The following is a 72,089-nucleotide window of genomic DNA, read 5'->3' on the forward strand; positions in this document are numbered from 1 at the left end:
ATCTTTAGCTCCTTTCTCTTACAACTAAGGATGAGAAGATTAGGTCCATTAAGAAATCTTTAGCTATGTCTAATTTACAACAATCACAATTTGTCCCATGCATATACCATATTTATATTTATGTTCTCTACTCCACATAGGCCATAGCCTCCCTCTTTCCTAATCTGACTCCACCAATTCAACCTTCTTGGATCATTTGTGATCCAAGAAGGTGAGCGATCTGACTTTCTCTCTTTAGACATGAGCGATTTGAATCTCTCTCTCTCTCTCTCTCTCTCTCTCTCTCTCTCTCTCTCTCTCTCTCTCTCTCTCTCTCTCTCTCTCTCTCTCTCTCTCTCTCTCTCGATGTGAGTCATGAGGCATGAGGCATAAAGCGATCTAGTTTCTTTACTCATAGATCTAACTTCTAGGATTGCAATTCAACTCCACCATTTCCACCTTTTTGGATCATTGGTGATCCAACTTTATGAATCGCACACCTTGGATTGGCAATTATACTTTACCAATTGCACATCTTGGATCAGTGATTCTACTTTACCGATTGCACATCTTAGATCAACGATTCTACTTTATTGATCATGCATCTTGGATCAATGATTCTTCTTCTCAAATCGCAATTCGACTTTATTGTCTCACCATACCTCTTAAATCATCACGATTCCTAGTTTAGAGCACTAATCGAGTGATCAAACTTTTGAGATGGCCAATTCGACTCAAGTTTTTGGGTTTTTAAGTTATTTTATCATTCTTTGAAGGTAGTGATTGTACACTTGATCAGGGAGAGTTACGTTACATATATACATGTGAGTTGGGGTTCAATGCTTACCATGTGTATGCTCACGGGTGGGTGAGAGTGAAGAGTCACTTGCCCATCCAACGGCAAAAGCTTAGACACACATCACTGTGGTCAACTTGACTAGTGTGCTTGTCTGAATTTTGGCCTTCTAGCTTGCGCGAGACGAGATGATGTTGTGGCATGGCACACATAGGTGTTGTGGGTCATGATGATCTTCTTGAGCCCTAGGGTTGCTCACAGGGGTGCCACAGAAGTGTGTACATGGTTCTCTTTAGGTCTCAGCACCATGGGTGATAGGAACGACAAGGACGGTTAGGGCCACGACACATGGGCAAGGTGTTGTCTCTTCTCATGGTCCACTGGCTCTTTTGACTTCTCTGAGCATGGTGTTGGCACACGAGTCAAAGTGGAAGCCACTACCATGCTAACACGAGTCCAATTTAAAGCCATGGTTTTTATAGCAATCTAACTGAGAGTACCCTCTATGTAAAGAGGAGTAAAGATTGTTCTTTTGGTCATCGTTTCATACATTTATGACATGTTGCTCTCATAGGCCCTAATAAGGATAAGATTTCAACCTTCAAGGCTGAATTACATGTGTCATTTTGAGATGATAGATTTGGGCTCGTTCTATTATTATCTGGGCATACATTTTTATATGGTGTGAGGATGGTATTGTTATGTTCGAGTCAAAGTATATACAAAGGCTACTTACATGGTTTGGTCTTGAAGATTGTAAGTCTATTACTACACTAGTAGAGACACGTGCTAGGCTTAGTCTCCAAGATGTAGGTGAACCATTTGATGCATCACTTTATCAGCAAGTTGTTGGGTGCCTCATCTATCTATGTAATATGAGGGCCAGACATTCACTTTAGTTTCTCCCAAAATTGAGCAATTTTATGCACAGTCCCGGAGTAAGCATTGGCAAGTTGCCACAAGCAAGTATTCAAATACTTACAGGGCACTCAGTCCCTTGGCTTATTCTATGCTAAGGGGGGTAATGTTCAGTTGCATGCTTTCGGTGATTCCAATTGGGTTAGATGTGAGTGCCCACCCACCACTAGTGGCTTTTGCTTTCACCTTGGTGAATCATGTATATCATGGCTCAACGCGGAAATAGCTACTCCGAGTTACGAAGCTAAGTACATGGTAGCTTTTACAGCGACTCTAGAGTGTGTATGGCTCAAACGCCTTTTGGTAGAACTTAGTGTTGGACAGCAATCCTCCACCTCCATCTTCTCAATGACCAGCCAAAGTGCATTAGTTGTTGCGAGAGGAAGGCAGTGTTTCATGCTCACACAAGCACATTGATGTACATTATTATCATGTCAGGTAGAGGCTCATTACAAGAGAGATCAGCCTAGCTTATGTCAAGGAGAGGCTCATTATAGGAGAGATCAACCTGGCTTATGTCTCTACATACAACAATGTGGCAAATATGTTCACAAAGGCTCACGAGAGAAGTTTGAAGCTTTTCGCAAAGCTTCAGGCTTATTACATTTGGGGATTGATCTGCCACATGATCCCTATACATGTTCACATCATCACTATAGGGGGGATTTGTAGCATTTATATAATAGTGATGTGTGAACATAGGGTAATGATGGGCTTTTCACAAAGCTTTGGGCTATTTGGGATTGATCAGCCAACATGATCACTTTACATGTTCACATCATCACTACAGAGGGGGATTTATGACACTTATATAGCAGTGATGTGTGACCATAGGCTAATGATGGGCCGGGCCACTTTTTACTCTTTAGGAGGGTTTTTTCCTCGAGTGTATGTGCACACTCTTATGAGTGTGTAAGTGACCTTATCATGTCACTTCACTTGTACTTCACTCATTCTCATCAATCTACTTTGAGTATTGTACTTTACTTGTTCTCATCAATATACTTTGAGTATTGTGCTTCCATCCATCTCTCCTTGCTTGCTACACCTATGTCTATGTTGCTACATTGATCTCCACTCTAACAAGCAATACATAGAATACACGTGTGATCTCCCTATTCTCCCTACTCTCTTGTGTTTTATCATTGCATAGCTAAATAGATCCATGCTTGGGTAGGAATGTTTGCGAGATATCATCCCTCTCATGAGCTCCCCCTCTCTATCCTCCTCTTGGGAGATTGATCCATATTATAAGAATCTTGTTCTCGCCTCCATCTAGGTGGAGAAAGCTCATGCTTGGGTAGGAATGTGGAAGATCTCCCTCTCACATCTTAGGAGATTAATCCATATTGTAGGAATCTTCTTCTTACATCAATTTAGGTGAATAAAGCTCTTTGCAACTCTAAGGCAAAGCTCCCAAATGACACATGTTTTAGTAAGGTAAGGTAAGATTTTAACATAATTGACACCAACCCTAGGGAGTAGCCTAAGGGCTAAGCTCAAATTTCATCCCATTCCAAGCTATTAGGAACACTCAATATCGGTTGGTGTTGATTAGGAGGTCACACTCTGAAAGATAAACGATTTTGGAGCCTTGGCGAGGATGTGTTTGTTATCTTGTTTGCATTAGGATTAGGGTAAGAGTACCTTATAGTAGGCTGGGTGGGTGAAACCATGGTAACCTGTTAAGTGGTTAACATAAGGACATTTGATGTGCAGGTTTTGGAAGGTGAAGATTTGCAAGAGGTTTTGTTACATTCCCGTAACGCCGCTACGGGTGTTACCACAAGAGGGGACGGCCTCTGGCTCACCACCCAGCCATAGAGGAAGAATGAGGATTGCCCCTCATCCCCCAGGCTATATAGTGTGTGGCCTGTCGTCCACACTAGCCTCGCCGCCCATGACTCTGCATGGGCATCCTCTCCCACTAAACCCCGGACATGGCCATCCGGTCTGCCGCCGTCGGTCACAGGCATTACAGCCTACGTCACATTACTCCCCCTTAAGAAGAGTTTTCGTCCTCGAAAACAAACTGGGGAAACCTTTTGGAAATTGCACTACGACATTCCCAGGTTGCCACCTTCTCATCCCTATCTGTCCATTTAACAAGTACCTCCTGGTACACTTTATGTCGGGTTTGTCTGTCATGATACTATAGAATCTTTTCAGATTCATGTGGTATCTTTGGTGGCTCTATCAAGTCCACCAAAATGCATGGGGGAGAAACTGTGTTCTCTAACCCGTGAACTGATTTCTTCAGTTTACTGACATGGAAGACAGGATGGACTTGAGAACTCTCCGGTCTACCGTCGGTTCACAGGCATTACAGCCTACGTGACATTACCCCCCCCTTAAGAAGAGTTTTCGTCCTCGAAAACAAACTGGGAAAACCTTTTGGAAATTGCACTACGACGTTCCCAGGTTGCCACCTCCTCATCCCTATCTGTCCATTTAACAAGTACCTCCTGGTACACTTTATGTCGGGTTTGTCTATTACGATACTGTAGAATCTTTTCAGGTTCATGTGGTATCTTTGGTGGCTCTATCAAGTCCACCAAAATCTTTGGAGAAACTGCGTTCTCTAACCCGTGAACTGATTTCTTCAGTTTACTGACATGGAAGACAGGATGGACTTGAGAACTCTCCGGTAACTCAAGTTTATATGCTACGTCCCCAATCTTCTTAAGGATTTTAAAAGGACCACAATAGTCGGAGAAAGTTTATCAAACTTTCCTGTTTTCATGGTTTCTGACTACGCAGGAACCTTGAGGAATACAAAGTCACCTTCTACAAAGGTCACCTTTCTTCGTCCTTTATCCACATAAGTTTTAGCGCGATCCTAAGCGCTATGAATGCTCTTTCGTGCAGCTCTGAGCATATCATTCATATCTTCAAGGAAATCCTTGACAGATTGAATCTTCTCCTTTTCTAGGCCTACAGCCATCGGAGATCTCGGCTGGAATATATACATTAACATGAATGGTGTAAATCCAGTCATCGCTGAGTGTTTGGAGCTGTTATAGGTAAACTCCAATAAGGGCAAGTACTCTTTCCAATTAGATTGTTTCTTACTAACATAAGAACACAACATATCCTCTAGAATTTGGTTAAGTCTTTCAGTTTGACCATCAGACTCCGGATGATCTGCCGTACTCATACTCAGAGTAGTATCCAACTTTTTGAAGACTTTCCTTCAAAAATGACTGTTGAACTTTCTATTTCTATCCGACACTATATCTGCGGGTAGGCCATATAGCTTGTAGAGATGTTCAATAAAGAGTTTTGCCAACTCTGGCGTTTTAACAGTTTTCTTCGTGGCAATAAACTTTGCCATTTTAGTTAACCTGTCCACTACCACCCACACCGAGTCATTCGCTCAACTCGTCTTGGGTAAACCGGTAATGAAATCCATGGAAATGCTTTCCCATTTCCCTTGAGGAATCTCCAGCGGATGGAGTAGTCCTCCAACCTTAAGACGTTCATGTTTATTGACCTGGCACTTACTGCATTTCAGCACATAAGTCTGGACTTTCTTAAACAAACTAGGCCAATAAAACTGTCTTTTTACTAGTGCATAGGTCTTCTGAATCCCTGGATGACCCGCACTTGGACTATCATGACTTTCTTTAAGAATTTGGGCCCGAAAGTCACCACCAATAGTTGGTACACATACTCTACCCTTGTAAAGTCAATGGAGTAATTATCATATTTCTCCCACGTGTCCAGTCGAGCTCGACCGTCGCTACGGGCAATCCGACGTGCCATTAACTGGGGAAGTCATTGGTAAGCAAATGTCTAGTAGTACTCACGCAAGCCGTGATTTGGTATTTCAACCAAAACCCTAAGGCAAATTTCATGCCTTGATTTTGCATCATGTCATTAGCACAGAAGCTAATGTACTGGAGAGCACTCTAGTAGCGCAAGTTCTTAGACTATGCTACTAGATATTTGTAGACTACGCTACCATGTTGCATCACCAACTTCTCCTTGGAAAGCTCTACGGCCATAGGAGAAATAAACTAGAGCCAATCTAATCATGCATCACAAGGATTAGTTCCAAAGTTGAGAGATACTTTTCTCTTAGAGTAACATCTTTGCACAAGCATATGCTCTAGAATCTTGTTGAGTTTCTAACTACCATCAATCTACGGATGGTTAAACTCCACTCTAACTCAGAGTAAATGTAACTTTTTGAAGATTTCCCTTCAAATATAACAATCAAACTTCCTATCTCTTATGCCATACTATATCTGCGGGTAGATCATATAGTATGTGGAGATGTTTGATAAAGATTCTTGCACCACTACGGGTGTCTGGAGTTACATCCAATCACTTACAACTCTTTGTTGCTATTACCAGACACATCCCTTCAAGTATTGTCTGGACTCACACAACTATTTCAGTTTATGTGATATTTGAGGATATCCCTCCTTTCCCTCAAGAAAGGTTTTTGTCCTCAAAAACTCTACTCTCAAAGCGGACTACGCGCTAGTGTCATAGGTCCAAGAACAAATCTAGATCGTGTTTAATATCATATGTTATATTCTTGAGTCCTTCCAAGAAACTTTTAAACATCTTGCAACGAAGATGTGGTATAGTGTCTACGCACATATGGTGGTACTATTGATAAACTACTTTGCAACAGATCAGTGGTTTCACACTTGTAACAAAGTGCTTCATTGTTGCATATTATTACCCTTCATAAGTGGTTACACACTTATGAATTATATGGGTGGGTTGTACCATCTATCAAGAAAAATTCCAAACTACTAATAACCACATTATCAATCCACAGATAATGACTGAGCTTGCTGCTGCGAAGCCATAGGTTGCTAGATAATTGATGGTAATTACACAAGCCCAATGTCTCATTACATCATACATTCAATATAAATGCAAACATCACAGTACTTCGTGATGATGAACTTAGGAATTTCATCCTATCCATGTTTGGTGTTGGTATAAAGTATAACTATGAGAACATTATTTGCTGCCTCCTCATTATAGCGGCAAAGCTACCTACCCATCTCACAGGTGGCAATCTCTACCAAGCTATAACCAATGACAAGCAAATAAACGAATACTCTTGTAAGAACTTCATAACCATATGTCACACCAAACTCATAATCACTACGGATTAAATGCCAGGGCTTGCAAAATTGAATGTTGTCTGATAGGTAGAGGGGATTATCAAACTACAGATGACCTTGACAACTCACTACGACTAGTGATGTGTAACTTTTAAGTTACTCCACTCTCCTTGCTTATTCCATACCATCGAACAAATCGGTCCCTCGTCGATTTGAGCAACGTCAACATATTTATGAGTACCTCGATACTCATGGATTGTGGTTCGGTAATTTAAAATGTTGATCTAGAGTATCTTTCACTCGAGGATCTTAATTTTATTAGCAGCTATGTATTAGTAGTGAGTAACTACGTACCCACTATCATCACACTAGTAGCTCCATACTAGTCTGTGAGTAACTCCGTACCCAATGACGTACCTCCCCCGAGTGGGAGTACCATATACAACCATCTATAACAAGATGCTTAAGTCACTTGCTGCTAAGAAGTGACTACACAAATTGACCCCTCCATTGCACATTGCAGTACAATTTTTGGTATTACAAGACGAATTTTTGGACGTCCTTATCATAGAGGTCAACTTAAAAACTAGTGCATAGGTCTTGTGGAGTCTCGGCTGACCTAACCACACCACTGGTGACTTCCTACAAAAAATGTGGCGCCGAAGTCACCACCTATGTACTTTAACTCCATAAAGTACATGGTCTTCATCTATCATCTATGGAAAGTTGTAAAACATTCCTGCGATGGATTTTTATCACCCTAAAATTATTGTGCACTATTTTAGTGTGAAGAGCTTTTTTCCTGGGTACCATGGTTCACCCCAAGCTCATCTGTTGCTAAATTCTCCGATTTAACAAAAGATATGTCTGCCTCCGAACACTCCAGTTCAGCCCCAGACTTTGAGTTTATTCTTAACACTCCGGTTAAGTCAAAACTCACCAGATACAGTAGGATTTACCGCTAAGCTCTCCGGCTTAGCCTCCTATCCTAACTCAGCCCGATTTATGTACACTACATATGTCGGATCTGATACTAACAACAACCAGGCTCATCTAGAGTGAGATACTACTCACTATTGCCATGTAAAACCTTATTAAATCCTAGAAATGCTCCACTCATTCCCCAAGGGTCATACGACTTATAGGGTTTACATGCACATGAACTTTGTAAGCAAAATAGCCTATCATGCAATATTACAATTGCTTATGTAGGAAAGTAATATATTTCCCAAATTCATATGGCCGCCTGGCTGGCTAGCCTGGCTGGCTACGCAGCACAGGCGCCCCCCCCTCTCTCTACACAGGTCGCACATGCTTGTGCTGCTAAGCTCTTCGCTCCACCTCAACAATGCTTGCGCTGCTAAGCAAGTCGGCTGAGCGCTGCTTTTTGCTTCTCCACGCAAGTCAGCCATGCCTGGGCGTCGCCATGGGGCTGGTATTCGCCCTGGGCTTGCTTCGCCCCACACACACGGTAGTGGGCTCTCGCCCCCCCACTCCCACACACAGCATTAACGAAGTCTTTGAGCTACGGGCCTGGGCTTGCCTTCGCCCCCCTTGCCTTACAAGCTTCAACGAATCTTTGCAGACAATTTCAACGCAGAGAAAGAAAAAAAACAAAACGAAATTGCTTTTGCTTACCTGCGTTTTTGCTTGCTGTGTGTGACAGGGAGAGAGAGAGAGAGAGAGTTCTTCCCTTCCATTCTTCCTTGGCCGCCTCCCTCCACCCCTTCCATTGGAGATAAGGATAAGGAGATGAATGGTTGAAAACCATCGAGTGGGCTCCGGTCCCCCGGTCACGCGGCGCGGACTCTGACGATCCCATCGAACCACGCTCTGATACCAGTGTTACATTCCCGTAACGCTGCACGGGCGTTACCACAAGAGGGGACGGCCTCTGGCTCACCACCCAGCCATAGAGGAAGAATGAGGATTGTCCCTCATCCCCCAGGCTATATAGTGTGTGGCCTGCCGTCCACACTAGCCTGGCCGCCCATGACTCCGCATGGGCGTCCTCTCCCACTGAACCCCGGACATGGCCATCCGGTCTGCCGCCGTCGGCCACAGGCATTACAGCCTACGTGACAGGTTTTCCCAAAAGGCTTGGATTTTGTTGTCTTAACCTTAGTGATTAGGGGCAACAACCACCACGAAAGCATTAGCTAGAAGCTCTTATCTTGTGGATTAGGGTGTGGAAAGTTGTTTTTTCTTCTTGTTCATGCATTACATACATTTGTAGTAATAGAGCACATAACATCAACAAAAAATGATCATTGATATTATATTATTTGCTTAAATCTCCTTAATTAAGATTAGGAACATTAAAAACCCCCAGATAAGTCTAAGAGACCAAAAAGACTAGGCCCAAAACTGCTACTCTATGGTTGGCCATGTGAGCCCACAGTCTCATGAAAATCAGTAGATGTGATGTGAGCCTCCTACAAGGATGTGATGTGATCCTCTAGGGATGTGATGTGATGTGAGATACTAGATGCAATGCACGCTTACTGGGATGTAACATGAGCCTAGCTTGAGACATACGCGAGCTTAGTGGTAGCTGGACCTATTATTGTACCAAGTAGTTAAATGCACCTTGAAGATTTGTAAGGACTCACCTACCCATGTTCGAGAAAGGTTTATACTAAGCAGTTAAACCCACCTTAAAGATTTGTAAGGACTTACCTACCCATGTATTAAAAAGGTTTTGCTATTAGAAAATATATACTTGCACACCGATTCCCAAGGAAAATTCTTGTGATTTCCAATTATAAGCACTAAAGGCCCAATTATTGCTTTGCCCACTAATGAGAAAAAACCTAAAATAATAATATATATTTTTTGTAGCTTGTGTAGTGCAACGTGTCTGTGATTCAAACTTGCTTAAGCAACGAAACTCAATAAAAAGTGATTTCTTGACATGTTTCCTAATAATGTCTTGTTAATAAACCTATGATCTAGCCAATTGCCACAACACTCAATGAGCACCAGAAAACGATTCACCTGAAAAGAAACTCTTTGATGTGAACTTGGTCTAGGCTACTTGTTGGAAATGGTAATCCGGTAAACTATAGTACATCAAATTGTACTTCTTTAAACCTACCCAACCTCTAGTCCCACCATCAAATGACCATAAAGACCAACACTCAACAAAGTGCTTCCCCTGTTAAGAAGGGGGTGTAATTTTTTTGCTAGCTTCCTTTGCGAGTTTTTAACAAGAAATGGCGAGCTTTTAGATTTCTAGTTTTTTTAATAAATAATTTGGAGAGTTTCTTGTTCTCTCTCCTTACTTATTTGTCTTCTCTCTCCTCTCTCAAACCTAATCTATCCTCTCAAACTTAGTCTCTCTCTCTCTCTCTCTCTCTCTCTCTCTCTCTCTCTCTCTCTCTCTCTCTCTCTCTCTCTCTCTCTCTCTCTCTCTCTCACACACACACACACACACACACACACACACATAACACATAACACATATATACACATCACCATTATATTATAAAAATTTATCTATTGCAAAATTTCATGACTCAAACTTTATAAATGGGCTTAGAAGGCCTAAATATAGTAAAATTGATTGTAAACATGAGTATCAAGAGCACTTAGAAGCTAGCAGTATAGGCGCTTCTTTCAAGGGCTTTCCATACCTTATTTTAACACACATACACAAATAAGTCATCATTATATTAAAAACTTTGTTTCAAGTGTAGAATTTCAGACTTTTAACCTAAAAAATGGACTCAGTGGACTCAAATATGGTAAAAACAATTGTAAAGTTGGGTATCTTTTGATAAGTTTTATGGATTTCAAAGATTGAAAAAAAAAGTATGGGAGAAGCATTGGCTTTTGAGGGCTTCCCGGACTTTATTCGAAATTCATAAAAGTCATCAAAAGATACCCAAGTTTATAGTCCTTTTTACCATATTTGGGCCTTTTGAGTCCATTTTTTATGTCAGAAGTCAGAAGTTATATAGTTGAAAAAATGTTTATAATATAATGCCGACTTATGTGTGTTATGTGAGTTTTTTTTTTCTCTAAGGGCTTTCTAAACCTTATTTCTATAATATTTGAGATCATGAAACTTATTGAAACGTACTTATTTTTTCAATCTTTTTAACCATATTTATGTGTGATGGCACAAGCTAGTCTCAGTGTAGACTCATGCCTACTTGGTGGTGGGGGTAGGATGTTGTGGGCCTCCTACATCTTTTCAAGGGCCCTAGGCATCTTTCTAAACACGTTAGGTTTAGCGAAGGCTTCGTGTGGTGGGAGATTTGAATAATAAAAGATAGATGAAAGCCCCACCATTTATCGCAACTTCTTACAAGCCAACATGCACTATGGTGTGTGATTTGGAGAGAGAGAGAGAGAGAGAGAGAGAGAGAGAGAGAGAGAATAATCGATTATAAACTCCACCATGACCTAGTGGCAATGTCTTAAAAAAAAACTATACATTCAAAAGCTTGCAAGATATTCATGGAAGCTTGAACAAAAAAAGCTTTCATTGAGTCACCACCCCAAGTAAGGAGGAAATAAGACATAAATGTAGACTTGGGTGGGGAGGAACCAGTGAACCCCTAGAAATAGGAGGTGTGCCAAGTCCCAAATTTGCCAACATGCTCAATAAATAGCGCCATGGACTGTGAAAATGGCGTTCAAATATCCTATCTTTAGGTGCAACTCCAATGATGGAGTAGAACTAGAGCCATCAAGGTTCACCCCATTTGGAACAAAAGTACTTAATCTATGTCAATGCCACACTTTTCACACCCTTGGCATGCAGCTCCAATGAGGGAGTAGCACCAAGATCGGGACCATCAAGGTTTGTCCCATTTGGAATGAAAGTACTCATCATCAATCCATGTCAACACCATACTTTTTTACACCCTTGATGTTAACCCCGAGTTGGGAATGGTGGGCCTCGACCATGTAGCCCCATTACCTCTATTGTAGTAGTAATAAATACCACTTCTCAAGAGAGCCCACTTTGGACATTTTGTTATCGTGTGGGAAACCAAGTTTTGGTTCCTCTCAGAGAAAAGGATGGGGAAAGGTAAAGAACCCATTCAAGGTAGCACTTTCAACTCAAGCGCTCCACAAGGGCAAATCACTTATTTAATCACTCCACAAGGGCAAATCACTTAATTATGTCTGTTGTAGGCCGCAATCTCAAAGTCAACATGCATGCATAGAATCGATGCCATTGGAAACCATATAATCCACTCCCATGGTGATTGAAACTCCAAACCTAGAGGTGGAAAGTTATGCACAACCATTCCTTTACATTCTAACATCCCCCACCAGAATATGCCGATGATATGTTGTGAGGATGACACATAGGAAGTAGGAAGGTGGATTCCATGCATATGGCACCTATAACTATGGTTTTCACCAAGACTAAGCAAGTCTACATCTCAAAGCTAATGATGACCATATTTGATGTAAGTGGATACCAATTCAATATCTAGAAAAGTTCAAAAAATTCTGTGAAGCTATGTGAATGATTCATGATATCCCGCCAAGATATGCTCATTATTTGGACTTTTCCTTGAAGGTAAAGCAGGACTATTGGTTTAGGTCACTAAATCCACTTGAAAAGGCCACATCATATGAGGTCTTGAGAGACATACTTGAAAAGGCCACATATGAGGTCTTGAGAGGCATACATGAAAAGGCCACATCATATGAGGTCTTAAGAGGCATACTTGAAAAGGCCTCATATGAGGTCTTGAGAGGCATACTTGAAAAGGCCACATATGAGGTCTGAGGCATAATTTTGTAGTCAAATTCTCACCATATCTGGAAAATTTTGAATGAGCTCGTGAAGCTATGTGATGATCCCACCACTAAGATTTTCTCATGTGGACTTTGCCTTGAAGATAAAGCATACAAGTGGCTTAGGTCACTAAATCCACTTGAAAAGGCCACATATGATATCTTAAGGCATACTTTCATAGACTAGATGGCTCCCCATATCTAGAAAATTTTGAATGAGTTTGTGAAGCTATGTGATGATCCCACACCAAGATCTACTCATGTGGACTTTGCCTTGAAGGTAAAGCATACGAGTGGCTTAGGTCACTAAATCCACTTGAAAAGGCCACATATGGGATCTTAAGGCATACTTTCATAGACTTTCATAGTTGGATTCTCACCAAGCGGAGCAAGATGGCTCCCCATCCCTCAAATATATAACCTCAAGTAGGCAGAAGGAGAATCCATTCAAGACTACATCTGCCAAAAATCTCTATATGAGATGCATCTCATAAACTGCATCTCATATGAGATCTTAAGGCATACTTTCATAGTTGGATTCTCACCAAGCGGAGAAAAATGGCTCCCCATCCCTCAAATCTATAGCCTCAAGTAGGCAAAAGGAGAAAAATGGCTCCCCATCCCTCAAATCTATAACCTCAAGTAGGCAGAAGGAGAATCCATTCAAGACTACATCTGCCAAAAATCTCCAAATGAGATGTAGTCTCCTCGAGAAAGACTATATGACTTGTTGCTCATTGATTGATTTGTGTTAAGGCTAAAGAGAAAGATGCTTTTGAGATATTCATAGTCAGTCTAAAGAGCAAGAGGATTTGAGACTATCTCTATAGGCATCTTGTTGCCCGCTAGGCAATGAACCTAATAGACAATCTGCAAGATAGGGATGTAGAAATAGGAGATGCATCATCCAAAGCCTAAATAATTAAAGGAGCCCAATCACCACAAGAAAGGGCTCTAGTCAAGGACATAAGCATAGACAAGCTGACATAATATCTTCTCAACTGCCAACTAGGCCAACATTGGTCGGCATAGTCCAAGGGTGACCCCAACCAGTTCTAGAAGCTAGACACCCACATATACTCCCATAAAGAGATATGGTTTGGTGCACACCATCAAAATCACACAAGCATTAAGTGTTTGTATGCGAATTCAAGGTTGTAACATTTTTGTGCTCATTTTTAGCGGTGCTAGAACCATGATACAACTCATTATTGATATAGGAAATCGAGGAGGGTGGACTCTGGCACCATGATAGATGCTCTCTATGCCAAGGTAGCCATTAGCCTTATGGGCCCAACATCCCTCCACTCCTCAAATGGCACACAACTACTAGCCCCATTTATTGAGTGGTATGACTTCCACCGTTTCCATACCCACCTTTGGTATTACTACCTCTACCAGCTCATCTGAGAACCGCACCAGTACACAATAGTAATACTCTATGACCTTGCCTATAGATTGAGAAAATCTTGATCTTGTAGATTTAGAGAGTTATAAATCTTATCAACAAACAACAAGATCCCTATATGCATAGTTTGATGATGGGTATCCATAACAAGATCCCACCATAGACTATGCCTCCTAAGGGACCTCAATAACTATGGCACGTAGGCCAGTAATACAATGCTTGTAATGTAAGGGACCATACCATATTATGGAGTGTCCTCACAAGGCCCCTGCACACCAAGTCCCCTGAGTGCTCTAAGCACACTATGAATCCCATGCAAGATCCCAATGCCTTTCCTTATGGTGGCACATGCTACAAGTGTATATTCAAACATGATTATAAGGATTGTCCCAAAAAAGTGATAATTGCCCCAGAAGCATCAGCCACTTTGATGAGCCTTAAGCTTTTGAGTGTGCAAGAGAGGACATATTCATATAGTCTCCCTTAATGCATCACACGGCTCCAAGCCAATGCAAGGGCACCAACCAAAGAAACATCCAAGGCTACAAATAAGCAGAAAGCTCAAGCTTCAACCTCAAAACAAGCAGTAAAATAAGCAAGAAGCCTAAAGCACAAGCAAGCCCCAAAGGCTATGGTAGCCCCTGAAAAGGCTAAAGGAATGGAATCAAGGTCCAAAAGAGAAGACATAGAAGAGCACATGGAAGCACAATGCTTAATTATCTCAACAACAATAATCATGATCATTGAAAGTGGTTGAATGAGAGATCCAAAGTGTTTGAATGAGAGATCCAAAGCTACCTGTCTTAGGAAAATAGCACACTATCTCTCGCTCAAGCTTCACAAGGAGAAAAAACCAACCGATTATGCTAACCTCCCAAAGAAACTAAAAGAGCCAGTGTTTGGATACTCTTTAGGAGAGATCCAGAGCTACCTAAAAGTGGTCAAATGAGAGATCCAAAGCTACCTAAAAGTGGTCGAATGAGAGATCCATAGCTACCTAAAAGTAGAGATCCGTAGCTACCTAAAAGTGGTCGAATAAGCGATCCATAGCTACCTAAAAGTGGTCGAATGAGCGATCCATAGCTACCTAAAAGTGGTCACGCGAATGAGAGATCCATAGCTACCTAAAAGTGGTCAAATGAGAGATCCATAGCTACCTAAAAGTGGTGGAATGAGAGATCCGTAGCTACCTAAAAGTGGTCGAATGAGAGATCCGTAGCTACCTAAAAGTGGTCGAATGAGAGATCCATAGCTACTTAAAGTGGTCGAATGAGAGATCCATAGCTACCTAAAAGTGGTCGAATGAGAGATCCATAGCATAGCTTAAAGTGGTCGAATGAGAGATCCATAGCATAGCTAAAAGTGGTCGAATGAGAGATCCATAGCATAGCTAAAAGTGGTCGAATGAGAGATCCATAGCTAAAAGTGGTCGAATGAGAGATCCATAGCATAGCTAAAAGTGGTCGAATGAGAGATCCATAGCTAAAAGTGGTCGAATGAGAGATCCATAGCATAGCTAAAAGTGGTCGAATGAGAGATCCATAGCATAGCATACCTAAAAGTGTTCAAATGAGAGATCCATAGCTACCTAAAAGTGGTCGAATGAGAGATCCATAGCTACCTAAAAGTGGTCGAATGAGAGATCCATAGCTACCTAAAAGTGGTCGAATGAGAGATCCATAGCTACCTAAAAGTGGTCGAATGAGAGATCCATAGCATAGCTAAAAGTGGTCGAATGAGAGATCCATAGCATAGCTAAAAGTGGTCGAATGAGAGATCCATAGCTACCTAAAAGTGGTCGAATGAGAGATCCAAAGCTACCTAAAAGTGGTCGAATGAGAGATCCAAAGCTACCTAAAAGTGGTCGAATGAGAGATCCATAGCTACCTAAAAATGAGAGATCCAAAGCTACCTAAAAGTGGTCGAATAAGAGATCCAAAGCTACCTCTCTTATGAAAATAGCACACTATCTCCCGCTCGAGCCAGCTCTTCACGACCGACGAGGAGAAGAAACTGACTATGCTAACATCCCAAAGAAACTAAAAGAGTATCCAAACCCGATGTTTTGTGAGGGAGCAAGTGAAACTAGCTCAAGATCTTGTCAAGTCTAAACTATAGCTAATCCTTGAATAAGTGGAAGTCACTAACCCTATCTAAACATATCATCACTAAACTTGCCTAAACTTGAGCTAATCCTTGAGTAATTGGTCGAGTACAAGTCACTAACCCTACCCTAAACATATCATCACTAAACCTACCTGAATGTATCATCCCAAACCCTACCTAAGTAAGTGGTCAAGTACAAATCACTAACTCTACTTGAATGTATCATCTTGAAACCCATTCTAAAGCATTCCCCGAGCTCTCTGTTAAGCCATTGGCGAGGTGCTCTCTCTAATCCGGGCGTTCGCGAGTCAATGGAATACCTATGGGAGGCACAAGATCTTGTCTCTCACCCAAGCCCTCAAGCAAAGAATAAGGAATAATGAATATGCTAATCTAAGGGAAATGAGAGGAGAGAGGAAGAGGGTAATAGGAGGGAAAGAAACCTAATCTACACAACACCATCACACCAACCACACTTACCTCTCACTCATAAGCCTAAGATCAAGAAAATAACAAGGACATTGCCATGAGATGAAGGCAAACTCAACAAGCTCTCAACCACAAGCCTCTTCACATATATGGAGTGTACAACATGTGCACCAAAGTGATATACATATACATGTGCATATACACCATCATGTGGAGAGGATAGATAGTGCTAAGCTATGGTGCACATAAAGGGGTTTACATCCACCCACCTCTAATACACATTCGGTCCCATGGATGTGGTCATATGAGATGGCAATGAGTTCAAAAATGAAGGGGGGAAGGAGCAAAAAAAAAGGGAGATAATATCGATGAAGCCCAAAAAGAAGGAAGATCATGCCAAAGACATGTCAATGTAGAGCATGACCCAAGCCCCGTGGATCCGTAAGATGTGTTGATAAAGAGGATCCTCCATGTACAAAAAGTGAAGCAAGGGAAAACCCCCCACCTTAGGAGTGTAGACCATGGAAGTGACGGAAACTCCCCCATCTCAAGAGTTCAGATCATGGAAGCAAGGGAAACTCCCCCACCTGAAGAGTGTAGACCATAAAAGTCAAGGGTGCTCTCCCACCTCAAAAGTTAACCCCATCCACTAAGATCCCAGAGAAAATAGGGAACTCAAGGGGGGCCTTATGGTTTATGTCGGGATCCCAAGTGGCCTAGAATAGGCGTTCTAGTAAACTCCAATGGTATGTTGATGGAGAAGGTGGCTTTCCATGAAGTATGTAGACTAATCCAACATCCCAAACAAAGTGGCCGAGTTCTCGAGCAAAGGCCAATGATGAATAAGAACCATACAAAGTGGGGCCTATGGAATAAGGTGGAGCTATAGCCTCCAAATGTGTGACTCCGATGTGATGTGGAATGGAAGGGATGAAGAGGCTCCCCCTCGAAAGAGGTGGAGATGGAAACCCTCGCAAAGGTCGATGGTGATGAAAAAGTATCTGCACGAGGATCCTGGATCGCAATTGTAAGTACTAAGAATAGATGCCCTCTCAAATGCAAGGGATGAGTGAGAACCATGCAACATGAGGACAATATATGATGATAGAAGTGGTGCATGTGCCTCAAATGGTGGTAGGCAATCACATGGGTGAAGGAGTGTCCCCAAAAAAGAAGTGTCAAATGGTAGGGGAATGATCCTCCTCAATAAGAGAAAGAGGGTGCTTGGATACAATGCTCGATTGACAAGGAAATAGGGGGCAAGGGCCTCCCAACAAGGCTCAAGCTATGGTGATACAAAGCTTGATGACGAGGCCATAGTAGGGGGCATGTGGAGCTCCTCGTAATGCACCATGATGTGGTCCAAGTAATGTGGGTAATGGATGTGTGACACTGATAAAACCTGCATGACCTCAGGTGATGGGGCAATGTAAGGGTCAAAACAAAGTAAGTTGATGTGAAGATGTGCATGGAAAAAATCCACGTGAACCTGGAGCAATAGAAAAATATGTGAAAAACCATGTAATGTCATAAAATGTAAGGAATGTTGGTACATCATCTCATAATGAGATAACCATGGCTCGCCTATCATGATATCGGATAAATCCTCCCATGCATCCTAGAGAAACAAAAAAACACCCCACCAATTCTCGTACCACCTAAAAAAATGCATGAACCTCAAAGTATGGGGGATGGTGTTTAGAACATGTGTTAACGAATGTGCTATGATGCGAAAAAAGATGCACGTGGAGTAAATTAAGGCACGAAATCATGTAAAGCTGGGACGTATGTGTAAAATAAACTGCCCTTGCTTCTTTTTTTGAAGTTTCAACTTTTAAATTTTTTTGCTTATTTTCTTTTTCTTTTTTATTGTTTAATAAAATAAAATAAAAAAGATGCAAGGGGGCTTAGTAAAAAAAGGAGAATATACACAAGAAGTGTTCGTAAGATGGAGAATAAACACGATAAGTAAAAAAGGAGAAAAGACAATTTAGAAAAAGGAGAAAATACAGTTTTAAAAAAGGTTAAAGTGAAAAGGGGGAAGGAAGGTTAGACTAAAAATAAAAATGATGGATTAGTTTAATATATAATTATATTTTATTATATAATTTTTTGAAAAATAAAAGGGAGGGGGGTTCACTTTATTTAAGAGATATTTTTTGACATTTTTAGAAAAAATAAAAATAAAAGGGAGTAGGTGGGTTAGTTTGAAAATAAAAAAGGGAAATTTTTGAAGGGGGGGTGGTGGTTAATGAGGGTTTAAGGGGAGCTGGGGGGGTTTTAATGAAGGTGTAAGAGGGAGGAGGGGGTTTTAATAGATGTGTAAGAAAGGATGGGGGTGGATTTAAACATATGTGTAAGAGGGGATGAGGGGTGGAGTTAAATAGATGTGTAAGAGGGGATGAGGGGTGGAGTTAAATAGATGTGTAAGAGGGGAGGGTGGTAGTGGGAAATTAAGAGGGGGAAGGGTGTTAGTGGAAAATAAAAGAGGGGCATATCAAGTGTGTGTGTGTGTGTGGGAGGGGTAAGTTTATTTAATGTTAGGTGGGGGGCTTGAAGCTAAACATTAAAAAAGGGCATTGAAGTAAATAAAAACCATTTTTATTTTTCCCCTTTTTTTGATTTTATATTTTTGTAAGTCTTCGTCAGACAACTACCAGGGTCCTTCGTTCTGCACTGGCACTATTGAGCTCAATGCTCCTTCTTCCCTTAACTCTCTGATGAGGACTAGAGGAAGGCCAAAGTTTGGCTCCAATGGGTCAACACAATGTTTTATCCACGGTGATTGGCACTATCTCCTAGGGAAGATTGAGTGCACATATTCCATATACGATTACAGGTCCTAACCATATCGCTTGCAAAACATATCGGGCCTTATAATTGTCTTGTCCTTAGAAAGTCTGAGGTTTGATAAGGTCTCTTTTTCTTGGATATTCTCAACTGTGGAGAGACTTATCCAACTAGATGAATGGGAATTTAAGAGCCCATATAGCGAAGCTAGAAGAGGATGAAGCATGCCACATTGAGCACTCTCCTTCCGTACCCAAGCCCAAAGAAGTGCCAAAAGTGCCCATGAATAAGTTAGGACACTATTTCAAAAAGTGATAAGATGAATGACATGTTGCAGGTCTCTACAATGTTAGATAGTGGTGATGGTGTCACCATTATCACCAAGGGCTGTTGGGAGGCCTCACTCCTTATAGGCACTAGTCTCATGGTCAAGCTTTGGCTAATGGGAACACAACTAAACCTTTGAGCATCCTTCAAGATGTAAAAATCAAGACCTTCAGGCTAAGTTACCCCACCACTCATTCGTGGTGATGGATTTTCAAAGAAAAGGATCTTATACCATGATCCCCAGAAGGCCTTAATTGAAAAAAATAAGGTTAGTTCATGATTGGGAAACCAATCATGTTTACATACGCAAAGGTGACTAGTCCTTGAAAATAGACTTAAAAACATGGAAGACTCACCAATGGGTCAAGGCATTCTCGCAAATGAGTTTAATACAACTGTCTATGTCTTATGAACTTAAATTCAAGTATCATTATTTTATTTATTGTGATGGGTGAGCTACAACACAATGCACTTTCATATTGAGCTTTAGAGGGAGTTTTTCCTCCAAGACTATTGGCTCCCATGTAATCAATGGCACCTTTTGATTGGTAATTGCAATAAAGGAAGAATGATCCATTTTGCAGTGGTGACTTTTGGATGTGGATTGGTGACCATGAAACATAATTGGAAGCCACTTTATGGTACAATTTGGTATATGTTACAATAAAATGCGAGAAAATGCAAATGGAAAAAGAGAATATATTATTATTGCATGCCTTTTTTTCTATAGTAAATAATGAGGCGGAATCTTAAGATTATCTCTATAGCTAACAAGATTTCAACAGAGGTGAATAATATGTTGTTTAAGGTAGAGTGTGGTGGTGACATATTTGAAAAAAAACATGTTTTATTGCTATGCCTTCAAATTGCCAAAAGAAATAACTACATATTAGAAAACACATCTATGAATTTTTTTTCCAATCAAGGGTACAAAACACCTCATATGATTTCCCTCCTCCACCTCCACCCCCAATCAAAGGTAGTGTCATGATCAAGTTAAAGGGGAAGTTAAATAAGCAAAAAATACACTTACATACCAAGGAAATAAAATATCCAATATTAACTCCCAATATTAATAGTAATAATCATACAAGAAATAAACTTACATACCAAGGAAATAAAATATCCAATATTGACTCCCAATATTAATATTAATAATCATACAAAAAAGATTATTTGCTACATAGAGAAAGGTTTGTTTTAGGTTAAATCTTCATTAATTATTGTGCAATGGAAGGTGGCCATTTTCACTCTCACTTTAAAAGTCTTCAAAATTTTATTTTGCATGCATTATGAGTTGGTCGTAATGTTCATCTTCTAGGTTTGTTGGCTCTAGTTCATCATGTTGAATTGGCTCTAATTTATTATGTTAAGTTGATTCTTCAAAGACAATCTCATATTGTAGAGGTGGAGAGAAAAACATTAGTTGCTTGAATAGGGTGGAATAGTAAAAAGATATACATGGTAAGTGTGTATTTACATACACACGTGGAGTAATAGAGAGAGAGAGAGAGAGAGAGAGAGAGAGAGAGAGAGAGAGAGAGAGAGAGAGAGAGAGAGAGAGAGAAGAAGAAGAAGAAGAAGAAGAAGAAGAAGAAGAAGAAGAAGAATAAGAAGAGTAGCAGTAGCAATAGTAGATGTAGATGATGGATGTATATCTACAATTGTAATTCGGCCTAATCAAATGCATTAAAAAATAATAATCTCTAAAGTCATATGTAGGGCCATGTTGTTCCCTCTATGGCTTTTGTGGGGTCCATAGCCACCATAATTGTAATAAGAGTTTATACGATGTTAGGTCCCACCCAGCTTTAAAAGCATCTCCTTATTCTAGATGACATGGCATTTTAATGCTTTCACAGAGGTTGGAGGCATCTTGGACATGTGATGAGTACCATTATTGTTGGTTTTAGGGTAGGGTCACACATGTAGCCCATGGGAGTAAAATATATCCAAGTTAAGAATTACTAGCCACAACTATTATTGAGCTAGATTGGTTTTAATCTTAATTTGAGCTTTAGCAGATGTTAGGTGCCTTTAAGGGAAACATTGAGGACTAAATTTCAAGGAAATGCAGTACATTTACTGTATGGCTATTTCTAAGTGAGCATTTTGATCGACTCGATTAGAGAGAGAGAGAGAGAGAGAGAGAGAGAGAGAGAGAGAGAGAGAGAGAGAGAGAGAGAGAGAGAGAGAGAGAGAGAGAGAGAGAGAGAGAGAGAGAGAGAGATTTACCTTTTTTATAGATAAAGGGAGGGGTGGTTAAGGTGGTGACCTTTCTCGACACTAGATTGGTCTTGATTCCCCCTTTCCCTCACTCCATAAAAGGGATGAACAATGCGCGTGTTCCTTCCTTGCAAAAAAGAAGGTAAAAACATTGTATATGTATTGTGATTAACAATGCATTTTGTCTACTTACGCATGTTCCTTCCTTGCAAAAAAGGGGAAAAAAACATTGCAGATGTATTGTGATTAACAATGTAGCAACAATATTTTTATTTTTATTTCTTGTGAGGAGGAACACACACACACACACACACACACACACACACACACACTCTTTGGTTGCTTCTTCCAGCCCTCTTTTGTTGTAGACAAGGATTAAAGGCCTTCACACACTGACCATTGACCACCCACCATAAGCCCCTTCATCTACGCACACACGTGTTGGTGTGGTTTTCAACCCTAAACATAAGCCCAATGCAACCAAAACTTTGGACTTTTTATGTGGCTTATGGGTTTGGGGGTGGGTTCACACAAATCCCTTTTCGAGCCTTTTTAGGCATGCCTTGTAGAACTAAGCGAACAATTTGGTTTCCCTTTCATCAAAGGAGTGTGAGAAGACTTTATTTTAAATGCTTTTGATGATTCCTTTATTTAATGTTGATGACTTTCTAGCAACAACTTTCAACACCCAACTCCACACTCCCCTCTCTCTCTCTCTCTCCATGTAAAAGTTACATTTTCATTCATCACAAAACTGCCAAGGCAAGATTATTGATGCTCCACTTGTTCTACATAGATTCAATGGGGCAGTCATAGCCCACCCATTGGCCAAGCATTAGATCTAGTCTAATTTATAAGAGCTAGGTCTCATGTACCATTTGTGTCATCAAATCACACGAATTCCGAAATAACATCTAGCTTGAGAGAATTTTTTATTAGGTCGAAGCAACTAGGTGGGGACCTTTTAAACTTGTTAAGAAAATTGAGAAGTAAATGCTAATTAGCTAGTTGAGGTACATGACTAAGCTCTATAAGTGTTTGTGCTCAACCAAATAAGCAGAAGGCATGGATTGGCAAGTGTTTTGAGCGAGAGTGAGGTGCTATTTGAGGACACACGCTGCCATGTGAACCAATCGTAAGCGAGGACTGCTCTTGTTACCATGTGAACGGAACCTAAGGTCCAACATATAGGGGTGGTGTCGACAAAGGGCATTGACACATCTAGGGTGGAACTAGGTTTTTAGGAAAAATGGAATCTCTAAACTTGGGGCGATTTCCGACACGCCTATACTTGTAGACGGGGAATGTCCGCGTCCACGCCCATGCTAGTGTAAAGGGAATCTCCCCGTCCACACGAGGAGTTAGCATAAGTATGTAAACCCCTAAGAGGAGAATCAAATAAGCAGAGTTTGATGTAATGGCATAATGTATTGGTGTGTCCTCTTATGTCACTGTGGTCTTCTCTGTGGGGCTTGGGAGTCCTATACTCTAGTGAACAAAAGGGAAGGTTCTTCTGACCTCCACCTCCACCTCCACCTCCACCAACACCACCACCATCACCATCACCACCATCGCCCACATAATCCTTCTTCCCTCTTTGCCCTTTTACCGCCCGTCTTTTCCCTACGTCAGTAGTCCCTGATCTTCCCTCTCCAGCGCCCTAAAGGCCTCTCTGTGCAAGTGCAAGGCTTTGCTGCAGGACTTTCCAAGGACTCTGCAACCGGAGTGCGTTTAAGGGATTCCGAACTTGGTAGGATTTCTGCAACTGGATTGTGTTGCAGCGATCTGCAGCAGAGTTAGGGTTTCAGTCTGATTATTTCTTCTAGTTGTACCTGTAAGAGCTCTTGCAGAAGGTGTGAATCCTTCGTGTAATGCTTTGGAACTAATACGCACTATCGCCATGGATGAGACCGTACCCATGGAAGAAGATGAGGCTGTGCACATGGTGAAGAATTCTTTCGGATGCGATCTGGGTCCACACTGTCCGTCCTCCGAATGCACCACAAGCTTTGAAGTGGGATCAGGCCCTGACCGCCAACGAGAGGAGACCTTTGCAGAAGTTGCCCAAGAAGAGGTGGATGCTGGCTATGGGGAATCTGCAGACTGCCCCCCAAGAGCAGAAGAAGCAGAGTCCAAGTGTATGTCCGAGGTATGGTGTGCCCATGATCAGGTGAACCTAGGTAAATCTAGGGGTAAAAGCTGGTGCAGGGAAAAGCTTGGTGTGAAAAGATATGACCACAAGAGGGACAAGGTTGAAATTGGGCGCTCCTTTCAGCTTGCCGTTGGTGCCCATGACTGGACACTTGCGGAGAGCTTGATCCCTTTGGCAGATGGGCAGAGGCTCAACGATGGGCTCTGCATTGCCCTTGACTCTGTCTGGTTTTTGTGTACCCATCAGGAGCTCTATGGTGCAACTAGGCTCATCGAAAGGCTAGTGGAAGCAGGTGCACAGGACTTTACACGTGCTGCCCTTCGAACTTCCTTCCTGGCGTCCTGTGTCTCGGCTTGCCGCAGCCGTACGATGAGCCTTGCAGATACAGTAACCGTAATGGCTCAGAGGTATGTGCAGATCTTTCTTCTAGCTCTTTGTGAAGTGTTAGGTTTTTGAGAAAAGGTGATTGGGGCTATTGATGGTTCATTATTCTTCTGATGAGGTGGTATGTTTCCATCATGGAAGATGAGAGACCGTGGGGGGGTGGGGTTCTAATGGGTTTTCAAAAATATGTGGTCATGATATGTTTGTCTTTTCCATTACAGATTGCGGGAGCGGCTGCAAGAGTGCAGTGGGGATGAGATGTTGAAAGCAGAGGCAGCTGCCAAAGTACAGAGGTTCACAGAATGGGCCTTGAAGTGCATTGGTTCACACTCTCGTGCACGGAGAAGAGGGAATGGAGGTGAAGAGATAGCGGCCTACAACTCCTCTATAGAGTCACAACTTCAACTCAAGGCATTTAAGAGGTTTTTGGAGCTGGCAGGGAATCGTCTTAGTGGAAAGGATTATACAGAGGCCTTTGACGCGGCATGCTTTCCACTGACCCTCTTTTCAACAGCCATTGATTCTGGTTGGGCATCTGGTATTGCTGCCAGTGCCATGCAAGGTTTGTTAGGGATGCTTGTGGAGGGAGGGGCGGACAATGTGAACCAGTGTTTCCTTGAGGCAGCAAGATTTGGCAGCACTGAATTGGTTCGGATTTTACTGCAGGTAATTGCAAGCATTACTTTTTTTGTCCACTCTGGATGTGGTCTACTGCCTTTAAGCTCTTAGCATGTGCATGGTGATGCAAAGGGACTGACATGTATCGAGTAATATAAATTATTGCCACTCTATCTTGACGTGGTGCCCATTTTGAGCTCACCTGCAGGGCGATGGCTATGCATGCTCTAGGGAGTGTTGAAATTTTCCTTTTTTCTTGGCTAGTATGGTAACAGCAGGGAGGTACTAGTGGTGTGGTAACAGGCTGTTACTATTACCTTCCTGTTACCACATTAATTGGCTGTTACCAGTTTCTCCTTTTTACCATATTAACTGTCTGGACAGACAGAGGAGACCTTTTTTTATCATTTTGATTTTGTTGGCCAGATAGTGTCAGTGCTGGTCAGAAAATTGTACTCTTATTGCTCCAACCAGCCTTTGCTTGTCAGCGAGCTATTAGGGGTGCCCAGCTGGTTAGGGCCTGATCAAACTGCCCAGCCATGGCCTTTCTGGGCTGTGTGTGTCTGCATAGCCGAGGTCTGAAGGAGGTGTGAACACACCTTACAGGGCATAGTGCACATAAATTTTGCATATATAAAGAATGATTGCATGTCCGCGTTGCACCCAAGCGCAGCATCTCCTCTTGCTTAGCTTGTTAGCATTCGCAGTGCTTCCAATTGACCCATCAACAATGGCAAGAGAACTATTGGAAAAATAACTTCTTGCGTATTCTCTCTCTCATCCCTCTTTTCTCAATTAATGCACCACAATGATTATGCAACTCAGTTACGTACGTAAAATTTCACAACTCAATTATGTACGTAAAATTTCACAACTCAATTATGTATGTAAAAGGCTCCTTCATGTGACATCGGTATCAGATCAAAGGTTCTTTCAGAGGCAGTCAGACCCACGTATTGAGTGTGTGACAATTGTCTCTCTCAAGCAAAGGTCCACAGATAGTCGAGAGCAAAAGGATATCATGGAGCTAGAAGAAAGTTTTCCAGCACGAACTGACAGTATGTCAACACTTCCAGATTGGCCGAGATGTTGCACTTTGAAGAAGGATGGTACCCAAAAAAAAGAGCACATGACGCATTTGATGCACTTTTGCCCTCAGTTTTCTATGTACAACACTCGATTGAAACCCAATAATCACTGAAGTTGAAACGAGTACATTACAGATTTGAGTCCTAGACTTTAGGATATCTCCTTTCTTGCTTAGATGAAGTCTAGCATTGGTACCTAGACTAAACAATAGCCAATCTTGCTACTTTGACATAGCTGACTGCCACCTGACTTGGGGATCCTGCATCTCGGCTGATCTATGCTGATATTTGGTGACCGACATGTGGCCTCACAAGCTGCCAGACATTCCACAGTCATCAACTTCAAGTGGGTTACAAAAGTGTGCAAAGTTTACGCATGTAAAAACTCCCTTAACTTGCCCAAGCCTATCCCGACAGCCACTGGCTGACATGGGCTCACGACGGGGGCATAGTGCTCATTTCTCACCAAAAACTTGCACATAAAGAATGGATGTCCACGCAGCACCCAAGTGTGGGGTGCTTGCGACATGTGAACCTCCTTATGCAAGGGGGAGGGTGTCCATGGAAGAACCCACAACCTCTTCATTGAGTTGCCACCAGCACATGCGATTGTACTCACTTAGTTTCAGGCACATGGATTACAGATGGACTGGCTCCCTCCATTTCAGTATGATCAAGATTTCCCATACATTACACATGAGGACAGGAACTAGGTGATCCAATACGATCTTCTGGGGCTATACACACGTAATGTTGGGACAGCCACAGCAACAGAGAGAGTGTGTGTTAGGGTTTCAGCTCACAACCAAATCAGAGATGGAGATAGAGAGAGTACACAAAAGGTGAGAGTGAGAATCAGTGGAGGTGGAGTCAACCATCCACATGTATCCATCCATCACAATAATATGAAAGTACAAAGCAATAGATAGTGTCCTTTCACATTGGATATCCAAGGGGAAAAACCACATGGCAAAAAGGTGCCCTTGGCTAGGTACTCCTCACATGTAGCACCACCATAAGTGTGCATTGGCCTCCAAAAATCCCCCTTGTAGTGACTACCATGAGGTTATAAATTGCACTTTCTTATAAGGTGAATTTGGGCATGTTACTAGATTCATCTAGGTATATATCTGCCATATTAGAGGCTAGTGCACTCACCCCAAACTAGGCATCCAACAATCTTGAGTTCTGGATAACTATCCCATCAGAAGCTAAAACATTTGCCTTCATGGAACCCTGTAAACCCGCACATGTGATACATCCTAGCGTCCCATACCGCCAAAGCATATCCACCCCCTTGAGAAACTGTTTCAGCTTCTCGTCTTTAGCCTTACCCAACTGTTGTGCCATGGTTATGACCTTGTTTGAAAAAGTTAACACAGGAAACGCACTCTGGGAGAGTTTGTAAAACTAAATTGGTCTAATATTGGTGTGGAAGGAATCTAGCTTTGAGGTTGGACACAAAAGTATCCCATACGTAATGAGTCATGCCTATAGCTAGATCTGTATGGAGACGTGACGAATGTTGCCACTAGGCAACGGCTTTCCCAATGAGGTGTGGAGGCCAAATGGACTTTGTCTTGAGGATTTGAAACTTTAGCCAATGGAAAATATTCAACATATTGATGTATAAATTGCGTGAGTGGAGAATGATCACACTTACCATCATACTTAGTGAAGTTTGGTTGAGCTTGTATGACAGTGGTTGAATCCGGCTATTCTTTTTTTTTTTTTTTTCCGTGCTACTTTTGCTTGTTGTAATTGTAGCTTGAGTAACTTGTTTTGCTCCATTAGCTCGTGAAGGAGTATATTTGCGCTTTGCAGAAGCATTTCTTCTGTTCTTATGTCTTCATGGACACTTTCTTTTGCAGTGATGCTTTCTTTAAAGCTTCTTTCTTCTTTTCAGACATGGTGAATGGCTGGGTGGATTTTCCCAACCTCGGTTTCACCATTCATGGACTTGCTCTCACTTTAGGTAGTCGAGCTGGGTCACAACTAGAAGCTCTGATACCAATGTAACATGCAACTGGTTTGATTGTGTAACACAGAGCAAGACCTTCTTTTTACCTTTATGTTAGTGAGCATGAAGCAATCAAATTTCATCTTTATTCACAGGAGATAGAGTTGAAGAGAGAGAGATAGAGAGTATGCAGAGATGACACTAAATTGGGTCCCAATCTACCCACTTAAGGGCCCCCTCCCGCAAGCAGGAGTATTTGCTTTAATACTTTGGAGAACTTTCTGTGACAATGCAGAAAACTGCATAAGACTGATAGATAGAGATTTGCCAAATCCAACGACGTTGCAAACAGGAGGTTTGCTGAATCATCAAGTGGGTTGATGACTACTTGGAAGCCACTTCGTAGAGCCTTATGTGTTGGAGAATGTATAGGCAGAAGCATAGAGAGAGAGTAGAGAGAGCTTATGGACAAGATCACCTTTTATATTAGCTTGAAGCTTTACAATGGCAATAGGCCAGCAAGAGAATGTTGAACTAGTGAGAGTTTGCACTACTGGTGAGACCTCCTCTGTGACGGTCCGCACAAGCACAGAATGCGACTTCGAGTCCCGATTCTCATGTTCTTGTAATTCCGTAGCAAATTCATCCTCCTGATTGTGTGTCCACCTCCTAGAGTTTTGAGGACGCTCAGGGTTCAGTGCCCTGAACAATATCCCACGAATCCTTGTGGATGAACCAGATTCGCATCTAAAGCTTCCAATGGGCATAATTGGGTCCTTTCAACTTGTCATCCTTGTTCGTACAGGGAGGAGCCATATCCAGAGCAGTAAGAAACATAGATCTCAGCTCTCTCAAGTGCTTTCCAACGAAGTGAGGCTCCAGAACCAAGCAGCCCCCTCTCAAACTTGAGAGAGGAGAAGGCTGGACAGCAGCAAATGTCATGACCCGGTGAATTTGTGCTGCATAAGTGTGAGCATGGTGGTCGGTGAGCAAGATATATGTTTTAAGGTTCGTACTTGGGGCAAAGGTTTTATTTAAACAACCCCATGTGTGGAGGGGACAAGGGGACAAAGGGTTAAAAACCTTTTAAAATAAAAGAATACTCTTTTTAAAGAGAATCGTGGTGTTTTTTTTGTTAAGAGCCCACGCTTTTCTAGGGGGAGCTGGCTTTTTCATGGAAAAGAGGAGCTGTTCGGCTACAGCATACGGTGTTTTTCTCTCACGCTTTTGTGAAGGGCGGGGCAGCAGATAGGCGACTAGTTGTTCTCTCTCCTTGGGCACACAGTTGATTGCACGTGGGAGCTCTCTCTCTCTCTTTGGCTGAAGTCGGCTGGACTGTAGAGAAGCATGGACTGGATAGAACTCCCTTTGCTTTTTGGCTATTGGCTGGCTGCAAGCGCAAGGACTGAACTGCTCTCTCTCTCTCTCTCTCTCTCTCTCTCTCTCTCTCTACTGGATGCATGAAGGCGGGCAGTTTGCCGGTGGCCACAGAAGTGCACAGCTGACAGGTTTCTCTCTCTTTGAGAGCAGGTGGGCAGTTTGGAGGGTGGAAACAGGACAAGTTTTTGGACTGATTTGGAAGAGTTTACGGACTGTTTCATGGGTGAGTTTTTGGCTATGTGCATGGGCCAATTAGATGCGTATTCAAGGCCTCATGGATGCACTATCTTGGCTGATTAGAGGTGAATAATAGTGTGGTGTATTTGGGGCACAAGGCTATATGTAACCTCTAATCTAAGAGGTCTCGAGGATTGGCAGATTGGACATGCAAACGCACAAGCCATGAATGGCCATGATGTACTCATTTAAACTCTTCCATTGAATTTGAACAAGGAAATACCGAAAGGGGCGCCAAGCTTTGGGGCCAATAGGTGTCGTTGTTCTTTTTGTGTAGGAGCACTCTAGCTCCCATACATTTGTCTTATTTGCAAGGCTTCAACTGTGTGGGTGACTGCTAGTCTACTGCACTTTGGTTTCTACCAGAGGCCGGTTTCAGCAAAACAATCCAAGAAACCACTGGGAACCTCCCACCAGAAGGGTAGGGACTCATGGAGGAAGAAGGAAATGTATAGCCACTTGTCTGGTAACTCCACATGCAAGAGAACTCATCAATAACTAATGCCGGAGCAGAATTTGCAGCCAAAAACTCCAACGCTTGCCTCTGTAGAAGAAAACACAGCCAAGTACCTAGCCGGCTTGCCTCTATAGGAGAAAACGCAGCCACCAAACTGGCCGGCAGCAAGGGAAGGGCTGGCTGGACGAGAAAACGCAGCAGTGTATGAAAACGCAGCCACTGTTCGGGACTGATCTGCAGCCAAGAGGAGCTAGGGCAGAAAACACAAGGTACAGATGAGAAGGCGGGCAGATTTGCAGAAGATGGAGCAGCCTGAACCTAAGCGAGTGATACCATGTTGGAGAATCCACAGGCGGAAGCATAAACAAAACTAGAGAGAGAGAGTAGAGAGAGCTTGTGGACAAGATCACCTTTTATATTAGCTTGAAGCTTTACAATGGCAATAGGCCAGCAAGAGAATATTGAACTTGTGCAAGGGAAGTGGATGAATAAAGTGAATAATGGGGGAACACCTTATATAGTGCATGAGTGAGCTGGCAAGACAAATAAATAGGAGAAAATGCATAAAATACCCAATAATAGGTACAGCCTTAAAACACTGAGATGCATAAATTCTAACATTATGCTTACCTAGATTTGCTGAGGGAGATGCACTACTGAACGCTGAACGCTGAAGCAAGGATTTGGGGCTTCCTTGGGACTGAAGCACTAGGCACTTGGATGAGAATTATGCATGCAAAAGACAGGAGGCTTAGGCACACATGTTCTGCACTAAACTATGATTGAATAGAATGAATAATGAGATGATTTTTGAAAAGGACTGTGGGGCTGCTTGTATATGAAGCCTAGGCTGCTGATAGCCTGCTGTCAGCCAGTAGGAAAGTCCATGACTGGTAAAATCAACATTAAATGCTGTACATCATGTCATCACTCTGTTTTTGCTCACATGTGTGCATCACCTGTTCCTTAATGCTGGCCAACTGCTGTCCAGCCCAGCCGACTGGCTGTCAGCTTCATTGTATGCCTCTTAGGTGTGGCCTTTGATGCCCACAAGTCCAAGGCTCATAGGTTGGCCACCAAGGGCTGGCCAACTGGCCGTTTAGCTTCATTGTATGCCTCTTAGGTGTGGCCTTTGATGCCCACAAGTCCAAGGCTCATAGGTTGGCCACCAAGGGCTGGCCTAGAGCCTTAATACCTGTGCTAAATGCCTTTAAATGTTGGCTAATGCTAGGATGACCTAAATGAATGATTGTTCTCCAAGTGGGTTAAGTGCACACTCTCTGATGACACCTACGACTTGGAATGACCTACGTACTGGTGCTTGACATGTCCTTGGACTACGGCTCACAATGGGGTCTCAACGTACGACAAATGCTCCTAAAAAGGTCTTACTTCTGTATAAGTATAGCATTGATGATGAACAAGTGTGTCATAGTGCAACTCAACACATGGGTGCACGTGACAATGAGGCTATTGTAAGTGTACAACACTTGTTGCATGCGCGAAAGCCTTGCTGTATTGATCCACAACCCTAAGCATGATTAAGAACAAGATGCTGACTAAACATGATTAAGATAGAGGAGAGAGAAGAAGAGAGTTGGTGTTGGGTTTTCTTGTATTTAATATGGTACAAAAAGGTGACTGAATGCTTGTACATGGTTAGGCCCTTGGTTAGTCCCAAAGGGGTGACCTTTGGCCCCTACATGACTTCTACTGACTTCTATGTTCTTGAAATGATGAATGATCTGAATGAATGACTTGATGAATTGACTTTATGCTTTTATATATATGCCTGGAAGTGCTGGTCAGCCAGCATGACTTCTGTCGGCTAGTTCCCAGTTCTTGGACAAAATAATAATGATGTACTATGCGCTTATTCACTGCTTTGCTCCCCTTTTGCTGGCCTTCACATGGTGGTTGTCGACTGGTTGCATAGGACTCCATGCTGGCGGCTGTTGGTTTGCTGACAGAGTCCCATGCCTTTCCAGTGATACTCATGCTATTGGTGATATTGATGCGGGTGCCGGTGCCGGTGCCGGTGCCGGTGCCGGTGCCGGTGCCGGTGCCGACTTAATTGCTATCTTAACCGATGTCCTAATCAAGGATTATGATGTTCGTGTGCTAAAGATCAGCCATGGCACGGGCGTGCATGTGACAACACTCATCCATGAAAATCTTGCCTCAAGTAATACTGTGTCTGTAGCACTTCACTGGCGCATAAGGCAATCACATCCGATCGGATCTTTATGGCTGCCTACAGGTCTCTAATGCCCCTTCCATACTGTCAATGCTGATGGTGATGATGCGAGCTTGTCACCGTGCAATCGGAAGGGTGTGCACGTGACAGTACCTTTATCCAAAAGAGCACCGTTTCTCAAAAGAAACCATAAATCCCATACAAAGTTGCTTAACTGTCACAAGGAATCAACCATAATACCCACGTCCACCTTTGTATCTCTCGAGCCCTATTCAAAAGATAAAATCGCCAGATAATCAAGTTTTATCCAAGAACCCCATCTTACATGCAATAAGTGATAGCCTCTCTCATCTCGAAAAGTAAGGTGAAATAAAGATGCATCCAAAATGCACCCCAACGAAACGTGCTAATATTGCAGCATGCAAGAATTCCACAACAAATGCCATCCAACATTTGCTTTGATCCCGGGTTAGAGTACATACACGAGCCAAAGACATGGAAAATGAAGTATAGGTCATACCATTAATTCTGTGTATACCACACAGCTGCATATCATGTCTCCGTCAGGTAACATCTCTAGTAATATAACCTAGTATCGATCCAACTTCGTAAGATAAACGTGAATCTAGGTCTATAAAGGGACCTCCACTCTACTGCACCCAAATCTGCACAATGTAAAATTACCACTATAATCATCAGTAAATCTGGTGCACTGGAACCGGCCTCTGATAGAAAACCAGAGTGCGGTAGAAGCAATCACCCGTCCACTTGTAGTCTAGATGAGAAACAAAACACAGATTGGAGCTAGAGTGCCCAAATCTGAAAACACAGCGACACCTGTTGGCCCCAAAGCTTGGCGCCCCTTGCGGTATTTCTTTATTCAATTATAATAAAATGAATGGCTGAGTACAACACAAAGACCAGCCAAGAGTTTACACCTGTAAGTCCAATCTGACGGCCCACAAATCCTTCTCAGCACAGAGGATCTATGCACACAGATCTGTGTCTTCAAACAACACACTGTGCCTCCCTCTGATCAGCCAAGATCACAAAGCAGGCCAGCCATGGGCATACATCTGGCATAACTCAAGTGCATGATACATCTTCTCAGCTCAAACATACATGTGCTGTCCAATCTCTGTCTTAATCCCTTGTCAATCTGCCATACCCCTCCTCTCACAAGGGGCCAGATAACACATATCTGCAACAGACATCAAGCAGTAGAAAGAGAGATAGATGAACAGAAACAGAGCTTACCAAGTTCAGCTCGTGAAACAACACTGGAGGAAGCAACAGCACCAATCTGTACTTGCAGGCACTTGTATCCACAATCCTGCTTCACACGTGTGCTTGTACTTGCCTGTATCCTCCTCCTGATGTCCACTCTTATGCTGTCCTTGAAAAATACAGATCTGAAAATCAGCACAGTACCCGTCTGTACCGCCTCGAGATACGTGCCAGGAGTTGTACTTGCATAAACAGCCTGCTGTCCACTCCTGTACCAACCTGAACCTGTGTATTCAGGTCTGTCCAGCCACCTGACAAGCACCGCCTGCAGCTACAGCACTCAGAAAAGCGTGCGTCAGCCCTGTCCGTACACTGTACGGCTGTCGTACAGGGCTGTACGGGCTGTGTACTTGCTGGTACAGCCTGTACTGGCCTGTGCGCAGAGAATTCCAGCAGAGAAGAAGAACACTTGCAGCAGATTTCAGCAGCAGCCTGTACTTGCAGTCGTACAGTGCTGTACGGACTGCACACGTGGGAAGTACAGCTGGTTATACAGAAGAAATCAGCAGCAAACACTCAGAAAAACAGCAGCCGCCTTGCTTCTATGCTTTTCCACGCTTCTCCCCATGCGCATGAAGGCTTCTCCACTTTTGCTACACGACTCCCCAAAAAGGGAAGAGAGAGAGAGAGAAGAGAGAGAAAACTCCTCCCCAAATTAATCCCTAGGGCCCCAAACTTTAATAAGTTCCTAGGGCCACTAAGGCCTAGGGGCAAACTCCAATAAACATTAAAACTTAATGTTTCTAGTTCCCCCCTTCACACCTAGGGATGTCCACACATCTTAAACTCTGTCCGGGCACCCCCCATGTGAATCATAAAATATTCTGACTCTGCAACCACCATGCCCACACTTGTCCTGCTCCATTTTCACAGGGCCATGACATGCACCTCAACGAAAATATAGTACAATGGCCCATCCTCACCATGTTGACAACAAGAAGTTATCCATGGTCATAGAGAAACCTCATCAGGGTAATGATTAATCTTATCGACAGAAGTCAAGAGAATGCTTCCCTTGTGAGTCATACTCATCAGAAAATAACTACCCACATGAAGCTACACTGAATCCCTAGCTTAAAGCCGGAAATTCTCTATCAAGACATGCTTCCCTCGTGAGTCAAACTCATCAAAAAATAACTATCCATATGAAGCTACGCTGAATACCTAGTCTTGGATAGATCGACACCAATTGAAAAGCCTTGATGAAGGAATTTTGTCAGGCATTTGCTTCAATTGCAATCCATGTGTGTCAAAGTCGAGTGCTAGTGACTAGAATTGTGACTGCTTGTAGTTACTTATTGCTTTCTTGTATGATCATTGATCTTGCCTATTTTGAGCTACCAACAATAACCTTAGATCATGTATTTGATCGAGCACATTTCTTGGATGTAGTTCACAAGATCTCAAGGAGAAGGTTTATTCAATCATCTTTTGACAGAGAATTTCCAGCTTTAAGCTAACCACGTATTTTCTGGATGTATGAAGGAACTATTGATCATGACAGCTCTGTAGGAAACTTATGATCAGATAAGTGCATAATATACATAGCACTATCAAAGTCATTCTCCATATCCTCTCTTGGTTCACACTAGGTAGCCTACAATCATTAGGATTCCCACGAATGACATGGGTTGCCACTTTGCAACACACGGATCATGGAATAAACGCCAAAGTACCATCTGCTTCCAAGAGTTCATCTAAACAAACTCAAACTCAAGGTTACCTTGGCAAGGATTGGTGAGGTGGCTTATAAACAAGAGTTCGTCTAAACAAACTCAAGGTTACCTTGGCAAGGATTGGTGAGGTGGCTTATAAATTAGAATTGCCTCCTAATGTAAAAGTTCATCCAGTTTTCCAGTGACTTATGGGTTATTGTTATTCATTCAGTCATAGAGTTGGCTGTTGGTGTGTGCCTGGACTAGACTCTGTGGTTCACAAGCGGTCTTGCCAAAGGTCCCTTAGGACAGGCTCTGGTTGTAACTTGTATGGGACACCAAGGTCGACTGGCTCGCTGTGGAGACCTAGCCCATAGCTCGGCGGTGATTCATGTTGGAATCTATGGTTGGGAGGTGAGTTTGCCTGCACCCTTCTATATGTACTAACTTTGTGTGTTTAACTTGTGTATCAGTTGGTCCTATGGGGGCTTTACAAGTAGGACAAATGGCTGCTGGGCCTCTTTGCTTGCCAGCTCCTCTTTGCAACCGAAAAAATGCAGCTATGACCTCTTTGCTGCTGTGCCAAGATTCAATTACCTTGCCGAGGCCTACATTGTCTTTGAATGTCTTTGGCTGCTTGAAGTTGTAAGCAACAAGATGGAAATGTGGACTGCCCTTGATCTACTCATTGCTTTCTTTGTGGCTTGTATATCTGCTTTTGTAATCCCCTTGGTTCTTGTCTGTATTGGCCACTGTGCAAGCCCTTATCATCACATACTAATCCTGTTTCATGGCTCATGTAGCAAGTGCGTGCCTTTTATTTTGTGAGTACATGGCTTTTGAAGATTTTTTTGCTTTTCTTTGGAATAGTGTCTTGCTAACATTTCCTTTTTCCATGATGTCTTTACTGACTGAAAACTTAAATGAATTGCCTTTTCAATGTGGCAGATAGCTCAAAGAAACGGGATTGAAGTGGATGTGGATCTAGCACTGGGGTTTGCATCTCACTATTGTAAGATTGGTACGATGGAGTGCTTGGTGAACGAGGGGAGTGCCATTGTCTTTTTGGGTCCACTAATGCGAGCTGCAGATAGAGGCTGTATGCAAGTCGTCCAATGGTTTGTGGAGAGGGGATGTAGGGACATGGAGCTCTGTCTTGCTTTGACAGCAGCTGCGTCAAGCAGCAGAATCGAAGTGGCTGAGTATCTTTTAAAGCACATTCCTCTTCATGTGCTCCGTGCTTTGAGCCTGGATATACTTAAGGCTGCAGGTGAGCGCAGTGCTGGCTCTTTGGAAGGGATAGCTTTTCTACTGCAGTCGGATTTCCTGCACAATTCGGAGGCCACGTATGCAGTTGCCGACAGCATGTCGAAGCTGGAGGACGAGTCTATCTCAGTTGAGTTGAAGTCCTTTTTCAAGGCGGAGTGGTCGGATGAAGCGTTTGAACTGGGCCGCTTGGTCGGGGAAGCCCACCACTTAAATGCTATGAGAGCCATCAAACGGGGCTCATCACCACTTCATATCCAGGAGCTTCCTCTGCAATTGCAGGTTACCATAGCCTATTTCCCCTTGTACAAGGAGTGTGCCAGCAGTTGCGGGGTCCTGCTTTCTCAGTGGCTTCGGGGTCAACTTGTGGAGGCTGCTTTAAGGCTTGACGGAGGCAAGGATTACTCAGCAAAAGAAATAGAAGACTTCGATAAAGATAAGCTTCTTGCTATAATCAAATCAAGGCTGCCGTCTTTCCTTGTCCATGGTTCTTGAAGGCATTTTGAGCTCTAAATTAGAGCCTGCTGAAAGGCGGTCTTGACTCCCATGCTTGCATTTGGGCAGGCAAGGTATATGTGCTCATTTTAAGTTGTATTTAGGGTCTGCCAAATGTGGACACTTTCAAGAGTTGCAAAGAGTCTTGGCTTTAAGTAAAGAGGCTTACACACCATAAATGCACTTTCCTTGCCATTTTCACTATCATTTATATGTGTATTTTATGCTCTTCTGTTTTGATATCAAAAGCAGCAATGGGTAACCATCAGTAATCTGTAGTATGCCTGGTTCTTAATCTCCTATATTTTCTTTTGCAATGAAGAAGGCTTTATATATATATATATATATACACACACACACACAAAAGATATGGGAGTTGGGATTTTTTTTAAAACGGTGGCGTTTAAGTATAAAAAAAGGCAGATTTTTGTTGTTTGCAACCTCTTATTACACATGATTGTGCACATGGCATTACTATCCCAAATTTTGGTATTTTGATTGAAAGTTGTGCTTTCTTTCTTTTCATTGGGTTGTGTGTGCATGCACATGCATGTGTGGTGGTCGGCAGGAGGGAGTGCATGTGTGTTTGCATGTCTTGGGAGCACAAGCACCAGGTTCGTGGACTAGCACCAGACTGATTTCAAGCCTTTTGGTTTCAATGATGTGACTCGCCAGTTAATTGCCCTGTTTGTATGAGCTGCGTGTTAACAGTAAGCCAGCTTACTTAGTGCATGTGCAAAAGCCCACAAGTTGAAACATAAAATTAGCATCGCAAGCTCTTGATGCTTATGCTGTGCACTTTTTACATTTTTCACGTCTGTTAGACATTGTTGTCATTGTGGTCGTATGAAGGGTCGCGATTGCTACATCTTCTTTTGTATTCAGGGTAGACACATGGCTGTTGTGTCTGACTAGCTGGAAAGTGCTTCCTGGTAAGGTGATTAGGTATGTCAAAGAGAGATTCAAATATAGCCTTGTATGTGCTCGTGTTGTTGATGAGAGTGCACCCAAGGTGAACTATGTTGCTTGGAGCATCAGCCTTGGTGGTTGCAGTGGTAACAGTGGTTGCTCATGGACCGGCACTGGTACTAACAATCATGCTCGAAAGGTGGGGACGTGCTCTTGGACCAGTGGTAGCTGAACCACACTTTCATTAATGATGATGCTTGAAAGGTGGTGGCATCTATGATGCCTTGCTTTGCTATAATCATGCACTATGATCAAGGCTAGAAGTGGCATGAAGCCTTTTTCTACCAATCCAGTTTGTAGAAGAGCTAACAACGTTGAAGCTACATCTTCAAGCATCTTGGGAAAGCACTATTGGTTATTGTCGATGAAAAGTAAGCTTTGAAATATAAGCTGATAAATGGTGAAGGTGTGGTAACATGCCCAAAGGGTTCTCGGACCAATTGCAAACATTGTTTCATGAATACATAAATAAATGGTCCTCAGATTGGGCCTCCAATTTCTTCGATCTTTTCAACAGACTTTAAAGATCTCACAAATGTATACCCAAGCTATGCTAAAACTACAAGATGGTGTGAGGAGCTAAATAGAGCTACTTTGAGGAGGGTTTCTTTCACTGGTGATTCAAATGTACACCCAAGCTATGCTAAAATGACAAGATGGTGAGAGGAGCTAAATAGAGCTACTTTTGGAGGGTATCTTTTATTGGTGATTCAAAGGGTTGGCTATTCATACTTATGGTAGTTCAAACAAGACTTGGAAGCTTTGGACATGTGTTTGCTTTGAAAGTAAATTTCTTGGTATTTACGGAAATATTCTTGCAAAGTCATCAACACATGACACACAAGGTATTAAGCTTTCACTTCATCTAACTATGTTCTAACATCATATTTCCAACACTCCCCCTTGGTGTAGTATTTTTTGGGTTTAGTCGTGTATCCCCAATTCACATGGCTTGAGTAGGCCAACATAGTGTCTCACCTTTGTACATCAATCATGCGATGGAGCACACTCAATGTAGGTTAGTTTCTCACTTGAGTGGAGAGCATCCACATATCCAGTGCTAATAAATGTAGGTCAGTTTCTCACTTGAGTGGAGAGCATCCACACATCTATTAAATTTTGCAGCACTGTGATGAGCTATGGTAGATCAAATGTAAGAATCAACATAATTAGCAAGTGATTAGATGATTAAGATGAGATTAGTGAGTAATTAATCTAATAGCTTAATGTAGGCATGGATACTCAAAAACTAGCAAATTCTCATTAGGCCAATGCCTCAATTTATAGGTTGTACATCCACAAGATGCCAAGCATCTAATCTCACTGATTTCTCCTTGATTTGTGCCACCTCTTCTATATCTGGGGTTACCTTTTCCTAGAATCTTTCTACACTCCTATATTCACTCATGCTACCCTTGATTCCCTCATCAGTAGATTTCTCTCACCTTTTCACTGCTACCCACTTAATTACAGACTCCCTTTTACAGTCTCTTGCTAAGGGCTTGTTCCCGCACATACCTATTTACTTGCATATTTCAACCCCTCCCCTCAAGTGAATAATTCTAGCACACCTGGATCCTATACCAAGTTTCCCTCTTACTTGGTAGCCCGCGACCAGTGCCTCAAGTCTCTCACTCATAGTCCTTGATACTCTCTCTCTATGTGTCCAAGGCTTCTACAAGTGCCCGTGACCTTGACTAAAGTGCTCACACATACATCTATCACATGGTCTACATTATCGGTGGCTCAGAGGTGGTTTTACTTTGTTGGGGCAGGTTACATTGGGTTGTGGGGTTTCTCTCTCTCTCTCTCTCTCTCTCTCTCAAAAGATGTCCTGACTCCTCTTCCTTAGGAGTCTCCATGAAGTTTGCCGATGTTGATCATTCTTCATTTGGTTTGTTGTAGTAGTCTCTAGCCATATGTCCTGGCTTCCCACAGTTGTGACAAGTGAAGGTCCTTCCTCCTCCCCTGCCTCTTCCTCGTCCTCATCCTCGTGAGAGTCCTCGGGTGTAGAATGCTCTCTCCTCTCTAGTTGTTGGGTCCAACCCTTTCTTGTCTTTGACCTTGTTCTCTTGCTCTAGTAGAGCTCCTTCTATCTCATGCAGCTTTAATTCCGGTACATTCTTTAAGGTTGCCACAATGTTCTCATATTCTCCTTTGTCCACACTCTTCAGAAGCACTGCTAGTGCCTCATCATCCTCTACCTTCTTCCCAATGGCTGCCAGTTGTTGCTTAATGCTTTTGTATTTGTTCAAGTGTGTGGTAAAGGTTCACTTTCTTTCATGTCAAGTTTGTAGAATTGCATTAGCAGATTTATCTTTGAATTCTTTACTTAAGTGCCAAATAATTTGTTAAGTTCATCCCATGCATCTTTAGCCCGTTGTATCCCTGCAATGTGGTGAATGATTTTATCATTTAAGCTAAGTGCAATGAGTCCTAATGCTTTCTCATTTCTGCTCTTCCACTCATTCTCCCCATGCTCCTCTGGACATTCATCTCTTCCCTCAACATTCACAAAAGTCATTCTTTTCACTCCATCCGAATCTTCCTTGACGCACGCATGGGTGTCCTAGCAACCGTGAGCCTGTGCATCACCTGGTTAGAACCCTCTAGAATCCTACTTAGGTGTCCTAGCACTTCACTCACGGACTTCTTCGTCGGTCCTCGCCCATCGTACCGAAAGCGCACCATTTAAACCGTACCGAGGCTGGTCAGGACCTCGGCAGGCTTTGCAGCGTGAGTGACGTCCCTCGACTCCCCGCCAGCTGTTGCAAACGAGTCTCTTCTTAGTTTAAACACATACCAAATGCTTCCTCCAGCATTCTGGCGTAAAACAGTCCTTTAAAAGAAAACAGAGGTTCTATGTAAATAAAACTCCCAGTTTGAGATTGGTTCCACAAAAATCTTTTTCCTTAATCCATATTTTCATAATGAGAATCATTGATCTCTCATCAGGGTAATCTACCCATCATTTTACTAAGTATCCAACTAGATTCTTGGTGATTTCGGTTAAGGAAAAACTAGGTCAATTCAATGGTAGTTTATTCTTTGTATTAAGAACTAGAATTGGTCAGGAGGTTTTTGCTTGATCTAGATAGAGAGATGGACAAGCAGTTTACTGACCGTCCCTCTCATAGTCGTGGTCTAACCAAAATCATTCGGTTTAGTTCTAGCTTTGATTCCAAGGATTTTCTTCAGATAAACATCCACTGAACTTCTAACCGTAAGGAAATTCCAACTTTATGAATTTCATTCCTTCTTAACCATAATAGATTAAGAAATATGAGAATATCGGATTTTAATGAAAATACTCTTCTTCCATTTAATCTAATTTTAGATAAATACCAATTTGGTGATTTAACCACATAAAATATCTAAAGATATTCTTTCTACCAACTTGATTTATCAACCCTAATTCTCTGGGTAGAGTTATGGTGAAAATTCCTCTTTTGTCACACCAAAAATTAATTCAATTCTTTCTCTACTTAAATACCATAAAAATTCTTCTTCTAACTAAATACCAATATCCATTTTTTTGAATAAGCTTAAAATTCTCTTTTTCTCATTTAATGATTGGATTCCAATTGTCATGGGAATTCCTTTTTTATCATGAAATAAATTTATCTAAAACTCCTCTTTAAATTAAATAAAAATATTCATTATTCCAAATATACCAAGAATTCCACTTTTACCACTTAAATGATTGAATTCCAAATGTCATGGGAATTCCTCTTTTATCATTTAAATTTTCTCAAGCATAAAAATAAATTTCTCTAAAATTCCTCTTTAATTTTTGTTGAAATATACAAGTGAATAGGGTGTGTGCGGGAACAAGCCCTTGGTTAGAGGCTGTAAAAGAGAATGTGTAAATGTGAGAGAACTTGTGAAAAGGTGAGAAGAATCTACTAGGAGAGAATAAAGGGTAGCATGAGAAGATTTAGGAAGTGTGGAGATATTCTGGGAGAGGTGGAGAGAATCAAGCAAAAGAGGTGGAGTGAATCAAGGAGAAATCAGTGGGATTAGATGCTTGGATGCAAACTCTATAAATTGAGGCATTGGCCTAATGAGAATTTGCTGGTTTTTGATTATCCATGCTTACATTAAGCTATTAGTTAATTACTCACTAATCACATCTTAATTATCATCTAATCACTTTGTTAATGATGTTGATTCTAGCATTTGATCCACCATAGCTCATCACATTGCTGTAATTTTAACATGATATCAGAGCCAAGCCTAGAATCCATCAAGTTTACGAGCCCATTGTCTAGTTAATTAGGACTAGTAGATAATTAGAAAATAATCAAATTTTTAGTTATTTTCAAGAAGCTTTCTGTACCCCCAGCCAGTGGAGGAGCTCCCTCTCCTTATAGGCTCAACCATTGCCCAAGCCCTTTTAGGGACTCATTCTAGACTCAAGGGCCTACACACAGCCCAAAGGAATTGAAGAATTTCATTCCTTCTTAGATGGCTTCAGTGTGTATAACCAGGTCAGAATGGCACCACAGGACGACAAGGAAAAAATAGCATTCATCACAGAATGGGGAGCCTTCGCAAATGTGATGACATTCGAACTCCGCAATGCACATGCAACCTTTCAGTGCATGGTCCAAGAAATCTTTTATGATTACCTCACTGACTTCATGCGTGTATTTGTGGATGACTTCAGTGTTTTTGGCAAAAAGATGGAGCATTTGCACCACTTGCTGTTATGTTTGGAAAGGTGCCGGGGCGGCAGACATAGCTGAAACTGAATCCTACCAAGTGTGCTTTTGCAATCTAGTGGGGTCCTGCTAGGACACATCGTGTCCAAAGATGGCATTGCCATGGATCCCTCCAAGGTTAGCATGATCCAAAAGCTGCAACCACCTCACAATCTGAAAGAGCTCAGTAGATTTTTGGGTCAGATCAAATGGCACAACAGGTTCCTCCGCTACCTTTGTAGACATTGCACACCCACTCTATGCTCTCACCAAGAAGGGGGCAGAATACAGATGGAATAAAGAACACTAATAGGCATTCTAGGACCTAAGGAGAATGCTTGCAAGTGCTCCAGTAATCCAACCACCAGAGTGGGATATAGCCTTCCACGTGTTTGTGGATGCATCCGGCACTACAATAGGAAGTGTGTTGATGCAGCAGACAGAGGAGGGGTGGTACAGACCAATCTACTATGCTAGCAGGAGGCTATCTCGGGGAGAGAAGAATTACAACACAACAGAAAGAGAAGCCCTAGGACTAATTTACTCTATCATCAAGTTCAGACATTACTTGTTGGGCAACCAGTTTGCATTTCATGTTCATCAGGCCCTACTGTACCTTTTGTAAAGAAGCCAGACCTCACTAGAAAGCTGGCTAGGTGGATGCTACTACTGTAAGAGTTTGATTTCACAATCATGCACACACCAGGCAGCAATGAGAATGCAGTTACTGACTTTCTCATCCGGATAGATACACGAGAACAAGCAATAGGAGTACCCGACCAGTTCTCGGATATGCAGACCTGTTTGGGGTACAGACCATCGACATCGAAAGAAATTGGTACTTTGACATGCTGCAATTTGTTTTAGAAGGCACCTTCCCAACTGGCATGACCAGAGATCAGCGGAAGAAGCTTGCCCTCAAGAGTAAGAGATTCTTGGAAATAGCAAGAGCCATGTACAAAGTGGGAATAGACTAGGTAATCAGAAGATGTGTGCCTGATCATGAACAACCGCTTGTGCTGGCAGAAGCACATCAGGGAGTGTCAGGCGGCGGACACTATTTTGGAGACACAACGGGCAGGAAGGTCATGCACGCGGGCCTATGGTGGCCGACAGTGAATGATGAAGGATGCATGGAATCATGCCAAACAATGTGATGTGTGTCAGAGGGCTGGGTCAGCCCACTGCTGCACAGAATGCCTCACCAGCCCATACTCCCACTAGAACCTTTCCAAAATGTGTGTCAGAGGGCTGGGTCAGCCCACTGCTGCACAGAATGCCTCACCAGCCCCCCATAATCCCACTAGAACCTTTCCAAAAGTGGGGGTTAGACTTCGTCATCGGACCATTTAAACCCCCTGTGCCAGGCAAACTAGGAACAAGTACATCCTGGTGGCAACAGACTATTGCACAAAATGGGTGTGGAGGCCAAAGCTTTAAGGGGAAATTTAGCATAATCAGTAGCCAAATTCTTATATGAAAACATCACGAGGTTTGGATGCCCAGTGTGGAGCTAGTCACAGCGAGCGATCAGGGCGGATACTTCATCAATGATGTGATACGGCAACTGACTTAGCACCACATGATCATGCACAAGAAGTCCATTGTGTGTACTACCCACAAGCAAATGGTCAGGCGCGACAGAATCAACCAATCATGTACTCAAGTGGATACTGAAGAAGAATGTCAATCAAAACAGAATAGACTGGATGAAAAACTTCATTCAACATTGTGGGCATTCTGGACAACCTTCAAGGTAAGCACTGGCTTCACACCTTTCTCACTGGTGTATGGGCTAGAAGCTATGGTCCCCTATGGAGTTTGTCGTGCCTAGCCTCAGGATTGCCCTGGTGGTGGAAAAGCTTAACCCTGAAGAATCAATTAACCACCGGATACAGTAGCTCCTTAAATTGGAGGAAGATAGGCTCTACAACGCATGGATTGCTGAGGCAGCCCAAAGAAGGAGGAAGCTTTGGGTTGACAGAAACACCAAGTACAAGATTTTTGAGAACGGCGACAAAGTGTTGCTCTTCAACTCAAATCTTGGTCCGCACCCATGAAGCTCAAGATTAGATGGATATCGGACCCTACTAGATTGAAGAGCAATTGGGATCAGGAACATTCAGGCTAAGAACATTAGATGGGATGAGCCTCTCGAAAACAGTAAATGGATTCAGACTCCGCTGTACTAATCACGCAACGACACGTGGGCATAATGACCTTCTTGGAAAGATGCCTTGCATTTAGAACAATCATGAAGAAGTGCAATAGTCACCTTGAACCTGCTCTTCTGCAGATATGAAGAGGCATGATGCACCCACCCCCAAGAAGAATTATGGCACGGGCATCACATCATAAAACGGCCACAACCGCCGCCCCGGTAGGCAGAGATCATATACTCCCCTGCTCAATCTTGCCTCACTTTTTCTTTCGTGCTCGCTCAAACCTCTTCGCCCCCTTTGCCCTCTCCAGCACTTAGTTGCGCATTTGCGCTCACTCAAACCTCTTCGCCTCCTTTGCCCTCTCCAACAATTAGTTGCACAGACGACGTCTACCATGGCAGGAAGCAGCAAATCCATCGAATTCGATGCTTGCACGTCTCACTGATTGACCCTCTCTATCATGCAAAATGGTTGGGGAAGACAGGCCGCCTCTCACTGATTGACCCTCTCTATCATGCAAAATGGTTGGAGAAGACAAGCCTCTACGAGTTTGCTTCGCTCCACTGACCTATAGCAGAATCTGGAAGCAGAGGTCCAGGTTGCTAACCTAGCCACGCATAATAGGGTGCAGACTACTGGAGATGCCAGACCCATCCATGTGACCATCGACACTGTAGAGCAAGGGCTCTGCATCTCCCAAAAACCACCGGCATAATGAATGCCGATTCCTACCAGGCCGAAGGAGCTCGACAAGGTTGGTAGAGAATATTCAATTTCCACCTATGCAAATCCATCCAGGCAAAGGGAGCTACGGTTCTATCTGGATATGTTATGCCTGTTGGCCAAGAACACAAACATCAGCCAATCCAACTACAAGCTATTAAGGGCTGCTGAGGGCGGGCCTGAAGGTGAGTGAACTGGGCAGGTGTGGTTGCCCGAAATCTTTAGCAACAACAAGCACAAAAACTGGTGATGTCAGGAGGACATTCCAAGATGGCTGGCCACCTCAAAGCTTTAGCACAGTTGGAGACACTGCCAAAGCATAGCTCAGAAGAGCAGCAACAGTCCGAAAAGGAAACCATGCAAAAATCATAGGAGGAGCTGTAGAAGAGGCAGCAACAGTCCGAAAAGGAAACCACGCAAAAATCACAGGAGGAGCTGCAGAGAAGAGGCAGCAAAGAAAGATGCTGAAGAAGCAGCTCGAAAAGCCAGGGAGGAGGAAACTACCAAGAAGGCAATGGAAATTGAAGAGACAAGAAGGCTGGAAGAAGAAGGGAAGAAGCAAGCAGAGGCAACAGCTCAAGAGGAAGCCAGACCAGAGCAGCAATAACAGATAGAAAAAGAAGCTGGCCCGTAGTCCCACCAAGAGACAAATCGATTGGTCGGCCTATGCCACAACTCTGCAAACTAAGAAGGCAAAGGGAGTAGCTGCTCCTACAGCTAACCACTAGCAAGAAAAGCAGTAACTCTCTGACATCAATAAGCTCTCGGTAGCCCAAGGAGCCTCCCCCATCAAACCAGCCACCGAATTGAAGGGAAAGTCCCCTCCGTCGACCCCTCTCAAAGCCCACATGTCAGAAACCATAAACAGAGGCAGAGGGACCAACCAGTAAGGCAAGTTTTGCTACCTCGGGGGATCGCCTCAACATGTTGATGCACAAAGAAGGCATGAACATGCAAAAGGTACTGTCCTCCACTGGCTATCATAATAGACTGCGTGCTCGACAATCTGGAGAATGAAGAGGTAGTAGCCACCCAAAACAGTTGAAACTGACAACAAACTTCAAGCCTTAACAGCTAAGCTGAGGGAAAATGAGAAGATTGCTACTGAGTAGCAGCTCTAGCTGTAGCAAACGATAAAACAACTTGAAGCTGAAGTCACCAACAAGCAGACCAGCAAGGCACTGAAGCTAGAGGCCGCTGTGGTGGATGAACTATAGATCAGAAATGCAGAGTTCACCAACAGATTAACTAAAGCAGAAAAGACCACTAAAGCAGCAAAGGAAAAGGCCACAAAGATCATTGACCACACCATTTAGATGATCAAGAATGTGGAGACCACAGAGCGAAAACCACACAAAAGGAACTGCTAATGGCTAAAGGGAAGTTGCAGATCCAGCAGGTTGAGGCATCGAAAGAAGACTTGGTAGTGGTAGAAATGCCACTAGAGGTGATGAGCTAGTGAGAGCAAGAAATGGCAGACATGGAGAGGGCATACTGGTGGGGCAAAGCAACCTCGAGCTGCTAAAAAATTACATGGTCCTACCACCCCCACTTGCCACCTGCCACTTCCCCGTATTCCTCCAAAAGATAAGGATGGTGCCGGCGGATTAGGACAACAAGGCTCCACCCCAGGTGGATCTAGCCAACAACAACAACAGTAGTAGCAGGGTCAGACTAGCAGCACAACCACCACAACTGACACATAGCACCAGCAGAGCAGCTGTAGGAATTGCAAACCCAAGTAGGGAACTTGAGGCAGCAACTGAGTGACAAACAAGCCCTAGAAAGGCAACTGGTGGACATGGAATTATAGCTGAAGGTCAAGAAGACCTTAGAGGCTGAACTTGAGAAACTGAAAGAGACGCTGAAAACCATTGTGCTAGAGCCAAGCAACAACTCACACACTCAGTAAAGCAACTAGCAAAGCAACAGTTTGATATCCAGCAACTTAAGCAATAGCTTCAGGCTGAACAGAATAGGATAAAACAAGAACTAGTAGTAGGAAAGAAGCCGGTGTGTGCAGCAAGCTGAACCAGAGAAATAACTCATTCTGAGATCAGCTCTGCCCATGGATTCAATGACCCCAATCAGCTGAAGGAGCAGATCCTCATTCTAGAGCAGCAACTAACAATTGAGAAAAATGAGACTGCAGCCCATCAGAATGTAGTAGAAGAACTAAGGAAGGAGCTACAAACAACCTATGCTAAGCTGGATACCTTGAAGGCCAAGTACATTGATCTAAAGGATGAGCATAGAGAAGAACCCACACCAAGAACACGGCGGGCACAAAAGAAGAAGGCCACTGGCCAACAGAAGCCTCCCACAGAGACAATCTCAGGGAAGAAGTTGCAACAGCTCCGTCTGCTCAGAGTGGAGAATGCAGATTTGAAAGACAGCAGGCAAGCACATAAGGAAACTATTGAGCTCAAAATGTAGTCAGACAAGTAGCTTGTGCCACAGGAAGGCCCCATCCAAATCTCTCAACCACTACGGAAGCAGTTGATCAAACTTCATCAGAAAATACAAGACAAGGATAATCATCTGCTGCTGTTGAAGGCTGAACAGTTGGTGGTGGCCGACCGCCAACATTTACAGACAAAGCTCATGCAGGAACAAAGCAAATGCTAGTCCATCTATAGAGAACTCCTGGACTTGAAGCATCACATGAAACAGAGGGCACCCCCAATCCCCCCCAATCAGCAGGTGGCTACATTACAGCAGCAATTGAGAAACGTGGAAGCAAACCACCTTGCTGAGAAAGGAAAACTAGAGGAGAGGCTCCACGTTAGGCAGCACAACTTGGAGTACGCTGCAATTGCTTTGCAGAAGGTTAGGGATGAATATGAGCAGCATGATGTAGCTATGCCTGTTAATTAGGAAAAGCTAAAAGCTTTTCTTCATGATTACCTTCCTACCGATAGCACGTCTACTAGGCCATCCCCCCAGCCTTCTAGGGCCGCTCCATAATGACGGTTAGCAGTTGCTGCAGAACCACGCAAAGAAGATGATTAGCCTCTGCAGCAGTAGCTGACTCAATCAGACAGCATCTAGCTGTCTGATTGAGTCAGCATCTAGCTGTCCGCTGCCCTATATTTACAAAGCATGAATTATACAATCAAGCATACTAATACTCTTAGGGTTTTTGATCATGTTCAGCACAATGAACATCAAGGGGGACTTGGCTGTGATCTAGGATTGGCAGAGAGATACCACCAAGAGCAGGAACAGAAGACCAGAAGAGCTGACCTGAAAGCCCCCTGCTGATCTTGTACCCCCGCCCTCATTGTATTAGAGCTTCAGAGCTGCAGAAGCTGCTGTCTCGCAGAGCCACCGGGTGTGCCAGGTGTTGGCCATCCGTCTGATTGGTGGGACATACGTCAATGCCGGATGATCCTCAACGACCATGAAGGCATAGAACACGTCCGACGGAATGCTCACCCTACCATGTAATCATATGAGTTGTTGTAACTATATAGTCTTGTAATACAATCTTGTAACAGCCAGCCGGGCATGACAGCCGAGAGGCATCTTGTAATTGTAGACTCAGGAGAATAGAAGTAGGAGGAAGGAAGAGGCAACATCTGAGGCAACTGTGTATCTTTTGTATCTGAATTAGAAGAGAATTGTCTCCTTTCGTGCATCACTTATGCTGTCGGAGAGAGAGAGAGAGAGAGAGAGAGAGAGAGAGAGAGAGAGCACGAGAGTGCCGTGTGTAGCATCTTCTGTGTAGAACAATAGTGTGAGGTGGCTTAGAACAAACCCGTGGGCACTAGGCATTGACGGATTCTCTGCTGGACTGATTCCGTCTTGCCAGTTGGATTGACCACCGACAACCATGGTTGGGGAAGTTATGAAGGGGGCCATAGAAGTGGACTTCAGGATGAATCAAAGTACCCTCACCCAAAGCCCTCATGACAAAGCTAAGGGTGGTGAGGAAGAAGCTAGAGAGGAGTGAAATGTTATTTACAAAGGTGATTCCATAGGCATATAATTGGCTAGACAAGAAATTTATACGGGTGGATTTACAAGGTTCTTAAGAGGGGAAAAGTCAATGTGAGGATACCACCATGCCATCTTCACTCGCCGCCGAGAGCTCCCGAATGGAAGAGACTCCTAGTTCGTCGTTGTGATGCTGCTTCACTTGCTTTTGCTTGCTGGAGAGTATTCATTCACCATGACCAAACCATGCACTCGAGCACATCACCATTTTATGCATGGGTGGATGGATGCCACAAATGCATAGTAGTATGCATTATAGCTCATACATATACACAACTATGTATTGCATTAAAATAATGTTACTCTTAGCATAGTTAAGTGTGAATGGCACTTGAGCATATCACATGCAAAACACGTATCAATGTATGCACATGCTAGGGAATTGGTGGGCATGCATACATGGATGTTCATCTTTTGCCAACATCCCTCAATATATATATATATATATATATATATATTGTTTTCCATGTTATAAAAGATGACTTCTTTATATCTATATAAATGCATTTATATATACATAAATGTTTTTTTATGGGTGTTTGCTTAACGGGGCTGCCATGGGAGAGAAAAGATCACTATTGTGTCAAGAAGGTAAATGATAGTAGAGAGAGGTAGCGTGGTGGCCCTCTCCTCTATGCACCATGGCCACCATAAGGTGGCCCTCACTTTGTGCATAGAAGGGGAGGGGGCCACAAGGTGACGGCCTTCTCCATGGTTTACGTGGCCCACTACTATTGCCGTGAGTAGCAAGAGAGGAGGGGGAGGTGATGGTTGTTGGTTACCTCAGAGCCGGGGGTGATGAGATGGAGAAGGAAGTGTAGCTACCCAAAGAGGAGGTGGGAGTGGTCGACTTAGCGTGCCGGGCAAGAGGGAAGATGAGAGAAGGCTGTGTTGCATAGCTGAGAAGAGGTGTGATGGGGAGGAGGGGAGAAAGCCCCCCTAAGGTGGTGATGGGGGTCCCCCCCTTTGCATGTTCCACGTGGTTGCTAGCTTACGATGTGGCCAAGAGGGAAGAGGGGGGGGGCCTAAAGTGCTGAGGAGGAGGGAGTGACGGCTAGCCAAAGAGTGCCCTACCCTTTATATATTTTTTGGGTGTGAACCCTAGGCGTGAGACCTTAATGTCCGATTTTTTTTTGGGCGCGAGAGCTTAAGGCACGAGCCCTTAACGCATGAAACATCTGTTTTTTTTTTGGGTGTGAATTGCTTAAGGCGTGAGACCTTAAGGCATGAATCACTTAAGACATGAGATCTTAACGTGTGAAATGAGTGATTTATTATTATTATTAATTTTGGGCAATAAGAAGAAAATTTGAATTTCCTTGTTTGGGGGGAATATTTTTTTAATTTTTAAATTGGGGATATATGGGTATTTTCCTAAAAAGGGAAGTGGAAATTAACTCTCATAATATATCCATGAAGTACATCACTTAAGACTTCATCCTAACTTACTACCACATGCTCTTGAGCGGGAATCGCCATAAGTATTCCATTGGACTATTACGGGTGCCCGTCCTCCAAGTTGTCGATTTGGACACCATTGTTTCATATCTTGAATGTATGACCTTTTGGTGTATCTACCTTGACTCCTTGATATAACATAATGGTAGTAGCTCTTGTTAACCCGAGGAACGGGTAAACACCAAAATATGAGCCACTTCTAGAGCCAAAAGTCTCTGAGGATTGGATTCATGTTTTGGCAACCATCATCAATACACTTTTGCAAAAGTTGGGAACACGATTTGCATGATTGGATGGAACTAAAATAACATCCTTAAACATGCTAAGTACAGCATCCATCTTAGGAGTTACCGATGACATTGAGCGAGGGATAATAAGTGAAACTTTAGAGGAAGTTTCCTCATCTGAAGTACCAAATTCCATATTGTCCACAAGTTCTCATTCAGCAAGAAAAATAAGTCACGGAAAAAGCCAAGGAAATACGTCTTTCCTATGGTGGAAACCGACCTTCATTAACTATGCTACGTTAAAGCAATAAGCTCCCATGAAACTTCTACGTGCCAATGGAAAGCTGATATAAACAAGTTTACCATACCAACCAGGGCATAGGCACAAGGGAAGAAGAAAAGCTTCTAGAACTAAGCTATGTCACTCTGCTCGACGTAAGCTTAACAAAGTTAAAGCTGAGGCAAAAAAGGAACCTAAACTTAAAGCACTTGGCTACTTCTTATGAAGAAGATTTAAGACAAGTGCCTGAGTATTTCAAGTCCTACAATATTGGGGACATGTTAATATAAAGTGAGAAAGCTCAGAGAACACCTAGCGCAAAGCCTCATACATCTTATGGTGCTCCCGTTGAGGTTAAAGAGATAAATCTTGTTGACCTAGTGGAAGGACCAAAGCCAATATTCATTGCAAAATATCTAACCCTAGGTTAGGAAGAAGAATTGGTATCCTTACTCAAGGAATATCAAGATGTTTTCACCTAGAAATGAAAGAAAGTAGCTAGCCTCATTAGCCTAGAAAACATGGATTAAGCAAAGATTAGGAAAAAAAAAGATATTAGCCTATGGTTAGAAAAACAAATGGTAATTTCCATTAGGAAAGTGATTATCAAAGTTAGCTCTCAATCATGGTCTATGTTAGTATATATACATGACCACCCCTTTCACAATATCATTAATATTGTCCATGGGCATGGTCCATTGGCCGTGGACCCAATATTCATATGAGACCATTCACTTTATTACAAACCATCCCCACCCAAGAGGTTTTGTCCTTGAAACCATTGATATGTAGTACAACCACAATTCACATGAATGGAGTACGTGATAATGGACTCATGTCGAACTTCAAGCTTATGCTCACATGTATGGGAAGCCAAAAATTGCATACATATGGCTACTAACTGCCCAAGAAGCCTTCAAAACAAACCATAACATTACCCCCCATAATGGCATAAGATCCTTGTGTAGCTTCCAAACATTCTGCATCAAAATCCCAAGGGTATAGGGCTATCTACAGCGACTATCCCAAGGGTATAGGGCTATCTACAGCGACTATCCATAGTGAATTTACAGGAATTTCTAGCAAACTAATTCACTATTCTTGACCCTCGTTGGACTTCCAAAATGCATCCAACAACCCTTCAAACTCTTCCAATGTATAGGTGGGTTGCTCTAATAAGCTTCTTCCTTTGATCAAATACTTCACTAATGTATGACTGCCCGAAGAACTCTTTCTCTTGTACCAAAAATCACTTACGGCACATACTCAATCATACCCTCCTCATTCATAGGAAGCTCACTAGTGAGTATTAAACTCACATCTTTGCATATCAATTTGAAATTAATATTTGCTATGTGTGCTCCCAATATCAACCAAAACATGTGCCACCCATTCCATTTATGCATGCCCTCAATCTTTAAATATACTTGCATCTTTACAATTGGCATAGGCATCACTTAAGGTATTGCATAAGGTAGCCATATTATCCTTGTCATGATGAACACACATAGGCAAATTCACTCTTTTTTGATCCACTTGGATCAAAATGAAATTCACTTCCATTCTTTACATCTTCCACTTCACTCCTCTTTGATCCACCTGGGTTAAAAAAGGAAATCCATTTTAACCCCATGTGCAAATGCATAAACGTACATATATCCATCGTGTGCATAGTATCCACTCGGATCGTATGGAAATGAATTCGAACCACCCATACTCATAAGAAAAGTATAATTGATAAAGTTCTTCCTCACACTCATGTTGGGGTCAAAAGGATATGCATCATCATCATCAAGGTCCCTCCCAAGCCATGTATGTGTCTCTTTTAATATAGATCAAGAAGGAAGGAGAGTGCACTTAGAGGAGAGTGAGATAATAAGGCTAGAAACATTAGGAAAGTGTTAGAATAAAAATATTAGCTCCAAAAATCCTAAAAGAAAAAAGAAGACAAGAATAGTTATCTTAAGAGATAAGTATCTCCAAAAATAAAAATTAGAATTTAGGTGATAGAAGGTCGTATTTAGAGTACTTTTACATATTTAGAGTCCATGCATACTAAAAATGTGGAAAAGCAATGCGTTTCTAAAGATGGCACGTTTGCGGCTATATATAGACCTTTTTGCCTATTCTACCCACGATGGCTTATAGACTAGATTCCTTCCAGTTCTTTTGACTGGTTATATGACCATATTTTGAGTTTTGATCAGAGAGTTATGGCCAAAACAATTTGCTGATTCTGTCAGGGTCTCTACACAGGAAAAATTGTAAGAAGGCAACAAGTAGCCTCAAGGTAATCCTAGAGCTTGAGATGTATATATCCCTTCATTCTTATCTAATATCTTAGAAGAGAAGGTTAGATTGCTATGGTCTTTCGGAGGAAGAGACCAAAAATCCATAGCTTTTCTTTTAAAGAAAGAATAGTATGCCGTAGCCCTACAAGAGAAGGCTATTTTGCCATAGACCTTTGAAAGAGAGAAAAGTTAGAGTATGAGTAAGAGGAGATAAATATTTGGGATGATCGGATGATTTTAATCTCGTAAGCGAAGGTATTAGAAGACTCTCTATTCTCATATATCAAGTTCTGAATCTCTTATTAACGAGCAAAGACAACGATAAATGACAAATTTCTATAAGGTATATATATATTTTGTTTTTCAATTATATATCATTGTTAGGGGTTGAGGTATGGCCCCGGCTTCTCTATTAATTGTTAATAGTGATTTATTTGATTGATTTACTAGTTAAAGTTTATATTCTTTTAAACAATAGCATATGCCTTAATAAAGAATGTCTTATCGCAATCTCAAGTTAAAATGCTAAAATCTTTGTGAAAATGATTGTTTTCTTAAGAAGGTAACATGGATTCTAGTCCTATGGTTTAGTTGAGTAAATGGATTATTATCTTGGTTAAATTAAGGTATAGGTACAACTCTCCCTGCCTTGACGATGCCCCATTCTTGTGCTTGTGTAGCCAGACGGCGGAGACGTTAGTAAGGCCCGGAGTTGGCCCATGGTATCCCTCATAACATTGGGAGAATGAGGTTCACTGATTTAGGGCGAGTGATTGTGATACTGCCTAGTTCTGAGGGCCCAGGCTAGTGCGGTGAATTAGCCCACCCTAGTACGTAGACATCCCTCTGAGGGGTGAGAGGATCGAGTGACGGAGCCTGAGAGGGTGATATGCCAGCTTGAGTACTCGCCACCAGCGGCCGACGATGAGGTGTATGGTCCCGTAGGGTTTTGCCCAACATGTAGAGGCTAGAAGGCCGAATTCTAGATCATCGGTAGTATAAAGGAAAAGAATAAGAGAGCCAGTTTGGTTTTTATGGGATTGATTCATGTATAAACGTTTTTTATAAATCTTGTCTTTGGCATTATTGTACTATGGTATTGGCATTATTGTACTATGGTAAAAGGGTTGTTTTAACAAACCTTGTGAAAAGGGCCTTAATTAAGGAACATGTTTATTTATGTCAAACAGTGTGGTAGAATTAATTAGAAAACAAAATTGACATGTGAGTAGGGTCATGTGAGTAGGGTGGAAAGTGGGAGGATGGAATGCCCCGATGGCACCAACCTACGGACGGGTGGACCCGAATAGTCGGGTAGCTTTCCACCAACAGATTAAGTGAAAGCCCTACGCTAGATAAATAGGTTCTCGAGAGGAACTCTATTCTAGGAGACTAGGCCAACGGCTATGCCTTGCATGGAAAAAAGCGTTGTCTCTAGGAATCAAGATTATTAGTTACCCAAATTATGATCAATTACCCTATGGGTAATCTGACTTTTAGAAGACTATGCTCCCCTTGTGGGATAGGACTAGGTCTTACCTATAAATCGTATCCTTGAATCTTTACTACATGGTCAAGGTGTCGACGAGTAGGAAATTTTCTCCAAGCTAAGACTTAGTAGACTATCTTAAGTGTTTTTCCCATTTTGGAAGGGGGAAACCTTACAAGTGGTATCAGAGCCGATCTTAGTTCCTAGGATTTGTTTTTCAAAGGTTAACTATCAAGGGATTAAAACAAGTGATTGTTTATCATATGAGGACGAATCAATCATCTCTATTGGCCATAGAAGTGGTTTGAATATCCTCACATGTTGAGACAATCATCCTATGGAATTGTGCTTGTATCTTGGGGGTGCACATGCAAGATATTTGTACAATAAATTTGAGAAATAATATTGGGGAGAAAACCTTTTGAGGAAAAACATAGGGTGATCGAATTAAGAAATCAGTGAACTGAATGACTAGAAGGATAGACCGAAACTTTGTTTAGAGAAATTTTCAGGATATATCTCATTAATTTGTATATTATAAATTATTAAGATTATAACTCCATTAAGGTTTGAATAGTTGACGTGTGAATGCCATCTATTGCTTTACACTAGGACTATCATCCAAGATCTTGAACCCATCTCAGATAAACATGGGTCTAACTTCGAATGTGTAATTCCCAGAGGATCATGCTTTTAGAAGTGTTAATCTCAAGATACTAGATGTGTAATTTTCAGAAAACTAATCATCTCAGATATGTTAATCCTGATAATCTTTGGATGTGTCAATCCCAAGGCACCAGATGTGTAATTCTCAAACAATGAAGATCTCAGATGTATTAATCCTGAGTGCCTTCAGATGTGGTGCTATGATAAGTATTTGATAGTTTTGAACTTTTCACGGATACAATGAAAGAAGCAAGTTCACCCTTGCTCATCTAAAATCGTAAGAAATGCCAAATTACTTGGAAGCACTATTGTCAATCCAACCACTGGAACCAGAATCAGTCATGGGATGATGTGAAAGCACACGAGAAAGGTTTTGTCCTCCAGGATTTTGAGAGGATAAAATGAATGAATTTTTGGAGCTAACCCAAGAAAGGAAGACCCTAAAAGAATTCTACCAAACTTTTGTTAAGCTTCTCCAATTTGCTCTAGAGATGGATGAGGTAACTCTTCTCCATCGATTCATTTGGAAGCTTAATCTACCGTTGAATAACCTCGTCAAGAATGCAAAACCATCCTCTATTTCAGAAGCCATAATTATAGCTAGAGACTATGATAAAGTTTTTTTATATAGAAAGTGTCAAGAAGGACATGAGTCCTTCCATGTTAATCAAGAAGAGGTCCCCTAATTCAAGAGGAACGTCAAGCCCACCCTTGGCTACAAGGAATCATGAGCTAGAGTAAAATTAGGTCAAGGATTAGGGATAGCAAGGTTAAAGATAATCGAATTCAACAAGTATTTCTATGAGTATTTAGAAGAGGATTGGTGCAAGATTCATGTGAAGTAATGTGCATGATGAATAGAGGTATTCTACAAGACAATACTAAGATTATGAAATTGCTATCATAGGTTAGATTGCTTAAAGGATTGATTCTCTTACGTTTTTCCATGACAATTTATTAAGTACCATATTATATGGGGGTTAATAAGGCCAATTAACTTTAGAATAATAAAGACCTTTTAGGGGCACAACAAAACAAGCCAAACACATGAAATAAGGGACTCTTTAGGAACAATGTTTAGATAGAAGAAGATTTCTACCTAGTGGGGACACCACTTTGAAAGAGACAGGAGGATTTACTTAGATACTACCCCAACTCGCGAGATGAGGACATCTCGAATATTTTAAGTGGGGGAGATTGTAAGGTCCCTCCCAAGCCATGTATGTGTCTCTTTTAATATAGATTTCAAGAAGGAAAGAGAGTGCACTTAGAGGAGAGTGAGATAATAAGGCTAGAAACATTAGGAAAGTGTTAGAATAAAAATATTAGCTCCAAAAATCCTAAAAGAAATAAGAATACAAGAATAGTTATATTAAGAGATAAGTATCTCCAAAAATAAAAATTAGAATTTAGGTGATAGGAGGTCGTATTTAGAGTACTTTTACATATTTAGAGTCTATGTATACTAAAAATGTGGAAAAGCAATGCGTTTCTAAATATGGCACATTTACAGCTATATATAGACCTTTTTGCCTACCCACACTGGCTTGTAGACTAGATTCCTTCCAGTTCTTTTGACTGAGTTATGGCCAAAACAATTTGCTGATTTTGTCAGGGTCTCTACACAGGAAAAACTGTAAGAAGGCAGGAGCAAGTAGCCTCAAGGTAATCCTAGAGGTTGAGATGTATATATTCCTTCATTCTTATCTAATATCTTAGAACAGAAGGTTAGATTGCTATGGTCTTTCAGAGGAAGAGACCAAAACTCCATAGCTTTTCTTTTCAAGAAAGAATAGTATGCCGTAGCCCTGCAAGAGAAGGCTATTTTGCCATAGACCTTCGAAAGAGAGAAAAGTCAGAGTACGAGTAAGAGGAGATAAATATTTGGGATGATCGGATGATTTTAATCGTAAGGGAAGGTATTAGAAGACTCTCTATTCTCATATATCAAGTTCTGAATCTCTTATTAAACGAGCAAAGACAGCGATAAATGACAAATTTCTATAAGGTATATATATTTTTTATTTTTCAATTATATATCATTCTTAGGAGTTGAGGTATGGCCCTGGCTTCTCTATTAATTGTTAATAGTAATCTATTTGATTGATTTACTAGTTAAAGTTTGTATTCTTTTAAACAACATCATATGCCTTAATAAAGAATGTCTTATCGCAATCTCAAGTTGAAATGCTAAAATCTTTGTGAAAATGATTGTTTTCTTAAGAAGGTAACATGGATTCTAGTTCTATGGTTTAGTTGAGTAAATGGATTGTTATCTTGGTTAAATTAAGGTACAGGTACAACTCTCCCTGCCTTGATGATGCCCCGTTCTTGTGCTTGTGTAGCCGGACCCATTTGTAATCCATTTTTGAACACGTTGCTTTGGTGTGGGAGCTAAGACATGGTTATATGATGGATTTAGTGCATATAGATTAGACTGTGTGGGATTCTAAGTAATTTCATAATATTACTAGAAGGAACCTATTGATAAGCTTCTCTTGTGGGAGCTAAGACATGGGTATATGATGGATTTAGTACATGTAGATCAGACTGTGTGGGATTCTAAGTAATTTCATATTTTTACCAAAAGGAACCTATTGATAAATTGATTTTTTCATTTTGTAAGAGTTATCATAAGAGCCTTTTGAGATTTATTATTTTTAGATATACTTCTCTCTCTTGGGGTTAGTTTTTCGAACAAGAGGTTGTTGGGGTGATTTCATTACTATTGTAGAAATCCATTCATCTTATTCAAACAAATTGTGTACTTGGTTCTTTGGAACCCAAAAGGTATGCATGTAGCCTGGATATAAGGGATATCCTAAATGATTTTTTAAAACCCATCTCGCTACCTAGAGATTTGAGCAATTGTAGTCGATTAGCGAGTTGCATTCTCTATCAATGGGTCTCCTTCAATGTAATTGGCTCATGAACTAGGTGCCCTACCATTGATTCTTTAGTTTCTTCATATGTATCTGATTCTTCTTACATGATAATTAACGAGATGTGAGGTTTGGTTATAGTTTGATCTTCATTGACCATTAGAACTATAATTTTGGCATGAGGTACATTTAATTCAACAATATGATCATCCTAGTTGATAGTGCAACATCTGTTGTAAGCCATCCATGTCCTACTTAAATTGATCTCCTCGATCAAGTCACCTATATGCATAACATAAAAATACCTTCCAAGGGATTATTTTTAATGTAATATGAAGTAGCTAAAATACCCATGCAGCTTGTAGTATGACCAGTAAAAGAAGATAGGAACAAGTTTGTTGATTAAAGCCATGGTATATCTAAGGTTTTCCACACTTCGTAAACATTAAGCTCTTACCTACACGTGAGCCTACAAGACAAACTGTTTAGACAATTCCTAGTTGGGTTAGAAATTCTAGACATAATCATCTTGGTTCAATTTCTACGAGACAAAGGGATTAGTGATTGGGTTGGGAATTCCAACCACACCCAAGCCATTAAGATCTTATATGCACCCGAGTCTACAAGACCAAGGGATTAGATGATTTCTGATTGGGTTGGGAATTCTAGCCACAACCATCTTCGTTCAATTTCTTCTTCTACCTCATCACTGGGCTAGGGATACATCTTCAATTTTATTGATGTGAATATCATTTATTCTAAACCTTAATTTCTCCTCTCTTATCTTTGCTTCTTTTAGTGCTTGTTTCTTCATTTCCAAATTAGCTACTATCCTTTGTTTCACAAAGAATGGATTTCTCCTAACATGTTCTCAGCTAAGGGCCCATGAAATTTTCTTAGTTTGCTCCCATTCACATAGGATTCAAATGAAATACCATCATATTTTTCTAGTCTTATTGTGCGAGAGTGTGTGAACTCTATAATTTTGAAGGATCCTAAACCTAGCAATTTCCATTTATTTATCTTGACTATGTACATGAGTAATAGGTCACCCTCATTTAATCCCCATTTGATTAGTTGGCAATCAAACCATTTCTTTTTGTTTGTGAAGCCTCTTAACATACAACCCATAGACTTCCCATAGCCTTGTTTTATCTAATTGCTCAAGTTGATTTAATAAAAGTTCATGGCTTGTAAGCCTTGCACTTATTACATTTTGGAGAGATGGCACTATAAATCCATAAGCATTATAGCTTCTTGTCATGGTGTTATTTCTATCAAGATCTTCAGTTCTATAAGCTCGTAAAGTTGCTTGCAACTTTTATTCCTAGTCATTTTGTTTCTCGTTTACTATTTTTTCCAAAATAGGGCACATGATCTTGTTTGTGCTTTCAGCTCCATTCGTTGTGTGGGTAATATAGAGAATATTTTCTATGGATTACCATGTGTTCAGCCAGGAGGAACTTGATCACTTCATTAATAAAAATAAGTTCTCCTATCACTCATTATTTCAAATGGGCATCCATATCTCAAGATAATTTATTCATAAAGAAACTTAGCCTTACCCCATGCATCAACTTTGACAGTGTCTTTTGCCTCTCCCCATTTAGAACAATAGCAATATCTATAATAATATATTACGCACGAGAAGATTTCAGTTTATGGCTAATTAGACCAACAAATTCTAAACCTCATTTTTAAAAACTTATAAGGAAACTATTGGTTAGAGGCATGCAATTCTTAGAGAGACATTGAATCATTTGCATTCATCACATCTTTTAATAAATTCAAATGTATCACCAAATAAAGAAGGCCACCACAACCCTAATTGAAGAACCTTTTTGGTTGCGGTTTTTTCCTGAAAATGTTCACCAGCTATGCCATTATGTGCTTCCACATTTTCAAACTCTAGGACACATCTACAAAGGAATCCACCCTTTCCTAGTGTATAAAGTTTTTTGGAGATGAGTTGAAATGGGGTAGCTAGCCAAATGACCTTTTCGACATTGTCCTTTAGCATATCAACATCACTGGGTAGACCACTAGTCAAAAAGTGTACAATATCCAAGCTCTATTTAGGAATCAAGTTAAGGAACAATAAGGAGCTCCCACATAGAGCTAAAATGACTGTATCAACAACATATGTCCAAAAGTACCCAGGTGAACCCTTGGTTTTCATGGTGATAATAAAAGGTACAAGGTAAGCAATGCATCATCATATGCATGTTTGACTGTTTGAGCACAGTAAGAAAAAGATTCGATCTTCTGCACTCCACGTGAAACTGCAAAAAGCTCACGCCGTGAACCACACTATAGCCATTCATGTCGTAACCATTTATTAATGTTTCATGTCGTGAAAGAGTTTGAGGAGTTTCATGTCGTGAAACGGTAAATTTTTGGCAGCCAATTATACAATGACACATGGCATTCTTCATTAAACGTAGCCGCCTTATCCGACGGCTGCGTTATAAAATCAAATTTTCTTCTTTTCATGGTCATTTTGCATCGTGTGTGAGCAGTTTTTCATTCATCGCGCATCTCCGAACCTTCTTCCATTGTACAACTGCCCAACTGATCCCTTTCGAGGTGGGAGCTTAACCTCTTTCTTTTCTTTTCTTTCCTTAAAAAAAAATGATATCAATCAATTGTATGACAAAGTTCCTGTCCTCTTGCGTATGATATCAATCAATTGTATGAATGAGTTCCTATCGTCTTGTATTCACGTGGATGTGTTTCATGTCACACTGATTCACATCCAAGTGTTTCACATGTAGGTGTTTCATGTCACTATTTCACATCTGCATATTCACGTGGATGTGTTTCACATCCAAGTGTTCACGTGGATGTGTTTCACGTCCAAGTGTTCACGCGTATGTGTTTCACATCTACATAATCACACCACACTATTTCACATCCAAGGGTTTCACGTGTAGGTGTTTCACGTCACACTGTTTCATGTCTGCATATTCACGTGGATGTGTTTCACGTCACACTGTTTCACGTCCAAGTGTTCACGCATATGTGTTTCACGTCTGCATATTCACGCCACAATCCTGCATTTTCACACCTTATACATGGACATACTCTAACTATTAAGTAATCACTAGAATCCTAATAATACACTAACATTCTCTTCATGCAGACTAACCTACTCCCACTAAATTACTAACCCAAAAAAAAGAGGTAACAACCCACCAATCATTCGACTAAGTTTATATGCTTGATACAAATGTCAGTCTCAGAGTCTGAAGCCCGCACCCATCTACCACTCAAGCAAGCAGTGCTATGGGGTCCCAGCCACATACAACAAGGGACAAGTAAGCCAAAGATGAATTTCTTTGGCCCTTATGCCCAATCATTCCAGGGCACCCTCATTCGCCGGAAGGAGATTATCACACCCCACAGAAAGGTAACTCTCCAATCCCACAGCCCAGAGTGTCTCCACATATTAGAAGATGCAAAAGTAAAGGCCAAACTAGACAAAGTCAACCTCGGGAGAATCACAGAGATACTTCCCCGCGCAATCGACACAGACCTCTGTGCGGAGTACTTGAAGACGTATGACAAGCAAACCAAGAGAGGAAAAATCACAAAGGCTGATGGCACCACTGAATAGCTCCTCATCTCACAGAGGACTTAATAAGAGATGGCTTGCAACTTCTAGCTGCAATCAAAGCCCACAAACACAACATTGGTACGATGCCCATAAAGGATATGCTCAAGAAGGATTCCTATAATTCAAATGGAGCAGAATGCGGCAATATCCGAGATGAAGCTACAGAGAAGGCATGCAGAGCAATGTTCCTCGTGATGTAAATAAAGCCTGTAGTAGTAGACAGATACAACCGAGTGTGCTTAAACAGGATTGCCAAGGCTTATGAAGAAAAGGAGGAGGATTGGGCATTCTATCTACATAAGGAGATGGAGAACTACTTGAAGGCCCATCAATCAAAGATTAGCAATCCAGACCTCCTCACACACAGGTCCTCAACCATGTAGCAAGGAGGCCTCTGAAAGAGCCTGAACCTGAAGAGCAAATGCAGCTAGCACTATTGCTCAACCAACCTAAAAAAGCAACTAGCAAGGTAGAGGAAGGGCAAGCAATATTGATGGAGACCAAGGATCTCATAAAGTAGAGAAAAAAAGACCAAAGAAAGAAAACAGATAAAAAGATGAGAGGAATACTCGTCGATGTTGCGGCCGAATCACAAAGTCTAGAAGAGGCGGTGGCAACAGAAATCCACATGTACCAAGAGGCCCTTCAAGAACAGATACTCGGCCCTACCATACAAGAACCCCATCACCAAATCACCCCTCCAACAAGCCCAGCACAGCTCATTTTAAAAGACCTCTCTCCTCTCAAAGATTCAAGCTTAGCAGACACACCAACAGAGACAATTCAGGAACAAACAATGAGACAAGCTGCAGAGGGACGAGAAGTAGAAGAAGCCACAATCCCAGTACAAGAACTAGAGGCTCCCACAGAGTCAAGTAAAAGACAAAGAACGCCAGAGTCTTCAAGTCCAAGCAAAATAAGGAAATTGGAAGATAAAGAGCAACTGCCTCAGCTAGCCTCTTTATAGGACATTGACTATCACCAATTCATGCAAGAAACAATGGAAGGCCTAGACACACTGCTCCACGATCCACATAAGGCACTGGAAGCTGAATCAAGTGAAAATGGGAATAAGAGAAAAAAGTTTGGCAATGCCACCTACTGACACACATGCTCCATGACAGGAACACCACTCTCTGGAAGCAACTGAAGGATGCAACTACACAAGTGCAAAACTTAAAGGCAAACCTTGAAGTAGTAGAGTCGACTCATAGGGAGGTCATTATGAAGAGCTTAAAGGCTACAGAGGAGCAAGAACAAAGGTACAATTCCTTGGAAAATAATAACCTCGTCTTAAGCCAGACTATTGTACAAAAGATCAATGACAATACTGACCTGAACGCTAAGCTGAGCAAGCAAAAGACCAACTCCAGAAAGAGGTCGCCCACACACAGAAAGTCACAACACTGCATGCCCAACAAATCAAAGAGTGCCATGACAATGCAAAGGCTAAGGAAGATGTGCTTCACCAGCAAATCGTGCAACTAACAGTGCATCTCAAAGTAGAGGGAGAAAGGGCGAATAGTCTACAACAAGAAAGAGAACAAACAAACAAAGCACATGCAGAGAAGATCCGAGCCCTCAACAAAACAATAAGTGCGATTCAGGCAGAAACACATAGGAAAGAATTGGAGCACCAAGAGACACAGCTTACAAAGCAACTACAACACACTTAGAGGCTGGTGGCCCAAAGGCTCCATCAAATTACCGAAGCACAAGAAAGTGAAGCAATTGCCCGACGAGACCAGGAAGATGCAACGAGAAGATTTAAAGAGATGGATGTTGCAAGGATGGTCAGGGAAACGACCATTTCTTTAGCAATACCGACACCCGCCTGCAAGATCTTGCATGTCAGCTACTAGCAGCACAAGAAAGAAGTCAATGCCCGGAGCCAAGTGATGATCTGCGTATCCTCCTTAAGCGCACCTCGGAGTTAGGCCAGCCAGTAACTCCTCGGGCCCCTCCTCACACTCTTTCTTTGTTTTTATCTACATTAACACTCTCTTTACTTTAGTATGATATAAACCTAGCTGAAGATATAGGCTTAGGAGAATTAACAGTAATTAAACAAAATACTGAAAGAGATGCTGACCCAACCATAGTCATGGGCATTTTGAGGGGCGACCTTGTATTAACTAACCCAACGGACATCTTCTTCTACCCCTTACATCCTTTAGTGCTAAACCTTCGTAGTTGGTGTCTCGTGCTCCAAAATTCAGAAATACTGGACAACAGTATCGAAAAACTCGACCTGTTTGTTCCAGATGGCATACCAGAGACGCCAGCCAACTACGAGGTGGTAGCAAATACTTACCAATGGGTTATCAGTCCATGGGTGACTGGAGGTGTATAACACTCACCAACATTTGAATCTATGTGAGTCTACATTATATCACCATGTTGGCATACTTATACTCTATACTAATATCCACAAACATTTAGAAGCCATGCTAACCAATGTACGATATAATTTTGATGCCACTCACATAAACTACCCTGATATCAATGATGAAGAAATTCCCAAACTACACAACTTTTTTAAAGCCCATAAGCCTAGCCACCCACCCCCTAGCACAGGTCAAGGTCAAGAAGAAAGTTCTTCTTCACTTTCAAAATCCACTTACCCTGTATATTCTAATATAGCCAGTAAGCTTCTTAACCCATATCCTAACGTGCCACCTACTAACTCCTCCCAAGCTGACTTTATTTTCTCCTCTTTCTCTCCTCCCAAGATAGATTTTCCCACTAGCACTCTCGCCCCCAACAAGGAGGTACTAACACCTCACCCATCCCCACCATGGCAACCTTAGGAAGTACGCAATCTCATTCCACAAGATAACCTTGAGCCTTTCACTAAAAATAATCTATTGGATTCTTTGACAGCTGCAGAGTACGAGGAATTCATTCGAGCAGGCAACCCTCTTTTAAAGCCAAAGCTGATGTTCAAAGTTCTCATGTAGATTACTCCATTTGATCCCACCCACCAAATCATGCCAGAGGCATACTCAGCAGTCACACCAACAAGGCAACATAATGTACCATACCCTCTCCGTGCCCGACGACCTGACTTAGAAGAATTACTTCCATTGGTTGGAGAGAGGGTACATTGTGGGTGAATGTAGCAAAACACAAGGCTTGCAAATCCTCAATTGGCTGACTTGCTCAAAATTTGCATTGTAACATTCATGATCAGCTACTATTTTAGGAGATGGAAAAGGACACATCCTGTACACATTAGAGGTGGCTACGCCACTATCATTCACTAATGAAGAAAACCCACAAATGACGGATTTTGGAATGCAACCCGATTGGAGGAAGGAGTACTTGTCAGTTCTAGAATATAGCCAAGTATACATGAGCACGCCACCAACAATGAGGGTTGATCCATTGTACATGCCCATCTCAAGAGAAGGTGGACACCACTGGAATTCCAAGAGGCCAAAAATCGGGACTAACATGTGTGTTACAACTCCCTATCTTCATACCAACAACTTTTGGCCACATTCAAGAACAAAGACAGCAGATGCTGACATGGATCAAGGCATGGCGAAGAATACCATATCTCGCCATTGTAGCAAGTGTCAGATTTATGAAATTGTTGGTGGTGCTAATAGATCAACCCAAAGAATCCTACGATGGCTTTGAAGAAGAGAACCTAAAGTTCGACATGAATCAAGGGCCGTCGGATAGAGGTATCATGCTATACTACCACCGACTACAATGTCTTCCAGCATACATGCATGTTACATTCGAAGACATGGTGGACACTGGATTTTGGAAATCACACTCAGCATTCCGTTACACACTTTGAAAGCTCCAATCCAAGAGAAATTTTTACTGACATGAGTTTGGTGACTAGGTCTTCTGACCTAGGTAACAGGTTTTGAGGACATAACCTACATCACGAAGGGGGGGATGTTAATCCCATTTTGGATTACCAACATGATCCTCAATTGAGGACATTAATAAGTGTCATGAAAAGGCACTATAAAGGTTGTACATTATGAGATATTGGCCACCCAAGGCCTGACTTAGAAGAATTACTTCCATTGGCTGGAGAGAGGGTACATTTTGGGCGAATGTAGCAAAACACAAAGCTCGAAAATCCTCAGTTGCCTGACTTGCTCGAAATTCACATTGTAACATTCATGATCAGCTACTGTTTTAGGAGATGGAGAAGGACACATCCTATACACATTAGAGGTGGCTACGCCACTATCATTCACTAATGATGAAAGCCCACAACTGATGGATTTTGGAATCCAACCCGATTGGAGGAAGGAGTACTTGTCACTTCCAGAATATAACCAAGTATACATGAGCACACCACCAACAATGAGGGTTGATCCATTGTACATGCCCATCTCAAGAGAAGGTGGACACCACTGGAATTCCAAGAGGCCAAAAATCGGGACTCACATGTGTGTTACAACTTCCCTATCTTCATACCAACAACTTTTGGCCACATTCAAGAACAAAGACAGTAGATGCTGACATGGATCAAGGCATGGCGAAGAATACCAGATCCCGCCATTGTAGCAAGTGTCAGATTTATGAAATTATTGGTGGTGCTAATAGAGTAACCCAAAGAATCCTACGATGGCTTTGAAGAAGAGAACCTGAAGTTCGACATGAATCAAGGGCCGTCGGACAGAGGTATCATGCTATACTACCACCGACTACGATTTCTTCCAGCATACATGCATGTTACATTCGAAGACATGGTGGACGCTGGATTTTGGAAATCACACTCAGCATTCCGTTACACACTTCAGAAGCTCCAATCCAGGAGAAATTTCCACCGGTGACCAGGTCTTCCGACCTAGGTAACAGGTTCTGAGGACATAACCTATATCAGGAAGGGGGTATGTTAATCCCATTTTGGATTAACAACATGATCCTCAATTGAGGACATTAATAAGTGTCATGAAAAGGCACTATAAAGGTTGTTCATTGTGAGATATTGGCCACCCAAGGTCTGACTTAGAAGAATTACTTCCATTGGCTGGAGAGAGGGTACATTTTGGGCGAATGTAGCAAAACACAAAGCTCGAAAATCCTCAGTTGCCTGACTTGCTCGAAATTCACATTGTAACATTCATGATCAGCTACTGTTTTAGGAGATGGAGAAGGACACATCCTGAACACATTAGAGGTGGCTACGCCACTATCATTCACTAATGATGAAAGCCCACAACTGATGGATTTTGGAATCCAACCCGATTGGAGGAAGGAGTACTTGTCACTTCCAGAATATAACCAAGTATACATGAGCACACCACCAACAATGAGGGTTGATCCATTGTACATGCCCATCTCAAGAGAAGGTGGACACCACTGGAATTCCAAGAGGCCAAAAATCGGGACTCACATGTGTGTTACAACTTCCCTATCTTCATACCAACAACTTTTGGCCACATTCAAGAACAAAGACAGCAGATGCTGACATGGATCAAGGCATGGTGAAGAATACCAGATCCCGCCATTGTAGCAAGTGTCAGATTTATGAAATTATTGGTGGTGCTAATAGAGTAACCCAAAGAATCCTACAATGGCTTTGAAGAAGAGAACCTGAAGTTCGACATGAATCAAGGGCCGTCGGACAGAGGTATCATGCTATACTACCACCGACTACGATTTCTTCCAGCATACATGCATGTTACATTCGAAGACATGGTGGACGCTGGATTTTGGAAATCACACTCAGCATTCCGTTACACACTTCAGAAGCTCCAATCTAGGAGAAATTTCCACCGACATGAGACCAGGTCTTCCGACCTAGGTAACAGGTTCTGAGGACATAACCTACATTAGGAAGGGGGTATGTTAATCCCATTTTGGATTAACAACATGATCCTCAATTGAGGACATTAATAAGTGTCATGAAAAGGCACTATAAAGGTTGTACATTATGAGATATTAGCCACCCAAGGCCTGACTTAGAAGAATTATTTCCATTAGCTGGAGAGAGGGTACATTTTGGGCGAATGTAGCAAAACACAAGGCTCGCAAGTCCTCAGTTGGCTGACTTGCTCGAAATTCGCATTGTAACATTCATTATCAGCTACTGTTTTAGGAGATGGAGAAGGACACATCCTGTACACATTAGAGGTGGCTACGCCACTATCATTCACTAATGAAGAAAACCCACAAATGACGGATTTTGGAATCCAACCCGATTGGAGGAAGGAGTACTTGTCAGTTCTAGAATATAGCCAAGTATACATGAGAACACCACCAACAATGAGGGTTGATCCATTGTACATGCCCATCTCAAGAGAAGGTGGACACCACTGGAATTTTAAGAGGCCAAAAACCGGGACTCACATGTGTATTACAACTTCCCTATCTTCATACCAACAACTTTTGGCCACATTCAAGAACAAAGACAACAGATGCTGACATGGATCAAGGCATGGTGAAGAATACCAGATCCCGCCATTGTAGCAAGTGTTAGATTTATGAAATTGTTGGTGGTGCTAATAGATCAACCCAAAGAAGCCTACGATGGCTTTGAAGAAGAGAACCTGAAGTTCGACATGAATCAAGGGCCGTCGGACAGAGGTATCATGCTATACTACCACCGACTACGATGTCTTCTAGCATACATGCATGTTACATTCGAAGACATGGTGGACACTGGATTTTAGAAATCACACTCAGCATTCCGTTGCACATTTCGGAAGCTCCAATCCAGGAGAAATTTCTACAAACATGAGTTCGGTGACCAGGTCTTCCGACCTAGGTAACAGGTTCTGAGGACATAACCCACATCAGGAAGGGGGGGATGTTAATCCCATTTTGGATTAACAACATGTTCCTCGATTGAGGACATTAATAAGTGTCATGAAAAGGCACTATAAAGGTTGTACATTATGAGATATTGGCCACCCAAGGCCTAGTAAGTAAGTTTTGGACGCCTAAGTGTGAATAAGGGCCAAATGTATATAACGCATTTTCTCATAATGTAAAGACACAATCCCCTTTGTGCTATTGAGAGCTCTCCCCCTATGACTTGAGAGAGATTGAAGGAGTAAGGGCATTCTAGCATTGTGTCTTTTTCATGCTTATGTGAGAGTGAGAGAGAGAGAGTGATTGGCCTATGTGTGATGGTGTGAGCAACTCCACGGTTACAAAGTGTGGAGGTTTAGCTTGGAGTTTGGAGCTTAACAAGCGAGCTTGGAGGCCTCAAGGGACTTGAGATCAAAGCATTGGTAAGTACCCTATGATGGTTGTGATCTATTGCTCATCCATTACGTGAATGTGTAGAGTTCCCTCTTAGAGGTGTGGTAGCCCATAACAGGCCCTCAAATATGACAATAAGAGAGGTTGTTTGATATTTAATGCCTTAGGGTGCAAAATGGTAAATACCCTTACATTCATTCTCCCTTCTTCCCCTCATGCAAGACACACAAGTTCCCATTTTGGTGAACAAGTACACTCCCTATACAGTCCACATGCTATACATAAATTTTATCTTGCCTTCTTGTAAATATTCCTTAGGCAAAGCCTTTCCACCAAGAATGGTTTTAATCTGCCCCTTCAACCTCCTCTAGTAGTTTGAACCTTTGGGAAAAATCATTCCATACTCTTCTTTCCCTTCCTTTGATAATTTAAGGCACCCCTCCCCTCCTATTATGGTGCTGTAAGCACATGTTAAATTCCCCACAAAGCACTTTTATATCTTTGTTCATGTCTCTGAGTTCTAGCCAAAGGTCTCTCTTTTCTCCCTCAGAGTTGGGAGTAACTTTCCAACATGCATCTTCTTTTTTAGGTGATATGCCACCTCCCCATGTCATCTATTAGATTATCCACCACCAAAAGTCCAAGGTTTATTGATGGCAATCATCACCCCCCCTTCTTGTTGATTCCACCTTTCCCTATTCAAAAATGGTCTCGATAGTTTATAATATTTTCACAAGCTAACAACTCATAGTCACTAACTTTTGATGTCCTTAAAACATAACTCATCAAAAAGAATATCTTTGATCTTGAAGCTAGAGTTTTATTTTCCATGCTCTTAAATTATCCAAGAGGCCATATCCTAAGTAACTATATAGAGATGCACCTTCGTGTGTTCCCAACAATGGGGGTATCTTGTTCATTGAAGACAATATCTTAATTCAATTTACAAATAAGCATGAAGTCTTCTAATTTCTTGCTAATATTTACCTTATTATCATCATTTGATTTACTGATTAATCATGAGCTCCCTAGTGCTATTTCTTCCAACCTCTCTGTGAAGAAGTTATGAGAGGTTCTTCCTCTAAGGCTATGAATCTATTGGCATAAGCATTAGGTTCTTTTAGTTCACACACATACACATATATACATATACATATTAAATATATTTGTATATGCATGTCTATGTGTCTGTATATGCATGTGATATATGTATTTGCACATGTATATATACATAAATGTATGTATGTGTACATATATGCATATGTGTATATATAACGTATATGTATGTATGTGTATATATACCGTATATGTATGTATGTATGTGTACATATATGCATATGTGTATATATAATGTATATGTATGTATGTGTATGTATATGCATGTGTGTGTGTGTGTGTGTGTGTGTTTGTGTGTGTGTAACAAAGTGAATGGTCTCATATGAATAATGGGCCCAAGCCAATGGACCAAGCCAACGGACAATATTAATGATAGTGTGAAAGGGTTGGGCATGTATATATACTAACATAGGCCATTATTGGGGGTAACTTGGATAATCACTTGATAATGACAAATACTCTCTTTCTTACCTTAAAATATTTGTTAATCTTTGTTAATCCTTGTTAATCTATATTTTCTTAAACTTATCTACTTTAATGGCTAGTTACTTTCTTTCATTGGTATCAGAGCCTAGTTTCCTTTTGATCCATTTCTCATTAATTATTTAATTGGTCACTAATCTAAAAATTAATTTATGTAAATTTCCTAATCTTGGCAAGAAATTCTTGAGAAATCTATGTTCGGGAGTTTCTTGGCCATCTTGGAGGCAATACTAGCTATACTTGACAAGTTTGAATTCACTTTTTGGCCTTTTCTTGAATTTCCCTAATATATGTAATTTTTGTGTATCGTTTTGGGCCATTTTCTTGCAAACCCTAGCTTCCTTGAGGAAAAAAATCTAGAATTGAGGCTTATTTTATCCCTTTCATATTTATTTAAGACTTATTTCTTGCATTTAAGCATGGAATAGTGATCATTATCTTCTCCAAAACCCTCATGGAGCTGGCGACAAAATATCCTCTATCCTAGAGCTATTTTAGATCAAATTACTCATAAGCTTGGCCAATGGAGTGCACAAGGTTCTTAGCAATGATGCAAATGGCTTTCCCAAAGACTTCTATCAAGTGATTTATTTCCTTTTTCAAGGCTTGCACACAAATGGTGAGTGATTGATTGCCTATGGGTTGAGATTCCATGTTTTCTCACTGTTTTGAAGAACTAAGAAATCAAGAAATTGCTATTCCCATTGGCAATAAGCTTGACCTTTCACCATAATAGCATCATTGGACATATTATTGAGCTCTTTCGATCAAAGAATCATCATTATGGAGCTTCCATGTTGTTTCTTGATGCAATAAGGGATTTTTACCATAG

General features: G+C 41.8%; 1 protein-coding gene across 1 annotated transcript; it reads left to right on the top strand.

The window, feature by feature from the left end:
- The first annotated feature begins 23,257 nt into the window (after window positions 1-23,257).
- Window positions 23,258-37,213, top strand: LOC147604796 (ankyrin repeat protein SKIP35-like). The gene is made up of 3 exons (XM_086794497.1): window positions 23,258-24,391; window positions 24,590-25,034; window positions 36,196-37,213. Exons 1-3 carry the CDS (start codon window positions 23,733-23,735, stop codon window positions 37,006-37,008), a joined length of 1,917 nt encoding a protein of 638 aa, XP_086650623.1. The 5' UTR covers window positions 23,258-23,732; the 3' UTR covers window positions 37,009-37,213.
- The last annotated feature ends 34,876 nt before the right edge of the window (window positions 37,214-72,089 follow it).

The sequence above is a fragment of the Cibotium barometz genome, chromosome 61 (genome assembly GCF_041138505.1).
Source record: "Cibotium barometz isolate CiBa-2024 chromosome 61, ASM4113850v1, whole genome shotgun sequence".
NCBI lineage: Eukaryota > Viridiplantae > Streptophyta > Polypodiopsida > Cyatheales > Cibotiaceae > Cibotium > Cibotium barometz.

Excerpts from the sequence above, each read along its gene's own strand:
- LOC147604796 (XM_086794497.1), top strand. The coding sequence starts at position 23,733 with ATGGATGAGACCGTACCCATGGAAGAAGATGAGGCTGTGCACATGGTG. Across the intron at positions 24,392-24,589 it reads GTAACCGTAATGGCTCAGAG|ATTGCGGGAGCGGCTGCAAG; the intron begins GTATGTGCAGAT and ends TTTCCATTACAG. Across the intron at positions 25,035-36,195 it reads TGGTTCGGATTTTACTGCAG|ATAGCTCAAAGAAACGGGAT; the intron begins GTAATTGCAAGC and ends TCAATGTGGCAG.